The sequence below is a fragment of the Strix aluco genome, chromosome 25 (genome assembly GCF_031877795.1).
Source record: "Strix aluco isolate bStrAlu1 chromosome 25, bStrAlu1.hap1, whole genome shotgun sequence".
NCBI classification, from domain to species: domain Eukaryota; kingdom Metazoa; phylum Chordata; class Aves; order Strigiformes; family Strigidae; genus Strix; species Strix aluco.
In genome coordinates this window covers 7,577,308-7,645,984 of record NC_133955.1, presented here as the reverse complement: position 1 = coordinate 7,645,984, position 68,677 = coordinate 7,577,308, and the positions used below count along the sequence as shown (strand labels likewise).

The following is a 68,677-nucleotide window of genomic DNA, read 5'->3' as shown; positions in this document are numbered from 1 at the left end:
GCCACAGCTGGCGTGTCCGCGTGCGTGGCATGGCCGAGGCCAAGCCCCGGTTTCATCTCTGAGTGTGGGAAAGGGGCAGAAGAGGTGTTAGCCATGTCTCTTTTTTTCTTCTGTTGGATGATTTAAACACCTTCCCTTCTGTAAAACAGCCCTACGAGGTGATACTGCCCAAATTCTGCCCTGACATCCCTGACCTAACTCATAAGGGTTGGACTAGATGATCGTTAAGGTCCCTTCTAACCCAAACCATTCTCTGATTCTATAATTAAACCAGACTGAAGTCTGGCTTATGTTGGGGTTGCAGTTCCAAATTTGGGATTGCAATCCTTCGGGTGAGGACCATGCTATCTCCCTCCCCTCTCCTCCTGCCCTCCCTGGGCTGCAGGCGTTAACGCCCTGAGGGAGCGTGGGCACCCACCCACCGCCTCGCAAAGGGACTTGAATTTGGTGGTGCTTGAATTTGTCAGTTTTGGTTTTGGTTTTTTTTCCCCTTCCTTGCTGAGCTCTGCCGTGGGCATGTGTGGAGCAGTGAGTCACCCCTCGCTCCTCACATCCCGCACGTCGGAGGGAGGCTGGAGGATTTCCCCGCCACCGCCCCCCCTGCCCCCTGCAGCACCCACGCCTGGGCGATCACAGCAAGCAGAGGCTCCGAGGAAACTGCTTGTGAAAACTTGGGGTTTTTTTGCGAGTTTTCGGTGTGCTTAGGAAACTGTATTGCAAGACTGGCTGTAAAAGTTGCTAAAGACTTGTCTATCCCTCCTCAGTGTCGTTTTTTTTTTTTCTTTAAATAAAAGGTCCTTATCTTCTCTGCCAACTTGGCAGCAAAGGTTGCAGCTGATTCCTGCATTCAAGCTATGTTTTTCTCTTCTGCAACACTTTGAAAAATGACCATTGCAGGAAAGATAGCTGGAGGAGACAGCAATTAGACAGGGAAAGTTCAAGGTCACCATACCAGGGCTGGCTGGCGGCGAGGCTAGCAGCTCTTTGGGGTGTAAGATGTGCTCTCTCCTTCCAGCCCTGGGGTGCGATGAGCGGTGTGGGCTGCTCAGGCCCTGCACAGCCCCCCAGAGCAGCGTGTCTGGGCAGTATGCAATCCCAGAAACAAAGGTCAGTGTGAAGTGTCGGAATCATGACATTTTGCCTAAAAAGTGCTTTTTTTCTTTTTTTTTTTTTTTGAGGCAGGATTTTCTTTGTGTACTGAACCTTATATTTGAAAGTCTCTTTTCCAACCTGATGACTAGGAAGGGTACTTCTTATTTGTTGAATATAGATGGAGATGTCCATGCAATCCCAAAGTACTAAGAGCTGGAGCAGTAGGGAAAGCACAGAGCCCAGGATAATTTTGAGGGTTAACCAAGCGGCTGATAATCATCTGTGGCAAACACCTCTTATAGCAGCACTCAGATTGTGTTGGTTCAATTAAATAATATTTAGTTCAATTTTATTTTAAATTTGAGGAACAAAGTCTGTGCAAGCTCCTTGTGTGGACATTTAAATTGGATTAAGAGTGGCTAAAAGGATTAATTATTAACACTAAATTAGACTAATTTTAGCTGTTCCTAATCTTATTTAGGAGAGCCTGCACAAGGAGGTTGTCAGGTTTAATTGCAACTTTGATTAAACCAGGCTTTATATCTGGGAGAACTGCATGAATTTAATGTCATCTGGAAGAAGAGCTCTGCCTCAATTTCCAAAGCAGCGTAAGCACCTGAGGCTTAACTTAAATATTGCTGGCCAGGGGAAGGCCGAGACGTGTGACGGCTCAGAGGGGCTCAGAGAGATGATGCTCCGCAGCCTGGCTCCGCTCACCAGCTTTGCACGAGCCGAGCTCAGCCGGTGCCCGGTGCACAGTGCCCGAGCCACCAGCTCGGGGAAAGCTGCTTGGAAATCGCTTTGGAGGGCGCGGGAGAGGCCATGGCCGCAGCCGCTGCTGCTCTGGGGCAGCTCTGCCCGCAGCAGCCCGGGTGTAACTCGCCTGCTGGCGTGGCTGGTTTTGCCCAGGGACAACCTCGGCGATGCTCTTGGGCACGGGAGCCCCAGGAGCGAGAGCTCTGCCCTTGCCGAGGGTGGACGTGCTTGAGGAGAGGAGCAGGGAGCGTTTCCAGCTCAGCAGAAGGGCTGGAGAGGGGTCGGTTTCCCGGGCTGGCCGGTGGCTCGGCTCCGGTTTCAGCTGCGTCCCTTGGCCGGGGCACAGCTCCGTGCTGGCAGCAGGGCCACGGGCAGCTGCCCGTCGCAGGCAGGGGCCCGGCAGGCGCTGGGCATGCCGCGGGTGCGTGCTGGAGGCTTCAGCGGGGAGAGAGCTGCCACGACAGGGGCTGGGAGGTGCTGGAAGGGAAACAACCGTGGCGTAAGGACCAAGCCCTGCTGCCAGAGCATACCCCTGTGAAGGTCCAAGAAATCTTTGGGACAGTTGGTCTGCTCAGGCACAAGTGTGCTGTAGGCGTTGTCTCCCGAAAACACTTGAGTAAAATACGGATATAAAAAGAAAAGGAAACCTCAAAGCCCAGCAAGCTATATTAAGACCCTGTCCTATTAAAAATGAATAAAATGATAAAACTTAGGTTTCATTATCACAGTAGCTTCCACTGTACTGAAGCACTGTGTGCCCGCTTGGTGCGGGCGCAGAGGAGCCTTCCCACGGGCTGCGACGGGTACGGAGACAGGAAAACGTGGAGCACGGGATGGCCACATGGCTTAGCTGTGGTGAGATGGGCAGTCTGTGGCTGAGCTCTGCTGTGGTGTCTCGAGGAGTGGTAGCTGCCTCCTGGAGAGGAGGAGGTCATGGAGGAACAGTCAGAGGCACTTTGGTGCTTAGCACCTAATATTGTCCTGCTTCACCCAGTTTTGCACCCAGGTGCTCTTCCAGCCGACCTGCTGTAGGCCTGGCCAAGTTCTCTTGTCTGAACCCAAATTCTGAATCCAATTTTTTTTTTTTTCATTTGATATTATTTACCTTGGAGAAAGGCATTCAGCCATAATTAACACAATGCTTTTGTGCAAGAACTGTGAGTCTAGGGGCCCATCCTGATGTAGCTGGGAAGCCAGCCCAGGCCAAGCGGCACCTTGGCTTCGATGGCCACTGGACATCCCTCCCCACCAGCCCAGGCCGTGGCTCTGGTGCTCTGGGTTTTGCAGAGTTGTGGAGGGGAACCTGAGACAAAATGCCAAGGTGACCTCTGCCTGTTGGTGACTTTTCCTAAACTGTGGCACAGCACCATCTCGGTGGGTCTCGGCAGAAGCACTGCTGAGGTGGAAAGATGTGTTGCCTCATCTTCCACACGTCTGTGCATGGACAAGGGTCGGGTGCTGCTGGACTTTGTCCGTGACGAGCACGAGCTCCGCAGTGCGGTCTGGGACACGGGGCCGTGCTCACCTGCGCCAGCCCCACGTGCTGCCCAGGGAGGGGAGCAAAGACAGAGCAAAACACTTGTGTTTTACCCTGACAGGATCAAAACCTGTGCACAGAGAGTCCCTGGTTACAATTCCAGCAGGTGGGGGGAGGAAAAAGCTGGCAACTAGGAGCAGAAAATAGTGTGACCTTCATTTCAGTCACCACTTGTGTGAAGGAGGATACATGGCTTAAAGAGGGCTCCTAAATACCCCATTGGTTTAAACTTTCTGCCGTTGATGGTTGGAGGTGGAGGCAGAGTTGCTGTGCTGAGGGGCTCGCTGGCCGGCAGCAGCGGGAGCGCAGAGACCCCCTCCCTGCTCCATCACCGTAGCTGGAAAAGCCTGCAAGAATTCTCCAGACAGCAGCAGGATACTTTCCTAATGGAATATTTTCTCCTTTAGAAAATGGGGACGTGACAAAAATAAAGATGTTCCCCGACAAGGATAACTTTATCAAACCTCCCAGTGGAAAGCAGCCAGGCTTCCCAGCCCGTGGACCCTGCCAGCTTTGCTGCCTGTCCCGGAGTGGGCTGTGCTGCGGGAGGGGGGCAGCTCCAGGCAGGGTCCTGTGTGGGCCCTGTGTGTGTGTCTGGGCACATGAAACTCCGCTGGATGTGGGAAGGAGTGGTGGGGAAAAAAGGAAAAGTCTGACTTAAGGGTAAATGGTGACAGCCTTTGCTCTAGCTTTAATCTGTAGCTGGTGCATCGCTCCCAAAGGGAGCTCGTCTCACCTTTACTGGGATTTGGGACAATGGCTGTGCATGGATCAGCTGCCTTCTGGCATTTGGCCAGTTGCAGCCCATACGTAGCAGGTCCCGAGCTGCTGTGCCAGGGAGGACCAGCCACCTCCAAGGCAGCCGAGTCGCGGACCAACGCCGGGCACGTGCCATAGTGGGGCTGCAAAGGGAGGCTGAGTCTGAGAGGCATTGCCCTCCAGAGCCAGCTCCCAGGGTAACTTGGATTTAAACCTAAACTAGGTCAACTGGTTTTTGGTTCGAAGTTTTATTTACTTTCAGAGCAGGTGTAGGGTTTTCAGGACATGAATTGGAATTTCATTAGAAATGCCTGAAATGCTTTTAAAAAAACCCACGACAATTAGCAAAGACAGTGTTTTAAATCATCTGCATGTGCTGGAATGAGGAGGAGATTTGCTGGTCAGATTTTAATTACAATGGGAAATGAAAAGATTATCTGGAGGAAATGTTTTATTACTGAAATCAGCAGAGAACTGTCAAAGTTACAACATGGGGCAGCTTTTCTTACCCCTGATAAAACCTTAAGTTTCTCTCTCCCGTGAGGCTTCAGTGCTCCCAGCTCCAGGTCTTGTACCTCCTTCCAGGTTTTTCCCACAAGCATTTTCATGCAGCTGACAAGACACACACGGGCTGTACCTGGTCTGATGATGGAGAGCGTTTGGGGTTTCATCCCAGCTCTGGGAAGGCAGGAACTGGAGGGGACTGGGACTCCAGACTCCAGAGTCTGCTCTCCCTGTGCCAAGATCCTGCTCGGCATCACTAAGCAAATCTCCACTCTGCCTTATTTTCCCATGTGTAATAGCAGCTGCCCATATAGCAAATGTGCTTTCAGGCATTAATGCTTCAATGAGAAATGCAACAGCAGCATTAAGTATTGCTTAATTTTGATATGCTCAAGCTATAAAATTATACTCAATTAGCATCCTTTTTCCTTAATGGAGGTTTTGCATTTCAAGAGATTAAGTGTTCTTCCATGCTGTGCTCTGCCCCTGATTTCCAGTTACATTTGTGTTCCTCTGAACTCCAGAGAGAGAACTTAAAAACTGATTGAACACTATTGTTCCAGACTGGTCAGCACTGGCTGACTGGTATCACACTTCAACTAAATCTAAAGCTGCTGAATGCGGATGGTGTCCCTGGAAAAGCTCCAAGAGGAGTAAAGTACTCGTGTGCCTTTAATCTGAACAGAAAGCTAATGTCAGGTCAGAGGAAGTAAAACAAAGCCACTCATGCAGGAGTCACATCCTTTTCAGCTTTGGCTGCCACCGCCTGAGTACGTTTGTTACCGAGTTCGCTCTGGGTGCAGCACCCAGTGAGCTGCCCGAGGATGATGAACCCACGGTGCCTTCCTCCACCGTGGCTCGTCCCCCTCCGTCACTGATGTCGGAGCCTAGCAGGGGTGTGGGGAATCTGACCTCATGTGCCACACGGGGCCCCGGCTGCCTGTCCAGCTCAGGACCCTCGTTATAAAAGCGGAGGCCTGACAGGTATTGGCTATTGCAGAATGTGAGCTTGTGACACCGAGTGACACGTGTCCCCAGCTGACAGGGCTGTTCTGCACCCTCCCTCGTTTTTAGGGGGAGATCAGCTGTGATGCATTTCTGTTCTCAATGCTGGACCTCTTTCCACCTGAAAGTTAAAACCAACCCAGCAGCATCTTTCTTGGTTGCTGCCAGTGCGGAAGGGACAGGGTCCTCTAAAGCGCGTCCCCTTCAGCCCACCCCTGAGATCTGCTGCTGCCAGCCCACTGCCAGGGGTAGAGGATCGCGTGATGTGGAGCTGCTCTGCCTCTGCCCAGCCCCTCCGGGATAGAAGCTGCCCAGCAGCTCACACATGCACGGCGGAGCAGGAGCTCAAATCGTCCCGTCCCCGGGTGTGAGGAGGCAGCAGCTCCGTGACGGTGCGGTGGGGAGCGGCGGCTCCTCGGGAGCAGGTCACGCACCTCGTCCTGGAGAAGATGCTTCCGGCAGAGCAGTGTCCCCTAATGCCGTGCCAGGGCAGGGTATGTCCCATGACTCAGAGCACGATTTCCTGCAGGAGCTGGTTGTATTTGTTTTCCAGAGAATGTCTTACCCAGCTCTCCGAGGCTTGTGGGCTCTGACACAGCTTGGCGCAGGTTGGTGCAGCTGTGGGCTCAACTGAAAAGGCACTGGAAGTCCTGAGAGCATCTTTCTTGTCCCTCCCACTGACCGGAGGGTTGCTCCAACATTTATATTTTATTTTCTGTAGTGCATTTTTACTATTATGTCTCCTCTGTATTTAGCCAGCCCTGCTGTCTTGATGTGTCAATCTGCAACATCTTCACTCCCTGGTCCTCTGTACAGGGTAAAGTGGGAGAGTCCGGCCTGGAGCAGCGTTCCAGCAGGAATCTCCCGTCACGGGCACAGGGCTGTGTCTGGGGTCTCCAGTGCCGAGTCACGCTGTCCCTGAGCACCCAGCTGATCACAGCTGCTTTTTTTCTTCCATGCTTTTATTGATTTGCAGTAGATATTCTGTAAATGAGGCTATTCCTTGCCTTGGTTCTTGTTTGAACTTGCAGAGCCTGACATTCCAGGTGATGGTTTACTTTGCTTTGGCAAGTCACTGGGGGCAGGCTGGAGGAGAAGAGGATGGATCAAGGTATTTTGGATAATTCATCCAGCTTGGGGTTGAGGTAGCATTTTCCAGTCCAACCCTTGTTTGTGTGGCAGAACTGCAATGTCCTGTGCTTTACAGTAATCTGGGGTGCAGCCTCACCATTTTGGAGCGCATTAATGCTCAGCATTGCTGGCTCTGACAGGATCAATAGGTGGCATTTAACGTTTATCCAAGGTAGCTTCAGCCTCCTGCTCTGACTGCCAATGCTTTAGGGTAGGGCTGCAAACCAGGCAGAACGGGCACCCAGCAATGGCTGTTTAGCCAAGGCTGGCAGGAGTGCCATGTCCAGTGTCACCAGCAGCCTGGCAGAAACGTAAATCGGTTGGACCTTCCTCTCCTTTGCCTTCTCAAGCACGGTCACTCCACCGGACGAGGGAGCTGGAGAGTTTGATGGGTTTCCGCCAGGCCGGGGTAGGTGGTTAGCACTAACTAACACTGATGGTTACACTGTTGAGGGGTTTGACTGCGCAGGGCTCCGCTCACCGCCAGCGCGCAGGAATGGCGGCAGCAGCTGGTGTCTCATCTCTCGCTTTCTCTGTAAAATGTTCCAGTGTTTTTCCCCACTTCCTTTTTGCCAAGATGGGGAGGAGGCATCTTCAGGCAGGAGGAGGAATGTGGCGCTACCGCATTGCTGAGCGGTAACAGGGTAAGAGCAGGCACACCCAGCGCTGCGGGCACACCTCGGTGAGGAGGAAGCTGAGCCAAAGTTTCACATACTGTAGCCTTAGGGGCGATATTTTTTTTTCCAGCTCTGTGTATACCCTTCCTCTGAGCTCTTGCACGCGCCTGTGTCGCTCAGCGTGAGGACGGGGAGGTCGGCAGCACGCACCAGCAAAGCAACAGGAGCAAAGATCCGGGGGTCGTCTGATGTGGTCTGCTGAGCCCCCCACCAGCATGCGAGAGGATGTGATTTTGGGGCCATTTCAGTAACGTAAATGGAAAAGGCCTGATGCAAGTTTTTCTGAGGATGAAAAACTGCATTTTAGCTGAAATGCACCATGTGAGTGGTGCCTGGGAGCCCTGCGTGTGGGGCACAGGGGTAGTGGTGGCTGTGCAAGCTGCTGAGCTGCACTCCCAGCTCACCCAACAGTCCTCAGTTTAAACAGGTTTGTTAAAAACTTGTTGCTTTGCTGGTACAGTAAATAAAATAAATTTATGATACTGTTTCCATTAATACCCACGTAAAGCAACAGTGACCACTGAAATGCATCAGAGCAAGAGAGCCCTGAATTGGGTTGGAAGAGGGGGAGAAGGGCTCCTCATCAGCTGGGCGTGCAGCTAGGTACCCAAACAAGGATTACGTTTCTTAAAAAATTTGACTCTCTGACTCTTCACAGCTGGTGAGTTCACAGGGTTGTGTTTTGTAGATAACTCTCAAGCTCATTTTAGGTAATTTTGTGTCTTGAGGAATTCCAGTACTGCAGACAGGAGAGGGGCTGCGTGACCGCGTCTGCCTGTAAAGCCCAGCTGCCGCGCTCCAGATCACCTTCAGGCTGACGTCTGATATGTGAATACACAGTGTGATTATAACTGACTGGACACCCTGAATTAGTCTTTAAATGATCAAGTTGAGGCGCTGATAGCGGCACTGCTGGTGGTATAAGCACAATAGGCAAAACCTGTCTGAGAGGGTGGGTGAACATTCGGGTGTATTGCCTGGTGCCGAGCCGTGCAGCGGCTCTGGGGGGAGCGGGTTTCACGCTGGCATGGCGATGTCCCGGCGGTGGCCGCACCAGCCCCGGGTGGGTCAGCTGCAGCTGGGCTTTCACTTGCCGGCTACCTGCAGAGCAGCTGGTTCACGCTGCCGTCATCCTCGTCCGAAGTGATTTATGTCTGTGGCTGCGTGCCCTGTCTAGGAGCTGTCGGGAGTTATACGGTAACTGGGTGTGTATGTCTGAAGATCCCTGAATCACTCCCTTTATCATTACTACACCCACAGGCACCTTCTCTCCCAGGTGAGGCAGCTGCCTGTTAAAAGCCGGGAGAGGAGAGCGCCGGCGCTCAGAGGGTTCCTGGGGTTGCGGATCGGCTGCCGGGTGGCATGAGGGGCAGAGAGCCCTCACCGTGAGCCAGGGACACACCGGGGACGGGGCTGCCGTCACGCAGGGAAGAGGGCAGGTGAGGTTTGGGGGTGCTGTGGGGTGCTGGCAGCTCTGCCTGCCCTGTGCTTTCCCGTAGGGCTTCCCCGCAGAGACACTTACTCTGTGACGATCTGTACAGGTTTCTTCTTTTCATAGAACAAGGCTTTGGGCCATCGCATGCGCTGGCGAGTTTTGATCTGGAATCGATTCTGGAAATGCAGGATGAAGGGTGGGGCTGGAGAACAGAAAGTGCAGCGAGCCTGGGGAGAGGTGGCTGGGGGGTGTGTGTCGGGGGGGTGGTGTGTGTCTGTGTGTGCGCACTCATTCGGGCATCGTTTCTAGCTGAGTGTTGCGACCTGGTATCGGCGCTGGCTCTCTGCCCGCTGCGGGTTGCAGTGCTGGGGGCTGCGGCTTCTCAATGTTCCCGGGGAGCTGGACAGTCCGAAATTACAGCTCTGCTGAGAGCGAGGTGCTGTGCTGGTGCCTGTGGTTTGCCTCAGCAATAACGTAAAGATCCAAAGATACAGTGTTTGGGGAAGAGGGCAATCTCTTACACTCTTGAGGAGAATCTTGTGCATGCTTTGTGAGTTAGATGAAAAGCAGGGTTTCTTTGTACATTAAAAACAAATACAGTCTGAGCATCTGATCTTCCTCTCCATTATTCTTGATTTTTCACCCATGTTATTCTGTTGTAAATCAATTAAAATTATCTCCCTGTTAAAATTATCTCCATGTAAACTGAGAAGGAATGCGAAGGACCTGGACTGAGCTTTAGACTGGCATCTTCTGCTCGTTTTCACTCGTGCTGCAAATTCTTCCCTAGACGTGTCTTTGGTGGGATGGAGCCTCGCTGCCGACTTTGGCTGTGGGCATTATTTGTCCTCCTGGGTAAGGCTCACCATACAGTGTTTCTAAAAGGATATGGGGGAAGCTGACTAAATAGAAACGCTGCTAATGTAAGCTTTGTATTAGTCCAGTATTGTGGCAGCAGCTGGGAGGCTGGTGTTTGCTAATGGTGCTGGTGTTTGGCGAAGGGCTCTCCCTGCCCCAAGCACCCGGCCGTAGGGCTGGCTGGGTAACAGGGGACCCCAGACAGGCTGGTCAGCAGGATGGGCCGGGAACGGAGCATCCCTGCAGCCCAGCCACTGGGGTCGTGGCAAAGAAGCGTTTTGGAAATAACTGTTAGTATAACGCACTTTAAAAGTGCCTTTTTACTATTAAAAATAAAGGTAATTCAGGGGCAAAATACCTTTGTCTTTTTCAGCATACACATTTTGTAGGTTTGTCCCAACCATGACCTTGTAGTTGGTCTGCTGTAGAAAACAGCAGGCACGCTGGCTGACGTCCGTGTGCTTCCCTAACACCACCCCACGTCCTGTTGTGCTCTTCCAGCTGCTCCACGGCTGCCGGGCGCGGAGCGAACCTGCTCCCAGGGAGCCTGCTACCCCCCCGCTGGAGAGCTGCTGCTGGGACGGGCCCCTCTCCTGAGAGCCTCCTCCACCTGCGGCCTCACCAAGCCCGAGACGTACTGCACGCCCCACGGAGAGGTACGTCCCCAAATCTCACATAGGGATGCTAATGCCTTTACCCATCCGACCCTTCCTACCCTTCTGCAGGGATGTGTTGAACCTGTTTTAGATATTTATCTGCCTTCCAACCCCGTTGGGTCATTGCACCATCTGTGGTGTCCCCTCGCACCCTCTCTGCTGTCCCCATGGTCGAGAAGAGGCGCTGAGCACGAACGTGGTGGCAGGGAAAGGGCAGCAAAGCTCTGGTGTGAAGCACTGCAGAGGCAAAGTGGAAGCTTTTGCATCCAAAATATCCCAGGCCTTCCTATCCCCAGACTTTTTAGTTCTAAACCAAACTCGTATTTCACTTGTCAAAAATGGGAACACTTCAGGTCTTTTAGAAAAACTTGGAAAAACTTCTGAACCAAACAACTGTTTCCAATTACTGTGGTTGTGCGGGGGCAGGAGATGATGCTCGCGGGGATAACGTTTCAGCCAGCTGCAGATTCCCAGGCTCTAAAGCTGCCACCAAATCGGAGTAAGAGTTTAAGAATAAGTCTGCCTGAGCACAGAGCTGGAAATAGGGGTGATGTCCCTGATGTGAGCACTTCCTAAAGCCTTTCTCTGTCGGTCTGGCAATGTTAACCCCGTAACTGCCATGGGAGGAGCTCGAAAGGGAGAGGGTTCAAGGCAGGACAGGCAAAAAGGGTCTTGGAAGAGATGCTCGAGAGGAAAGGAGATGCAGACCTCAAGTGGGGCAGGGTTTTCTACAGTGAAATCCAGCTTGAGTGAGTCAGCCTTCTTCTGGTTTTAATTCCCCTTCAAGTTGAAGGCCAAGATGTGGCAGTAGGTGGATTTGTTGCGGAGCCGGTGGTGCTCTCGCTGGGCTGGAGGGATTTTTGCTCCTCTGGGCTCAGGGGTGGCTGGGAGCTGTTGGCTGGAGTGAAACTGAGGCAGCTCCTGGCCCTGACAGCTGTGAGCACCGTGTCCCCCTGGACGCCGGGCTGGCTGCAGCATCAGTCCTTTGTCAGGTTGTTTTCCAGGCTGACAGCTGTGGTCAGGCATTTCCACCAGCCAGGCTCCCACTCCCTTTTTTCAGAGCTGTTTTGCTGCTCCCAGGGAACAGGGCTGTTTACTCGCTTCCCCAGCAAACCCAGCTGCTTCTCATGGGTGCTGTGGCCCATGGATGGGAAAAAAGCAGGCAATTATTTCTGCTCTGACTTATTTTTTTTTTCTTCCCAATTTCTGTTTATACTTGAGGAAAATTGTACATAAATGTACCCCTGAAATCTTCACTTAACATTGACTTTTACTTGAAGAGGGGGCTTGTACTATGGGAAGCGAGTGTCTGCAAAACCTTGAGTAAGCTGGAGTGGGCTGGTTATTTCCTTTGCCTGACCTTGAGAGATCACTCTGAAGGGCCTTCAGTTGTGATCATCTGCATCATTTGTAATCTTTGAAGTGGAGACTGGGCGTCTCTCTGATGGCTGTGATATACCTCAAGCAGAAATGATCTGTTTGGTGCAGAATTAGTGAGTGAGGTCTCATGGCAGTACTGCGGAGGAAGGCAGAGAACAGGATTGCAGCAGTCTCTTCCAGTCTTCGAGTCCCTCAGCTATTCAGTTTTCATATTGCTTATACCTTGCCTTACGAGTACCAGGGTTAAAAGGGATCTGGAACAATTAACACTGATGTGTTAAATGGGATTCTCCAATTCTAGCTTTGGGAATGGGGCCTTTTCTCCTTTCCTTTACTGAAGGGAGAGATGCATCGGTGCTGCTACCAAATTCCACGAAGACCCTTATTTCTGTTCTGCAGCTGTAATGGCTAAGGGGAGTTTTGAGTATACCATCCCTTATCTTTGCAGGAGAAATCTCCATGTGTTGAGCATTTCCTAATATTTTCCTCCCTTTTTCTGCTTCCCTAATTTAAGCAAAAATTAATCCCCTGAACTCAATTTTCCTATTCCCATCCGATAAAAAGTAAGCACATTTAATTTATTGCCTCTTAGGACTTTTTTTTTTTTTTTTTTTTTGCTTACAGGCCTTGCTCTCGTTTTGCTGCCAAATAGGTACAAATCTGGAGTCTGTTTTGTAGTCTCAACAGAGGGCACTGGGATGAGGGGTTGCTCTCGCAGGCTGCTGGTGCCCTCGGGCCAGCTGGCGGGCACACGCTGTCTGGCCCTGCCGGCCCACGCTGGCCCCAGGGTCCTCTTTTGCAATTCTGATGGGTCACTCCATTTCAGCCTCTGCTCCATTGTCTGCTCTGGCTCCAAATCCCTCTAACCTTTATACTTTGCACTACTGATTGCTCCATTCCTTGGCTGTAGGCTCAGTCTAGTGAAAGCCAGGAGGGACGCTCAATGTTGCCATTTATAGCGCAGGGGATTGCAGCGATGGTTAGAAAAGTGATGGGGGGTGGAAACCAGGCAGACCAATGGTCTGGCTTGGAAATCACTTAGTGCTTGGGAGATGGTGTTGGTGTCAGCAGGGAAAGTAAAAGCAGGAGGGAAACTGAAAATAAAATAGAAAAATGAGTGAGGCTTTCAAGACTGGATTTGGAGTCGTAAAGGCGGTGATGTGTGTGGAAAGACTCTCGCTGACCGAGGTGCGATTCAAGGCCCAGTTAACTCATCTCTTTATTTAAACGCTAAGTCTAGAGCTTTGATAGGAATATGGAGCAGCTCATGCTGCCCAGCTCCAGCCAGGGCAAGGCACGGTGTGGCTTTCACATGGATTAGCAGGTTCCCAGTCCCCTGGCCTGGCCCTTCCGAGTGACAGCAAAGGGCCGTGCGTGCCTTCGGCTCTTTGCTTTGCCGCTGGAAGCAGCGGTACCGGTGCCGTGGCGTGCTTGTACCCAGCAAATTAACGCTTCTCTGGAGGGGAGAGCATGTCTTCCCTCTGGGCTTGTGCAGTGCTTTCAGCTTAGAGATGTATTAGAAGAGTACCCCAAACACCTGGCACGTCACTCTGAAATCTTTTGCCAAAGAAAAAGCAAGAGAGGAGCAAAGATGTGTGTCTTTGTGCTTGCGTCGCTGCTCTGTTTCCTGCACCCTACAGCAGATGTGGCAACTACGTGGGTCCTCACGCCCTGACCCTGAGAGACTTTGAATTTTAAAATGTTGTTTGCATGAGGTCAAGGACCAAGATTTTCTGCCTTCTCTCACCTGCTTTCCACGGGCACTTGCTGGATATGAGAACGCAGGGTGGGAAGTTACCTTTATTGCCCCTTGTGTCGTGATGCCGTGGGGTCATCCAGGCAGGAATGGAAAGGAGAGGTACGGGAGAAGCCTAATCCCTAAATGAGTTAGTGGGAGGGGAGCGTGAGGCGGTTGGGCAGGAGAGCTCCTGGCATGACAGAGGGTTCCTCCTCCTGCTGACGGATGGTCGCAGCTGCCTGGCAGGCGTTGGTCGGCAGCATCTCTCCGGTGGTGTCTCAGCACTGAGGCGTCTTTGGCTGCTTCCAAAAATACAGGCCAATGTCTGTGAGAGAGAGTATGTGCAAGACTAATGCTTCTGTCTGCCGTATTGCTACTGTCTGATGGTTACATCTGCTTGCTCACCTGCATGGGTCGGTCAGGGAGCTCAGTCCTGATCCAAAATGTGCTGCCTGCCAGGCGCTTCAGCGGGCCCTGGGTGTGTTGGAACAGGGGAGAGCACGCTGAAATGCCACCGTGCCTCCCAGCTCAACTGCTTTCCAGACCCACGCCATCAGTCAGACTCAAGCTTTTTACACAGAAAAATGCATCCACAAAATCATGAAATAGCTGTGGTCGGATGGGACCGCAGGAGGTCCAACCCCCTGCTCAAAGCAGGGCTTCTAGTTTTGGGTATTGCTTCATCACGTCAGGGGTTTGCACTGAATAATTTGTATTCCCGACCTGTTGAAGGTAACGCAGCAACCACAAGTTGCTGCTGGGTGCTTATCTCATCTTATTCTGGCATTCAGACACACCCTGCTCTTTGTTGCAGGGATGTGTCCCTACCTGCAGTGAATGTGCGGAACAAAAAGCCTATTTCCCATTATTTTTTAATTCCTCCTCTTCGCTTCTCTGCATCTTTTTTTGCCACGCAACTGCAAATCGACACATATGCTGGGAGACATCGCGTCATTCCCTTGCAGAGAAGTTGCAGAGGCAACAGGACCCCGGCAATGCGCGCAGGGTGCGGAGATACTCTGGTGCGGATGGGCTTTGCAGACTGTCATCCTGGCAGATTTAAAATGAAGTTTTGCTGAGGGGAGACGATGTGAGAACAGACGGGGTGAAGAAAACAGGCACCCACGTGCTTGCTTTTAAGCAAGAGAAATGAACTTAATTTCCTTAAACCCCATACCTAGGATGTTTGTCCAGCTTGTGTCTTCTCCCCCATCCCTCCTGTCACCTCTGACTGGAGGTCACCAGTAAACCCAGAGCCCTCTATTTGAGCGTAACCTCAGAGCTCATTTTCCAGTGTCACTTCTGACTGGCCAAGCAAGGATGTGACATTAGATGTTATGGCTGAGAGATAGGTCTGTGCTTCAAAACTGAGCATGGTCCAGTTTAGGAAATACCTCACTGAGAAGTTCTACCACGATGACAGAACCGTGGGTGACTTTTGCCACCTTTTCCCATGGAAGATGTCTAGAGTACCTCACAGGACAGATGAGCCCTGCTCTGCGAGCCTGGCAGAGCCATGTCCTGCTGCGGGTGTTAACAGCGAGTGAAAATGGGTTGGAATAGAGAATTTAATAACTTGGCTTTAACCAGGTGCCTCTGTTCCCAAGGTAAATTATTCTTGCTGCCCACCCTATTTTTTAATAACCCTCAACCTCTTTATATACATATAAATTCCCACTGTTTTCCAGATTGTCCCCAAATAACCTTGGAACTGTGATTACTGTCCCTATACAGTATTAATTGTGCACGACCACCCAAAGCTCCCGTATGGGAGGCTGCGTGCCAGGAGCCTGCCTGACACTGCCTCTCCCTGGCGGGGAGCTGGGTTAAATGCAGGCCCACCAAGGACTCCGCAGTTATGAAAGGTCTTCGTTTCATGACTGGAGTGAAGCAGCTTCCCATTTTTGCTGATGAATAGCTTCAGTTTATTTTGGGTTGCGCACCTATGCCAGGAGGTTTTATTTCAAGGGCTTTCTACTCATATTAAAATGGCAGCTAGAGCTACTTAAAATACTTTGGTCGGAGTCCATCAACTTAAAATTGTTTGAGGTTTTCTGCCCCTGCATGAGCAGGGAGGCATGGGAGGCTGGTCGGCGGCTGGTTCACAAGGTCAGAGCAGGAGGGGAGCAGCTGAAACCCTCCACAGAGAGCGAGGGGCAAGGGCTGGGTCTGCACCCGTGTCCCTGCACACGCCGTGCAGAAGGGTCCCAGGTGTGTGATGTAATATATGGGCATTTTTACAACAGCTGGCTGTTCTTCTACATGGGTTTTATTTTTTTTCCCTCCACCATTTATTTCTAAGACATGAGTCTGTTTATTCTCAGCACGCTAGCTTTCCCTCTAAAATGACTGCCTTGTGAAATACAAGGCTGGAATGAATTTCCTTTAATCTCTGAACCTCCATAACCTGTATTTTGGGTGAGTCTTAAGAGCGGCTTGGAGGTACAGGGGGTGATTAGTGGTTTTCATGCAGACCTATGACTTCTTTTACCTTCCTATAGGCCTCTTCAGCCCCACATCCCACACCTACTCAAACAGGTACCGATTCTTTTTTGCTGCAGTCATGCTGGGGCTGTTGATGCCTGGCAGGGAGGGGACCCCGTGCTGGAGAGCTGGGGCTGGGGCTGCCCCAGGGGTCAGTGACCCAGCTTAGACCGTGACTTCTTCATTTCCATTTGTCACGTAGTCCCGCAGCCCTGGTCTATTCCTGGCGAGCCCAGCACTGAGGGATCTACTGAGCCTGTTGCTATGCTGGTAAAAAAAGAAGGGGAGAGCTGGAGAAAGGTGTCTGCTTGGTAAATCTCCCCTCAGCCCCGCTCTGGGCTGTCATTTTTGGTAATTCCCTCTGTCCCAAGGAACTTTGAGACACATAGTCAGTCAGTAATAGCAAATCCTCCTGTTGTGCAATACAGGCGTTTCACAATTTGCTCCAAGGACGTGAAATGAATTTTGCTTCCAGTGTTAATTTTATCCTTAATTAAAAAGCCGGGGGGGAAGAAAAAAAGAAAAAAATAGAAGAAGATTTTTGCATGGAGCACAGCTCATGGGCTGCCTTGGGATGGTCTATCTCGCATAGTTTAAGCTTCATTTTTACTTGGCACTGCATTTTAAGTGTGGCTGCAGCTTCATTGCCAACGTTGCATTGTAGCTACTGGAAGGCACTTGTGTGAATGGTCTAATAAGTATGCATGAATCGTGCCTAATGAATAATTTAGCCGAGATTTACCTTTCCCCTTACAGAAAGCCTTTCTTCTCCCTTTGCTAATCACAGTCAGAACTATTGTGAAGTTTAATCATTATTGGGATTTGTTTGGTAGATTATTGCTGCGGATAATTCCTGTAGCTTCCTGACAATTTGCTGCGAGTAGTCATTATCTGAAATGAGTTCTTCTGCCTGGACCTGATTATATTATTTCTGATTCTTACTGGCAGAGCCAGAAGGAGTTGATAGAGGCAGGGAAATTGCATGATTATATATTTTGAATTCTCTGTTTGCTTACTCTGCAATATTGTTATAAATATTGTAGCTAACCAACTCCTGTTGTGGATATTTATAGACAGAGAACATAAAGACTGTGGAAAATATAATGGAAACAGATCAGTTTAAAGTGAGGATCTCTCCTCAATACCTGCTCAACTGCTGAGAGCATCTGGTGCAGCACCAGTTAGTGCTTTCTGGCCAAGGCCAGCCTACGCCTTGTGCAGTTTTGTGTGAGAACAAGCAAAAAGGTAACTCTGGACAAAATTTTCCATTAATTTTTCTTTAGATTTAAAAAAAAGAAAAGGTAGTTCTTATGAAGCAAGTCTCTTTCTGTAGAAATAAGCGACTCGGCTGGCTTAGATGAGCCTGTTTCAAGAGTAAGGCAATATGTGTAAAGCATGAATTAATCTTTCAAAGGGAAACCAGAAATCTTCGTGCCACTGTGGCCCACCGGCCACCACCACCTGCTGCCTCCCGAGGCACAGATCTCTCCCAATCCCAGCTCATGTGTAGCATCGTGTTTGGGTTGGAATTGGCTCATTTGTTTTAAGTATCAGGTGGGCAGATTTGAGCACAGAGGTGGGTATAAAGTGCTTCTTGTCACTTGTCACCCGATGTCTCTGCCCCATCACTGAAAGTTGATCTCATCACTGGGGTCCCAAACATATCTGTGTCTCTGGTGTCACCTTATCCTGCCCCAGCACTGCCATCCCTCACACCGGGGTATCTCGTTGCCTTCCTGCTGTCAGCTGTTGGGCCTTGTGCCAGACGCGCTCCCCTGCTCCCCAAATCCACTTTCCTCCCAGGATGACCTTTCTGAGCCTCCTGCCCTCTGCTGCCAAGGCCGGTGCCTCCATCACTGGCAAACATTGTTCTCGATCTTCCCCAGTTTCTCAGGCTTTGGGACGTGTGGGTGTGAGGTGTGTGTCCCACTGCTCTGTTTGGGAGGCTGTTTTGCTGTTCAGGCCACTGACAACTTCCATTTGTGGTTGAAATGTTTCACATCCCTCTTGCTTTTGGGACAGCATTATCCCATAGCTCGTACAGCTCTGCCTGCCTCGGTGCACAGCCCTGGGAACCTTTCCAGAGAGCGGGATCGGCTCTTCCTCTCCGTTTCACCAGGCTGGAGATGCTGAGCAATTCCATGCCTTGAGCACCAACCTTCCCCTCTCGGTGGTCTCCGCGGGCCCCTGCGGAGCTGCACTCCCAGCATGGCCGGTACCAAGCGCTTCAGTCAGGGCCTCCCCGTGTCCCTGTGGGATGCTGCTGTGGGCCCTGTCATCACCAGCTATTTTAGCATCCCTCCGAGACCTGCCCTTCCCCGCCTTGGCCTCACCTGGCTGCTTCCCCCTGTTCCGTGGTGGTCCTCGCCCAGTCTGCTTGCCCACCCCGTGCCTGCCTCTCCCCTTGGCCAGTGTCTGGACCTTCCCCACTCCCCGTCTCTTGCTCAATCTCTTTCCTGCTGCTTTCTACACATTTCTGAGCCTGCTCATGTGCCACACGCACCCGGTGGCCCCGTGTTAGTGGCTGCACGGAGCGTTGCTTGGTTAGTCAAAATTTGGGTATTTGTTTGCTCCTCGGGGACCCTGTTTTCTCCTGTCCCCACATTCCCCACGCTGCATCTCTGTTTGCTCCTTGAATTACTTGCTCAAGTGAAGGGCTGAACTTTGAGCCACTCGACTTGCCACCCGCTGACTTCTCACCCGCTGAGCTGTTTGCTCCCGCTCCGCTCCCAGGGGAGAGCGCAGGGGGCCGAGCGTCGCCCAGAGCTTCTGGGTGTGAGAGAAAGGCCTTTCTGTTCACCCAACCAGCCCCCTCGGCTCTGTGGAAACGGCAGACTGGTCCCAAAAAGCTGCAAAGAGCTTTCTATCAAGTGTTGTCATTGTGGAAAACGGGGTTTGCTTAAAAAAAAAGGGCATTTTTAATGCTTTGCCAAAAACGTGTTTTAGTTGAAAGCGTTTTGGTTTTAGTTTTTAGTCCATAAAACCACGAGTTGTGTTTTTTAATGGGGTGTGAAGGGGACCACTTGAGTCCTGGTATTGTTAGTCTTACTGATCACGGCTCTTCTAAACCAGCTTTTCTGATGCCATTTGTTCCTTGGTGAGCCCGTGCCGCACATGTGCCCCTCGCCCCCTGGGTCTGTAGCGGGGTCTTTCCCTCAGCCAAGCTGGGATGGTCGCTCCCACCGGCCCTTTCTCTTCCAGTGGAGCATGAGATGCTGCAGGTGCGACTCGCGGCTGCCACACGCCTACAACGGCCACCGCGTGGGCAACGTCCTGCCCTCCGCCGGGCACTCGCGCTGGTGGCAGTCCCAGAATGGTGAGTACCGGCCGGGCGTGCTGGGGTCCCCTGGGAAGGGGAGGAGGAGGAGGTGTTGAATTCAATAGCTCGGAAGGAAAGAAGGGAATAAATGACTCTGCTCAGGCAGCGCAACAGTTTATTTTCCTGAAGTCCGCGTTCTGCATCTCTGAAGCTGCCTCTCTGTGCCCGCAGGTGTCGAGCGCGTGTCTCTGCAGCTGGACCTGGACCAGATGTTCCAGCTCAGCACCATCCTGCTTCACTTCAGGGTTTGTGTGCAGTAGCTCTGCTTTGCAGGGAGGTCACGGATGGTGGTGGATGGGCCCCGCTTGGCTCTCTGCGAGGTGTGGGGATGTCAGTGAGCAGCTCCCTTCAGGCTCCTGATAGGAAGCATGCCAGGGTCCCCATCCCTCCTTTCTCCCCTGTTTTTCGTGGCCATTCCCCTGGGTGTTTGGGAGGAGTAGAGCAGGGTGGTGCGTCCCCATCCCACAAAAGACTGCCAAAAAATCTCCTTGGTGCAGATGTGTGCTTTGTGGCTACAGCAGGACTGGCCGAGGGGAGCGGGGGGGACCCAGAAGTTGGTAACCCGCAGTGGAGGGGATGGCTCCAGCAGCCTGCAAAGACCTGAGCCTGGAGTGAGGAGGAGGAGGAGAGGCATCCCCAGGCCAGGAGCTGGCTGGGCAGTGCTGTTACAGACGTGCCTCTTTCCCTGCTCTGCAGTCGCCGCTGCCCGCTGCGATGCTGATTGAGCGCTCCACCGACTTCGGCAAGACCTGGGAGGTGTATCAGTACCTGGCCTCCGACTGCGCCGCCGCCTTCCCCCACGTCCCCCAGGGCTCCCCCGAGAGCTGGCAGGATGCTCGCTGCCAGGCACTGCAGGGGTACTCTCTGCCCGGGGGCAAGGTAGGATTTGTGGATTTTGTGACAGGGGCTCCCACACGTGCCCATTCCCTCTGCTGTGACCCCAGGTTCGGGGCTGGTGGCCTGTGAGATGCTGCAGAAACACGTGGTGGCCTGAAAGTCTTGTACACGTGTTAGAGCTGGCAAGGGATGGAGCCCGTGGGCACCCAGCACTGCTGAGGGGAGTCCTCTGGAGGATTCCTGCTCCTCTGGGAGGAAAACCCTCACTGCTTTGTGACAAGCGAGGTGTTATGTTGGTCTTCTGCAAAACCCTCCGTGACTGAAGTCTTTTCCTTGTGTTCAGCGATGTTCTGCAGAGACAGGTCCAGAGCACACGCTGCCCAGAGCATGAGAAGAAAGCACTTTGTGTTTCCTGCTTTTCAACTTGTTTTTTTTTTCCTTCTAAGGTGAAATTCAGTGTCCAAGACCTGGCGTCTACCATCAGTACCTCTTACAGCCAGACCATCGATAGTAAGTGACCGACCTCTTTCATATCTGAGAAAGGCAGAGGGGGATGATGCACCTCGCGGCTCTTCCCCTGTGTGACTGAGAGCGCTGAGCTGGGGGAACCCCACCGGGGAGCAAGTCCTGTGCAGACACGGCCTCGAGCTGCTGCCCCGGTGCCTCTGAAGTGTCAGGGAGCATTTGGTCTTTGCTGATGCCTCAGCTGCTGCTCTTTGTGCCAATGGCTCTGCCTCTTGCCCCGAGCCCTCTGCGCAGGTTGCGATGCAGCCGGTGCCTGGGTGCCGGCCTCCCCTCACACCTCACCCTGGTCCCCAACAGAGCTGGGGCCGTTCACCAACCTGCGGATCAACTTTACCGAGCTCCCCCACATCGCACGCCAGGGCTACCGGTCGCCCAGCACCTTCTACGCTGTGACGGAGATGCGGGTGCTGGGGAGCTGCTTCTGCCATGGACACGCTGACCGCTGCGCCCCGTCGGGAGACCTGCATGCCGTGGTGAGTGTCGGGGTGAAGAGAAAAGCTTGAAGACAAACTCTGTGGTATCGGGCTCCACCACACGCCCAGGAGTGCTCCTCAGGAGACCTCGGCCAGGATGACCAGTGGGGTGGGGGGAGTCTTTCCCCTGGCCTGAGGCTGTTCATAATCAGGGGAAATGATGCCCTGTTTTGCCTGCAGCAGTGGGGTTGTGGCTGCGAGACAGCAGCCTGTGCTGCCCCCACGTAAACCCTCTTTTTGTGTCAGGAAGAAGGTGCAGGGGCTTTATAAGGAGTTATGAAGCTGAGTGGCTGCGGGATGTTGTGCTCTGGGGGGAACCGCTCCTGCCAGCACTGGGTCTCTCGGCTGGGTAGGGAACATGCAGAAGATTTCAGCAGGCTCCTTCATGCCCAGGAGGATTTGCCAGTGCGGGTTGTTAGCTGTTGTGGGATTTTCTTGTCCTCAGGTTATGCTGGTTTGCTTTGCCTGGAGTGTAGTTGTCCTCGGGTAGGTGGTAGAGGTGGTGGGAATCACAGGGTGAGGAGCAGCCTGTCCCCGGTGCTGCCCCAGCCCTGTCTGGGTGCTGGGTGTCGTCGCTGCGGGGGGGGCAGGAGCAGGCCAGGCCTGTCCCATCCTCAGGAGGGAGGATGAAGCTCTGAACTGAGCAGCTACCACCCAGGAAGGCCAAAGTGTTGTCTCTGCAGCAGGTCCACGGGCACTGCGTGTGTCAGCACAACACCGCCGGCCCCAACTGCGATCGCTGTGCTGCCCTCTACAACGACCGGCCGTGGGCGCCCGCGAAGGACAATGATCCCCACGAGTGCCAGAGTACGGCGAGTGCCTTTCCCCTCTCCTCTTCCTGAGGCCTTTCCTAAAATCCCCCCCAGATGTGAGCAGCAGGAGCAGGAGTAAGCTCCCAGACCTTTCGCTGGGACACTGTGGGACTGGATGCTAACGTGGGTGTCTCTGAAAAAGGCACCCTGACATGTTTGCGGGCTGGGCTTTGCTCTGTGGAGCTGTAGCTGGGCGATGTACCAGTGCTTGGCCACGCCGTCCAACTGGTGCCGGTTTAATCCTGGGGTGGTCAGTGGGTGTCACGGTGTCACGCAGGGGACACGGGCACCCTCTAGTGCCGCAGCTGCTGCTGCTGGAGGGGTTTGCACAGCTGCAGCACTAGCTGGGCCGTTTTGTTGGGGATTTTTTAGGGTGCAACTGCAATGGCCACTCGGCCTCGTGCCACTTTGACCCGGAGCTGTACCGTGCCAGCGGAGGGGTGAGCGGGGGCATCTGTGACGACTGCCAGCACAACACCGAAGGCAACAACTGCGAGCGCTGCAAAACTAATTATTTTCGTAACCAGCGACAAGATCTCACCCATCCTGAAGTCTGTCTGCGTGAGTGCCCGCTTCCCCCCCATAGCACATTCCCCAGAACCCCCCGTCCGCCCCTTGCACCCCTCAGCAGTCCCATTTCTTACACATTTCCAGCCTGTGAGTGCGACCCAGACGGCACCGTGCCGGGCTCCATCTGTGACCCGCTGACGGGGCGCTGCGTCTGCAAGGAGAACGTGCAGGGGGACCGCTGCCACCTCTGCAAGCCGGGGTTTGCTCAGCTGGCCAACGCCAACCCCCTGGGGTGCCACAGTGAGTCCACCCCGAGACATCCCCTGCTTCCTGGGGTGCTGCCACCCCACCTCTGTGCTCGGCATCCCCAGTGGCTCTGAAAGGGAGCTGGCTCCTGGCCAGCTTCAATTTGGGGTTTCCAAGCTATTATAAAACCTCCTCGCTCAGGCTGTGGCCCATCTCAGGTGTAAGTTTGACAAAAAGCAGAGGGCGGGTGGAGTTTGAGGCGCAGGTAGGGCTGTATTCCTCTGCCGAGCGCCTGCCGGGCTGCTGGAGGCGATGGTGTGTGGGTGAGCAGAGCTGTGCACAGCAGAGGGCAGCCGTGGCTCAGGCCAGCGTCGCGTTGTGGCCAGGCTGGGGGCATGCCGAGGCCTCTCGGGCTGCCGGGTCTTGCTGCAGAGCTTGAGGGGGCAGCACGGGGTTAGAGTGAGGTGCGGGTCCCTTGTGCTGAGCTCAGGTGTGAGGGGAGAGGCGGGAGAGCCGGTCTGTGGGTGGCTGCAGGGTCCTTCTGTGGAGCTTCGTGGGAGGCCGGGCTGGTGCTCTGCACCCATTTTTAATACGACAAAACCTTCCTCATTTCAGGATGCACCTGCAACGCGCTGGGAACGCGGCAGGACATGCCCTGCGACGACGAGACAGGGCGGTGCTTCTGCTTGCCCAACGTGGTGGGCAACGACTGCGGCCAGTGCGTGGCTGAGCACTGGGCGATGGGCAGTGGCCAGGGCTGCCGGCCCTGTGGCTGCCACCCACCCGGCTCCCGCAGCCCCCACTGCAACCAGGTACTGCCCAGCCCACCCTCTGCATCCTGGGGCCAGGTGCAGCAAATCCCAGCAATTTTTCTTTTTCATTTCCCTGCCTTCTTTTGTGATTGCACCTCACTTTTTTCCTTTCCCAACACTGCGAATGCTGCTGTGAGGGGGTCAAGCTGCACAGCCGTGGGCTGTGCATTCCCTAGCCTGTCCTGCTCTTATTTTCCTTTCCCCATTTCCTAGAAAACACTGTGACAGGCTGTTCAGGAAAATGAAAGAAGCTGGTAATTATCAAGGCAAGATTAAGCCATTTTAAAAGGCCTCATATTCAGCAAGGAAGCCCTAATAAGAGATCTTCATACAGGCGAGGCAAGTTAATTATCCTCATTTGTCAATGAAAAGCGTGTGTGTCACTTCAGGCTTAAGAGACAACTGGAAAAATTAAAGTTAAAAGTAAAAAAAAAAAAAAAAAAAAAAGACAAATTCTAAGAGCCAAAGATAGGTCCCAAAGAGCTCAGCACAGGGAGGAGACTTGAGATCACAAAGCGGCTGCTTGTGGGCCATTCCTTTGTCTTTGAAACAAAGCTTAAAACTCGGCTTTGCAATGCTTGGGCTGTTTGGAGACTCTTTGCATCGCAGGAGCAGCACTGATATGTCCTGGGGCAGACCAGTGAGGAGGTTGTCCGTGTGCTGGCTTTAGTGCCCAAGAGCAGTGGAGGGACGACTTTCCCAGGACAGTGCCCAGAGCTGGGTCTCCCCGATGTGTTTCTCTTTCCGCAGTTCACAGGGCAGTGTCCATGCAGAGAAGGCTTCACGGGACAGACGTGCTCTGTCATGCAGGAGCTGGTCTGCCCGGACAGGCACTATGGAGACATCCGGGTGGGGTGCACAGGTAGGCAGCATCCCTTTCATTGTGGCTTGGTGTTCCTTAGCGCTGTGAAATCCTGGGTTATCTGGGGACGAGCACCTGACCTGTGTCCCGACATCAGCATTTCCCATGCTATTTTGCAAGAGAAATTTCCTTTCTGGAACAGCCTCCCAGTTCATCCCCATCTCCAGGTACCCACCAGTCCCCTCCTGGGAGCCCTGGGTGAGCCCCTCGGCCGTACAGGGTCAGGGCTGGGCAAGCAACCGGGCTTGGGGGCTCTTCCCGTTCCTCTGCTGGTGCCACCTTCTTCCCAGATGCCGCAGGGGCTGATGGGTGGGGTTGGGCTTCAGACTGTGTTGGCATCCCATTAACAGGGTCTGATTTTATACGTATATAATTTTTTTTTTTCCCCTCTTTTGGCGGGCTTCACCTCTTCACCTTTCCACCACCCAGAGTGCGACTGCGACTTCCAGGGCACGGAGGACGTGGGGTGTGACAAGACGACAGGCCAATGTCTCTGCCGCCCGGGTGTCACGGGCCCCCGCTGCGACCAGTGCCAGCGGGGCCACTGCAGCACCTACCCCAGCTGCGAGCTGTGCCACCCCTGCTTCCGCGCTTACGACGGGGACATCCAGCGTCTGCGCCTGCGCCAGGCCGGCCTCGGCAACTCCACCTCGCAGCTGCCCCTCGGGAGCGGGGGCTCCCGCCTTGGCCCCCGCCTCTCACAGGCCGAGGGCGACGTGCAGCAGGCGCAGGGCATCCTCGGCCGCTCCTCCACGACGGAGCAGAGCCTGGCCCGGGCGGGCAGCGCGCTCGCCGCGATCAGGTGAGAGACGGATGCTGCTAACGGGGTGCACCCCTTAGTCGGGAGGAGATGCTGGCTTTTTCATGTGTGCTCACTCCGTTTGTCACACTGAGTCACTTGCACGTGTTCTGCTTTGTTTCTGTACCTGAAAATCTTGCTCTGCTCACGAGGTGGCTAGGGATGCAAGAGAACAGCAGCACTTCCACGTGTGCTTGTCCTGTGTGAAATGTTGCAAAGGCAGGAGGCTGGTGGATGGGCTCTGGACAGTTGACATCTCAGGGTGTATTCAGCGTGCCTGGTCCCTGCGTGGCACGGCCCTGCAAGCTGGCCCAGGGTGGCAGAGCCGTAGCCCAGTCCTGTTCTCTGCCACCTCCGCAAACCTGCGAGGCCGCGGCGTGTCCTCGGCTGCCAGCTCAGAAATGCTTTTCCCCAGGTGTTGGCAGTGTCCCAGCACAGATGAACCCTGCTCTCTGTCTACAGGTGCTTTGCTCTCTGCTTGAGTTCATGTTTTCTGCTTTTTGTCTCCCAGAGAGCAGGTCCAAGGCATAAACCCTGATCTTCATTTTCTGGATGAGACTGCCTCTCTATCAAGGGAGCTCGAAGCCCTCAACAGCAGCTTGCTTATCGCTAACACCCAGTATCAGAGCAAGAAGACCCAGTTTGAGACCAGCCGCAGCACGGATCTGTCAGGTACAGTGCTGCAGCTGTAATATCTCTTAATTTGCAGCCGTTAATTTATCTCAATGTGACTGTGCCTGGTGGTTTCCCACTGGCTGGGTGGATGAGATGGAGTTTTTAACCTGCTGTCAGTTTAGGAACAGCAAATAGATCTTCCCTCCCCAATGAGAGGGACACTTTCTACCCAGCCTGTGCCAGGTCTGTGACCCAGGATTTCATGCTTTCGGGTTATTTGCTCCGGCGTTTTGGGGCAGGGCAGCTCACTCCGCAGGCACCGCGTTCCTGTCCCCTGGACAGCACAAACCTTGCTGCCGGGGCGTGGTGGGAAGGGGGGAGCCCCGCTGGGAGCGTGTCACCGAACCCGCGAGGAAGCTGAGATAATGAAGGTTGTGCACAGATGGAAGGGATGGAGGGGTGGGGAAGGGAGCCAGGCGGCTGTCAGGCGCTCAGGAGAAGAGCTAATTAAGCTCTGTGATGATGCTGGTGGTAGGCTGCCATTGTATCCCCACTGCAGCTAATTCTGAGTGTCTCACTGCTGCCTCCCCCTCCTCGCCGCAGCACGTGACCCACCCGGCCAGGGTCCTGCAGGTTGGCCAAGCAGGGCTCAGAGCTCCCCATCCCAACCGCCCTCCTTCCTGCTGGAGGGGAATGGGGGGCCTGCTCGGGAGCCAGGGAAAGGGCTCTGTGAGCCCTGTTCTGCCCTGCCAAAGCTCTTCTGGGCTACATGGAGCAAAGCCCTGATTGTGCATGCACGTGCACACGTCATCTTGCTTTAGTTTTGTTTCAATCTTTTAACCGCAACCCAGAGTTCAGTCCTTCAGGAGAGCTCTGTAGGAATGGCTGAAAGGCATTTGGAAATAAAAGGAGCTTTTTTGTTATGCCTTAGTGACTAATCACTCTGGCTGTGTCCCACTCCTCTCTGTGCACACATCCACTCGCAGGGTACAGTCAATGCCTTCGTTTAGGCTTCATTCTGCTGCATTTATGAGTCATGGAGGCATTTGTGTCATTTATCGGTTTTATTCCTGCAGGAGCCTTCAAGACAATCAGATCTGCTTACCAGACATCCACCAATGCCAGCGGCCTTGTTGCCGGTGCCTCGGGGCTGCTGGCCAAGTCCCGGGAGAGCCGCAGGAGCGCAGCGGGGCTGGAGGTGGGGCTTGCGGAGTCCACCTCTGGGCTGCTGACCCTGAAGGGCGAGATAGCCTCATCTCCCAACCTGAGCCCTGTCATAAATCAGGTGAAGATACAAAGTGGTTTTCTGACTTCCCCGCTGCGCGTATCTCGTTTTCGAGAGGGCCCTGCAGTGCTCAGGAGGCAGCAGTCTCATTCTGCAGTCATGCATCTTTCCTCGAACGGTCTGGCATGGCAGAGCAGTGTCTCTGTCCAGAGAGACTCATAAATGGCATCTGAGCAACCTGCTGCTTTGGGACATCAGTGGAGAATTGTCTGAGCATGCCCTGCCTGGGGGTCGCAGAGACCAGAGTGTTGTCAACCACCCCCTCCCAGGCACACACTTCTTCCTCCAAGGACTCTCTCATCTGTCAGTTCTTGTATCTCAAAGACCCACTTAATTTCTGGATGAGGCTTCTTCTATTTCTCCTTCGCTGCTTTTTTATTGCCATGGAGATCCATTTCGGTGTCTCCTAATGCACGGTTGCTGTGGAGACCACCAGCCTCCCCTCTCTGCTTTTCAGGGCACCAACATGTTCCCAAGCGACCAGCCTGTGCCGGTGCTTGCGCTGGCTCCGGGTCCACATGTGCCCCTGCTCCAGGGTGCTCTTTGGTGGGTGGTAACTCTAGAAGGTGCTGTGCAATTAAACTCACTGATGTCCAGGCAGGAGGGCAAGGTCTCCCCATCTCATTCTCCCTCCCAAAGCAAACTGCACAGGTTGGACAGGGTTCCCCTGCCACGAGGGGAAGAGTTGCTGTCCTGAGAGTAACTGAGATGTTTGCTCCATGCAGTTACTCTCTGTGAGCCACTGGGGTTTAGCTCCTGCTTTGCTCCTCTTTATGCTCCAGCTTGGGACAGTGAGGAGATGCTGATGTCGAGGAGACCCTTGGCGAGGGTCTGTCAGAGCTTCGGCCCCTGTGATGTGCTGGTTTGCTTCCGTGGGGGCACTGAGATCTCACAGCGAGGCGAGTGCCCTCCCTGCCCCAACCGCTCTCTCCCTCCCCAGATCTGCGGTGGCTTCCGAGCAGAGACGTGCACACCCGCCCGGTGCGAGGGGCTGCTCTGCCCCCGAGACAACGGCACTGCCTGCGGGGCCGGCCGCCCCTGCCACGGCATCTTCCCGCTGTCGAGCGGGGCCCTTGCCGCAGCCAGCGAAGCTGCCAGGGAGTTCCGCAGCCTCAGTGCCCGGCTCCGGGAGATGGCGCAGCTGGTGAGTGCGTCCTTTGGGGTCAAGCAGCAGAGCCTGGGGGACAGGCATGGAGAGAGCGAGCTGTGATAAATACTGGAGTCTTGATCATTTGGGCACCTTCACAAATTCAGGAATTTTTGAGTGGGAGACTCCCTGCTGTGTGCGTGGGTCCTGCCTCCCCCCCAGCACAGGAGCCACCAAGCTCGCAAGCGGCTCTGGAAATGTCGCAGGGAAGCCTGTCCTCCTCCTGGTTTGGGATTAGGGTGGCAGAAGGGGTGGGGATGTGGAACCCCCTCTGTATCTGCTCTAACATTTGATGCGCTCTGCTAGAGTACATGTGTCACTGCTGTTGCAGCTTCTTTCTGCAGCTTCTAAGGAGCTTGCAAAGATAAAATGAGTTTTCAAACTCATTCAAAATCCATTTCAAAGGTGTTTTAAAAAGCTAAACAGTACTGTCCCTCTTTGAGAGCTTCCTTTGTAAATCCAACCCTCAGTCTTTAACATTTACAATCTTTTAAAGTGGTGGCATATTAAGAATGGGGAATAGCCTAATTTCAAAGTGCCTTGCCCAGTTCACTCAGAGTTGAGGTAGGGCTGCTGGGATTCCAGATCAAGAAGAAATGGCTCCATCAGGATGTCATTGTTTGCAGATTAAAACGACAGAGACGTCTGCGAATCAGCTTCAAAGCAATACTCGGCGGCTGGTGGACCAGATGAGCGTAACGAGGACCCAGATAGAAGGAGATGTGCGGCGCATCCAGCAGTTCATCCAGCAAGTTCGAAACTTCTTGTCAGGTAGCGCTCTGCAGGCTGTAAAGTGTGTGTGTGCGGGTTGGTTTGTGCACAGAAAAAACTATTTTTTACAGTGATATAATGTATGAGAGTACAGTACAAGAGAGGCAGCTGAATAGCTCACTCCAGTTAAGCTCTTGGCTATCCACTCTGTCTGCAGACGGCTATTTACGTAGCAAAGGTAACGCGCATCCCCTGAGGCAGCAAGGGAGGCTTGGACAGTGTTTTCTGAAAAACAGAGAAGGAATTTCAGCAGTACACAAGTCCCTGACTTTGTCAGTAATTGCAGCTTGGCCAGCTGACTTGCTCAGGCTTAACTGTGCTGTTCAGACTGACCCAAATTAATCCCGGCTGTTCTATCTGTGTCGACTTCCCTGGGATGTCTCTGGGGCAATCCCTGCCTGCTTCCTCACAGAGGCGTTTGGGGCCATCTGTGAGGTCCATGGGGCAGGAGGTACCACGTGGCCTTGACCTTCTGTGCATGGGTCTTGGTGGAGGGGTCTCCAACATCCCTCCCGGACCTGCTCTCAAATATTACCTCTGAAACAATGAACTGAATTAACCTAAGTGAAAGCTGTGAAGGAGGTGATCTTTTGTCTGTAGCACGGACAAGATCTTGCTTCGAGTCCTGCGCTCTGCTGCAGTGCCCTGTGCCATCGCCGGGGCTCGAGGACAAGCCCCTCCCCACGGCTGGTGCTCTCCAAGGATTTGCTGTCGGCATTGACCCGATGCGGAGAAGTTTACTGGCAGCACTCGCTGACCGGAGATAAACAGACAGGTCTTCTCTGGAGCAGACTATTAATCAGACGAGAATTCCTTGTTGGCCTATAAACCAATGGGATGACTTATCGTTCGCAGACAGATTGTAATAACATAATGAGCCTCATGAGCATTAGCTGAATAAGAAAATCAGGTCATTTGGTGCTGCCTGGTGTTAATGATGAGTGAAGATATTTCTGAGCTAATCACTAGGCTAATGTCCCTTGGGCTCTGCCTGCTTCTGATTCCTCAGATTTATTAACTTTTATTTGTGAAATAAAAAAAGGTTTGTCTTGAAACATAACCTCATCTGCTCAGTGAGGTCTACCTGACTGTGTTCTGGGCTTAGCCCTGGTGTTCGTATTGCCCAATTAAAGGTATCATTTCAGTCCCTTCCTGAAAGTTTTGCTCACGTGAATGAGAAGTACATTAAATTCGAGGGGATTAAATTCATAGTGGATCCTGGCAGCTGTCTGAAATGAAGAGACTGTGTGCGTGAGAGTATGCACGGCTGGATGTCTGCCCTCGTCCTCCCTTGCATTTGCACTCCCACCTTTCCTCTCTCCCGTTTCTGACGCCATCTGTCCATTTGCTCTGCAGACAAGGACACGGACCCTGCCACTATCCAGGAAATCAGTGAGTCTGTTCTCTCCCTGCGTCTCCCCACGGATGCTGCTGCAGTTCTGAGAAAAATGACCGAGATCCAAAATTTGGCGACTAAGCTGCAGTGCCCGGAGAGCATCCTCGCCCAGACAGCCGAGGACATCGCCAGGGCCAAGCAGCTTCAGCAGGAGGCAGAACAGGCCAGGTCGGTTGGGTTCAGGGGCTCTTGGCAGCTGAGAGTCACTCAGCTGCAGTGAACGTGGTTGTTCTCATTTGTTTGAACATGGTTGTTCTCAGTTGGTTGAAATCTCGCTCTGCTGGAGTTCTACTGACTTGCACAATCTGAAGTTTTAGGCCAGGATCTTCTGTGTCTGTACAGAGCCAAAAAGAATGAGTCTGCAGTCTCTACAGACACCTCCCTGGTGCCCCACTACAGATAAAAAATCTGGCTGCCAAGAATAGATCCTGTTATAGATACTAGAACAAGAGGGTCTTTACCAAAAGTAATGGAGACTTTTCTCTCTCTCGAGTCCCTGTGATGGGAGATGACAGGGTTGCCCTCGTATTACTTGATATTGGTGACCTACATCCTAATTGCACAAGAGAGATTAAATGGGCTATTTGTTTTCTGGGTGAAAGTTGGGAGGATTATCTCATGGTCCCTTAAAAAGTAATTACAGAGTGTCCTTGCAAATTTGGAGCATCTGCTTTGTCACATGTTGACTTGCAGCAATATCCCAGCGAGAAGGTTAGGGGATAAGGGTGTAAACTCCTTGATAGTGTCTGACACCTGCTTAACCTGCTGGAAGTGATGAGACAAGGGAGTCTGGCTTTCTACGGAGAGCTCTGTCACCCAGCCTGAATAGTCCCTCTGCAAACAGAAAAGCATTCGTTGAAACTGGTTCAGTGGTGATTGCTTTCCCTTCAGTGCTTTTTCTTGCACCATTTACAAAATAAATAAATCTAACTAGTTTAAAGGAAGATGTTTCCCTTCCCTTCTCAGTTTGTCTCCTCTGCTTGGGGGTATGAAATGGAAGTAACGCTTCTCTCGGAAGGAAACCTTCTGGAGTGCAGTGTGTCCAGATGTGTGGGTCTGTGGCTTTTGGGGGATCCTGTCTTGCTTCTCAAGCTTCCTTATTTTGCCTCTGCAGCCGAGACTTTCTAGTCCACACCGTTATGTACACTCACTCCTGGCTGTTTCCCCAGGAACCGGGCGAACTCTGTGGAGGGCAGCGTGGAAGAGGTGGTCGGGAATCTGCGACGAGCCAACACGGTGCTCCTGGAGGCCCGGGGTGCGATCAGGGGCTCCGGCTCTTCCCTTCGGTTCATCCAGGAGCGCGTTGATGAAGTGAGTGACGCGCAGTGACATCCCAATAACCACGCTGTGCCCTGCTCACCGCTCCTTTGAAACTTCCCTGCTTGGTAGAGTCCTGCTCCAGTGCAGCTGGGAAATGGGGCCTGGTGAGGCTTTTGCTGTAAAAATCTCTTCTTTCTGCTGAGCCTCACTTGTGTGCTTCTCCAAACTCCAGTCACGGTCCCTGCCAGAGCCCCCCGAGACAAGCCCTGGGGCTGCCCTGCGCAGGGAGCCGCCCCTGCTCCCCCTGAACCCTGCTTCTGTGATACATCCGTCAGGCAGAGGAGCTGCACAGAGGAGAAAAACATCAGGAGTGGGGTTTGGATGTGATTTCCTTCTTCACATGGAGTGTTCTGCTTTTAGATCGAGGCTGTTCTTGGTCCAGCCGAGAAGAACGTGAAGGCCATTGCGGCCCAGCTGGACGGGCTGATGGAGAGGCTGTCGCAGCTGCAGCACGAGGCGGAGCAGAGCCGTCTGCGGGCCACCGACGTGCAGCGGACGGCCGGGGAGGCGGGCGAGCAGGCCCGGAGCGCGCAGCAGGTACCGGCCACGGGCCACGGTGGTCACAGCTGTGCTCCGCTTCCCTGCTGTCACTGGACAGCAAAGCCAGCTGTGTCCTGGCACCATTTTAGATAAGGCGAGGAGGCTTTCCTGTCCCAGCCACGGCTTGCACGCTGTGTGTCACTTCCTATTAATCGGATGCAGTATCCCACTACTGAATTTTTCCAGGACCTTCCTCAGTTGTAACGCCTTTACTGGAAACTCATTTCTGCTGTATCTCCCGCCTGAGGCAGAGTAGCCCCTACAGCTGTCAGTCAGCATCTTTGTGAGCGCATCACAAACTCACGCATTTGCACAATAACCTAGTGACAAAGCTCTAGTGCAGCATCCATTTAATACTGAAAATTAATATTGGAAATTAATATTGGATTCAGCATTAGAAAATCCTCTCTCCCCCAGTCTATTTGCTTGATTCAACCTGCACTGCTTATTTGCTTTCCCACAGGCTTTTGGACAAGTGAAACAAATGTACGCTGAGCTGAAGAGCAGGGTGGGGCAGAGCCCAGCCCTGGGAGAGCAGGGCAGCAGGGTGCAGAGCATAGACCTGGAGGCACAGGCTCTGTTTGAGGAAACTTTGGCCGTGATGCTCAGGATGGAAAGTAAGACTCTTTGTGAACTCAATGTAATAATCTCACACACTGGGGAAGGGCTTTTGGCTCCCAGACTGGGGAGGGAAAGGAGTTAGGAGGAAGACAACGTACTTCTGGCAGTGACACGGTGTGGGTTCGGGCTGTATCTGCTGGTGCTGTCCCAGTAAATTTAGAGTTTGTGAGGGTGCGTGTGTCCCTGTGGAGGGGACCCCCTGCCTGCAATGCCCATGTGCCCCCATTTTCCTCCACACACTTGCTTCCATTTTTAAGCTTTCAAAACTAATGGCTTTGTTCAAAGCAGTTGTGTTGGGGTATTTTTTTGAGGGGGAGAAGGGAGGAATGCAGGATGTTGGTTTTTCTTGCCCCACCAGAGCTATGCAGGAGGGAGGTGGGGGCTCAGCCCAGGCTGTTGGGGGGGTAAGGGCCATGCTGCCTTCCCCCTGTCCCATCATCACGTAACCCTTTCCTGCCCTCTCTCCTCAGCCTTAGAGACGGAGATTCAGGAAAGCAACAAGGCTCTGATGTCCAAGTCGGCCAGGCTGTCGGGCCTGGAGGAGCGGGTGGGCAGGATCCGGGACGCCATCAACAAGCGAGTCGCCTACTACGAGAGCTGCTCCTGAGCGAGCTGCCCGTGCTCCAACGGCACTGCCTTCCTCCTCTGCAGAGACTGACTTGTGTATTTATTCCCATTTTCTGGCTGGAGTTCTCACGTGCCTAACGTCTCTATTTTTAGCAAATTGAGTTTCTGTACCTCTGGAAAATAGCTGCACTGAGCCAAAGGAGCAACCCCATGGAGAGGACTAACCTTGGCTGGGCTGGCTGAAGCTGCCCGGTAACTGGAGGAAAAAGGGGGAGACACATCAATCTTCCATGGCAAATAAAAACATCCCCGAAGCTGTTCTTTCCAGAGGGGTTTATAAACCAAGAAATTCTGTTTTTTTCTTATTTTAGCCAGTTCAAGCTCTTCAAGCTGAATTTCACTGTTCGAATTAAAACCCTCATGTGGGGCCTTTTAAAACTTTTTAGCTATGCTGCAGTTAATCCTTAAAACTTGCCGCGGCTCCAGTACTTCCCTCCTACATCTTTCTTCAAGTAACCAGTTCACAGAAATGGGGAATTGTATCTCCATCACATCTATATGATGTACCTGTATTTATACAAATAAGAGAAACGCAATCTCGTACTCAAAGGTGGAGTCAAGCATCTTGTTTTACTTTCTGCCACAATCTGCTTATTTACCACAGTAACGCTTTGCCAGAAAAATACCAGAGGGAGCAGGTCTGCAGATGCACAGGGAGTGCTTTAGAAGGGAATTAATAGACTGTTTCCACATCAGATTTCTATGAATAACCAAGAGGCACTTTACAAAACAAAACTCAGCTTTATTAAGCAAGTATTTATTGTGCAATTACAGACTTTGGAAGCTGGGAACTTAGACCTTGCTGTGATTATTATCAGACATATGGAGGTTGCTAGCAGGTTGTCTCTCCTTTTGTAGCCGAAGTGAGAACTGGGCAGCTGGTGGGTGCTGAACGTCAGAGTGCTGAAGCCTGGGACTAACCAAAACCCAGGGAGTGGATAGGGTGAAGACTGTAAAAATAACTGACCTGCCACTGAGTAAAACTCTACATGGCTTTGGTTTATAGGATTTACGTTGTGCAGTGCACTTATGCATTGGACAACTAAACAGTATACAGAAAACAAAAGCTTATAGCATTGAGCGATGTCATATGGATAATATACACTGAATATGCTAGCAGTAGCCTCAGACTTTCTGTTGCCTTCTCCCAGCTTTAACGATCCAGAAACACCCCGAGGTCACTGCAGTGATGGATTCCTGGGACTAACATGCTGCTCGTCACCAGTCGGTCGCTGCTGTCTGAGACGCTGCTGCCCGCCTGCTCCCGACGGGACACAGCCTCCTTTCTTGCTCGCACTGTTGATGTCTGGCTTTGAAGTGCAGAAAAAGAGTAAAACAGCCCTTCTGTTTCTGCAAGAGAGAGAATCAATTGAGGATTGAACTTTGTTTCACTAGACTGCTACCTTCAAAACGTGCTCTGTTAATAAGCAGTAGCATGGGGGTTAGGAACAGCTTAGATCCCTTTGTGTGCCTTGGCTATTAAGGGTTATTACACAACTGATCGTGGAATGGACCTTTTTCGAGCCTATAGGAAATCTTACTTGTATTTGTCTCTTCCATTAATCCTTTGTATATTACAGTTCTGCTCGTACAATCTCATCAGTAGAGAGTGTCACAGAAGATGACAGGAGGTAGCTCACTTGATGCAGCCTTTGTGGAGAACTATGCTCGCGTACGTTCACCTTTGAGGACTGTTCTTTGTTGCAGGATCTAATAGCAATACTTCTTACTGCTCAGATACAAAGTGGTGCAATGATAAGAGTTTAGCTAGTCCAGAATTAATGCAAGCTACGGTCAAACAGGATGAAACTTCCATGATTGTACTCTGCTCACCTACAAAATGAACATCTCCATGCTTTGCTCTTTGGGAACAAGGCAACTTAAAGTGACCTGCCTGGGCCGAGTCTAGGAAAGGGAGAGGCCCTCCAGGCTGCGGGGACGTCCTGCCTATGCTCAGCCCTTGGCTCGTGGTCACAGCTGAGACCCAGCTGAAAAGCTCTAATCCCAGCTGATGGAGCTGTTTGGTTCCAGTGTGATTCCTAGTGAGTAGCTTTGAATAATTGTAGAGTTTGGTATGACAGGTCCATGCTTGGCTTCCTTTCACGCGTTCCTGGGGCAGCCCTGTTGTAATGCAGAAGTTGGATTCAGAGTCACTGGACTGGCCTTAATGGAAGCTGAAAGATTATTTCTTCCTTGGAAGAGGGTTTAGTTAAGGCTTTTTCTGTTGCAAAAAAAAGAGTGAGTCAATTTATTTCATGTACAATCACTTTGCTATTTGTGCCTTTTCCTTTTTTGTGCCATAATGGGATTAATTAAAAGTGGCTGGTGATTGGATTGTGGAGCACTTACCGCTGGCAATGTGGGGAGCCTGGTGGCTGCCTCCTCATCACATGATCAAACAAACTCCAGTTTGCCCAGTGCCACAGTGAGAAGAGTGTTTACCGGTTTTCATTGGGACGAGAACTTCTGATTTGAAATGACTGGTTGGTAATGCAAGATTGGAAGAGAAAGAACAAAAAAGGGAAATAGCAATATTTATGATCGTTCAGCAGGTGAATTGAAATTGTGTTTTTAATATAAAGAATGTCAGCTGCTGAAAGCAGAGCTGGGTGCGAGTCAACTCTGCAGCAAAGGCAGGGTCCAGTCACTCAGCACCAGCTGAGTAACTGGCACCAGCAGCTTTAACCACAGGCAATTTCAGTTTCTGGAAAGCAAATGTGCTCCAGTCAACAGAGTGTGGCAGCGGAGCCCTGCTGCCTCCACTCGCTGCAGGCTTGGCTGTGCAGCCTGGGCAGCGTGCCTCACCTGATGCTCGTACAAGTGTGGCAGAGACTTGGCTGGGCACCGCTCTCCAGCCAGTCAGAGCCTTTGCCTCTGTCCTTATTCCTCCCTCCCTCCCTTCTCCCTCCGCCTGGGGCCAGCAACTTATGTGCCGGGCAACTCCTGGCACATAAAGGTTATTGGTTGTTCCCACAGACTTTGTTGGAAGTTTTGGCTAATGACTTAGATACCTACTGGGATTTTGCAGATTTTTTAAGGAGCACTGTCTCGGAGCAGAAGGACGTCTTTGTTTTCTCGTGCCCTATGCAGGCTGGACTGCAGCCACAGGAAGTTCTGGGCGGTGGGCTGTAGTTATCCGGCAGGGCCAGGCTGCTGCTCACGGGCAGCGCTCCGTTCTCCGCGTGGCTTTGCAGCTTTCCCTCTCTCGTTCCTGCGTCTCGCTCCAGCTGAGTGGGAGGGTTTGGACAGCCCTGCGTGGGGACCAGAGGGACTGACGCGTGCTTGTCTTTGTTGGGCGTTGCTGGCAGGGTGGCCATCACGGGCATGTTGGGTCTGGATGCCTCCGAGACTTGCAGAACGGGGAGGGTGCTCCCAGCCGCCGCGTGACCGTTCATGTGGAGCTTCCTCATGTGGTGCACAACGGCTGCGGCGTTGAACGCTTGCTGGGGAAGAAGAGAAAACCCCCCGTGGTGAGCACCTGGTGATGCCAGGCTGGGTGGGTGCTGTGGGGTGAAGGGAGGGTCCCCCCAGATTGTGACCGTGCTGTACCGGTTCGCAGTGACCGGCTGCTGGCACGGTGTGTGGGAAGCGGGACGTGCTCGTTCCTGGCATAAGCACCGCGGTTTCCACTGAGTGCAAACTGCTGATGCTTTTGAAGATTACAACCACTTCTACATGAGGAACTCAGGGGGAACAGCTGTAAATTACCCCGTAGTGTGAAATGAAGGCTAGAGCTGAATTTTGAATGAAAGTGTTTAAAATGCTACCGTGCACGTGGTTCCTATGGCATTCCTCTCTCCACCTCAATTCTTACTAAAACTCTTGATATAAATAAAGTACCAATTTATCTTCAAGGCTGAAAGGAGGAAAAGCTGGGTTAAGCTCCCGAAAAGATCTGCTGATGGAGCACCAATTTCACTCCCTCAGTATAAAGGCAATAATCTTTTCCCCCTCCCCTTTACTCTCTTGGCACGGCCACCACAGTGCAATGTTTGTGGTGAATCTGCCAGTATGCATTGCAGCAGGGAATATTGGTCCAAACACACTATAAACAGTAACTGGATACAATTTTCAGGCAGCCTTTGGAGGATCTCAGCTTTTGGGTGCTTACCCACACAGCTGAAGCCTTGCTTATTGCTAGATGGCAGCAACTGGCGTTTGTTAGTGAAATGGCTCTAGGCTCCCACCAGCAAACGACTTACCCTCCATTTGCTCTTTGCAAAGTTTTTCTGAATCTGAGCGCTGACAGATGGGTATATGTCACGGTGAAGGGCTGTATTTCCATTAATCCTGCAGATGGGGAGAGAAGAAAATGGGCTCGTAGGCAGATGGCATTTGTAAGGCATTCCACATTCTGGAGGCAACTAACTGCTTTGTACGTTCAATCAGCAATAATTAAACCCAAAGGAAAAACAGCAACAAAATGTAACACAAACACACACTTCAAAGCGTGGAAAAGCTCAGGATGGGATTTCTTCTTTGCCTCTGTTTATGGAGGCAAATTTGCACAAATTGCATCTTTAATTATTCATTTTTTTTCTTTCTTTTCACACACAAAAAAACCACCCAGGGCCACGCGGAGGCAGACGGTGACGTTAATAAAGGGGCTGGGGAGACCCCCCTGTTCTCGGCTGCCACCGAGCACGTGGAGCGAGACGCGGAGCTGGTCGATCCCTGGGGCCCCGTCCTCTCACCAGGGGTGCCGCAGGGCCTCTTCGCAGGTAAACCTCGTGTCTGGGTTTTTCTCCAGTAAATGTCTGATGAAATCCTTGGCTGTTTGGGAGGGAAGGAGAAGCAGAGAGAAAAGGTTATTTTCTCCTTGTTCCGAGATATGATCCTAACAGGGCGTGGCAAACGCTAGCGGATAAACATCGCAAAGGTCAGCCCCGAGGAGGAGGTGTTCGTGCTGCTTCATTACCCCACTACAGGGAGAGGTTTGTAGTGGAGGGCTCCAGGTGAAAACAAGTTAACTGGGGATGTACCAAACTGCACGCTTAGATTACGTGAATTTGAGTTGAATTACTCAGCTAAAACATAATTGTAAAAAATACGTGCAAACTGAGCAGGTTTAGAAGTTGCCCTAAAGAGTGCTTACATCCCTCCCCCCCTTTTTTTTTCCTTTTTTTCAGGGAGAATTGTGGTGTTTGTTATTAAGTCCTAACAAACCTCCTGCTAGTTTTGTTTGTGTGTATAAAAAGATTGATGTTCAAAATATGCTGCTAAGACGCTGCCTTCAGTAAACTCAGTGCGGGTGAGCTCCAGAAGCAGGTTAGTCTGGAGGAAGGGTGCAGCGGTGGCTGACACGGCTCGCTGCGTTGCTGTAGGGAAGCGTGACTTGATGGGAAGAAAAGCAGAAGGAAAAAGAAAATTAAAAAAAAAATGGAAAAAGAGGGTTGAAAAACTGAAGTTCCCTTACTGCCAAGGGAAACCTAAGCCCACTCTGAGCTCACAAATCATTTGTGAAAACCAAGGTTACGTTACGAGGCTTCAGCCGAGGACGCTGCGTTACAGGCAGGGTGCAAAGCGCCCGGAACTCTGCCAGCGCAGCTCGGCTTTGGCGTCATCGCCCCGGCAGCACCGGGAGCCTCTGCAGTCAGTTCCCACCTTTGGGGCTTTGCTGCTGCAGGAGTGACTCAGTCCAACGCTTCATCCTTTCCCTCCCTGCTGAGGCAAGCGGAGGGTGACTGGGGGGTGCCGGGGGTGTGTGGGGGCTCGGCTGGTACAGGCTCGTGCCCACGGGTCGCAGGGCTCTGGATTGCGGCTTGTGGGAGGGAGCGAGGGGCTTCCCAGTGCCAGAGCTTTACCTGACTCAGAGATATCATCCCAAAACGGAGACTCGAACTCATAGTAGCCTTCCTTAATCTTTTCAAAGAGTTTGGACTCGGTCTCTTCATAGAAAGGAGGGTACCCGCACAGCCTGGAACAGAGCAGAAAGCCAGCGGTCCTTCAGCGCCACCGTCCACGGTGGCACAGGCTGCTCACAGCCCGGCCAGGCTGGGCACGTGTGGGCACCACCAGTGGGTGAGTAACAGAGGAGGCTGCTCTGTCCCTCCCATCTAAGTGTGTTGGTAAAGCTGCAGAGAAGAGTTAAAAACTCAACTGCAGCAGCAAAAGGACAAAGCCACAGCTGGTACATAGCTGCATCGTGTGGGAGGAAATGAAACAAAAAGTACTGAGGAAGATTGAATGATATTTGTAGGCAACTGGAAAAAAACAAAGCATAGGATGAGGCATATAATAGAGAAAATGTGATTCCTTTCATCTGCACTCCCGTATTTGATTCTTCACATCCCTTTCATTTCTACGGTCTAGTGAATCCGTGCAAAGGAAGAATACAGCGCTCTTCTCTTCCCGCAGCAAAATGGGAGGTCCAGGATCGCCTCCGCTCGCGCTGCCGCTCTGCAGAGGCGTATGAAGTGATGGAGGAGTTGGGAAACTCATGGAAAAATAAGTGGGATGTTGTTTGCTCTTACTCACAGGATATAGGTGATGACTCCAATGGACCAGCAGTCTACAGCTTTGCTGTATGGTTTCTGGGCGAGGACTTCGGGGGCTGCGGAACAGCAAAACCAAATGAAAATTCTAAGCAATAATAAATTACCCAATACTGGGAAAAGCAGTAGTTTCTTGTACAGTCGGCCTCTGAGGGGCCAGTGCAGAGAATCAGCCAGTAACAGCCCCATTTACCAGCTGGACTGGTCTGTGCTTTTTGTATCTATTGTATGCCATTGAACAGACGGAACCACTGACAATCTCTGCATCCTGAGGTTTTAGCCAGTAAGCTGTGGATCAAGCCAATGCAGTCTGGTGGACATTAAAAAAAATCCCACTGTGTTAAAATTATTTTTGTAATTTTTCCATAAATACATGACTAAGGCTGAAATATTGCTCATAAAATTATCCTTTTCTTTGCACTTGTAAACATCCTGAGATTTTTCAGTCTCTATACTTGTTTGTAATCCAGTCTTTAAGGGGTCCATGCAGTACATTTGTGTGTAGCATGTTGTTGTTAATGTAAATACGTATTTTTTTCCTTTCTGCTAGGTTCATGCACAACTTTTTTCCAGTCAGTCCACCAGCAAAAGCCCATTCCTGATCCTTGGCTTACCAACGTATCCAGGAGTCCCACAGGCAGTGGACATGATGCCGTTCTGTTCCATTTTAGACAAGCCGAAGTCTGTGATCATGATTTTGGAGTTCTCTTCAGGAGTAAGGTAAAGAAGGTTTTCAGGCTGTGAACACAAAGTGGTCAGAGGTTGAATTTGTGGTAGAGAAATGGAAAGGAACAACAAAAAGTCACGGGGCAGAGCAGGTAAAGCCGGCGGTCACGCCAGCTCCCCGAGGCGCTGCTCTCGCTGAGGGACAGTCTCACCTTCAGGTCACGGTGAACTATTCCGTTTTCGTGGAGGTATTTCACTGCTGTCAGGACCTGGTGGATCACCACACTCGCATCTTTCTCGGTGTAGACTCCTCGTTCCAAAATTCGGTCAAACAGCTCTCCCCCAGATACCCTGTGGAAATGGTAGTTCAGAAAGAAAAAGAATGAAACAAAAATTGAACAAAGGTAATCATGCTTTTGTGTTAGGCAAGCTAATTTTCTGGTCCTTTTGTAACTCCACCTACAGCAGAACCATTCCCTGGGCAGCAGCTTTTGTGATGCTGAGGCTGATGGGTGCTCTCGAGTGCAATTTCAGGGTGCCAGTAAGCATTACTGGTAAACCTGGGGAGTTTGGGTAAGGGTACGAGGCAACTGCCAGCAGGTCTGAGCCGCAGGCACCCCGCACCACGGGCAGGGCTGCCTCCAGGCTCTGCTACACAAGCAGATACAGGGTTTTGTGTGATTGCTTCCTTTAGCTAAATTTGCAAGTTAGCAGTAGCAGCCGGGTGCTCAGAGCTGATGCCCACAGCGAGCTGCTTTCTCTGCAGCTGACATGTTGCCCATTTTCATTTCTAGAAACCCTGCATGGCACAGCTTTAATTAGAAATACTTCTGTCTCTGCCCTGCTAAACTGTGATGAATTAATTTGCATAAATAGATCCTAATCTTGGTTTAGAAACTTGCTGCTAAAATGAGCACGGGCCAAGACAGCAGGAGAAGTGTCCAGGTTCGTTCAAACCACGGGGCTCTCCCCTCGTCAGTGAGGGGTGTTTGAGTGGCTCCTGTGTGAGCAGCTTTTATGTGTGAGGGACTCCGCGGTGTAGGCGCTGAAATATGGTGCATCCCCCCTGTCCTGCCACTCTTCTTCCTCTGTGGCCCATAAAGAAATGGCTCTGCTGATACTTACAGCTGCATGACCAGGTAGAAGTGGGTTGTGCTCTCATAGATATCTTCTAAAGTCACGATGTTTTCATGCTTTATTCTGCAAAGATAAATGTGGATCAGAAACAAACTTGGCAAGGACAAAAGTGGCTTTGCAAGTGGAAAACCCAACAGTTGCCTTGCTTTAATCACCAGTGAAAGTTCACTGGTCTGTTTTGTGGCTGAGCTCCCTCGCCCTGTGTGGCAGAGGATCGCCGACTCCACCGCAAACTCCCTTTGGAGCACCAGGCACCGACAGCGGAGGACCAGGCCCCTTGTTTTCACGCAGCTGCCTGCTCTGCTTCAGGCGTGTTACTTGGACCACAACAGTGTCCACAGGGGTTCTCCTTTCCCTGAACTGCTCTGCTTCATCTCATTCCTTCCCCAGATCTGGGGCAGTTGGGCTGTGTTGGCGTTACAAACCCAGCCGAGGAATGAGAGAGGAAACTTTCCTGATCTTTCTAAAACTGCTAATTCACAGTAATATTTCTATATTCTTTAAAAAGAAATACTTATTTCTTTATATTATTTTTACAGTAGAGCCACACATCTTAGGAAAGGACATTTGTTCTACTTTACATTACAATGTATATATGCTCACTTTTTCAACACTGCTATTTCGTTCTCCAAGCTGCTATCCCTTGTGAGAGGAGACTTCTTGATGCATTTCAGAGCAAAGAGCTTGCCAGTGCTTCTTTGCTTCACTAGGAAAACTTCCGAGAAGGCACCTCTGCAGAGAGGAGAAAAAGTCGTATTTCAGTAGATGCTGCTGCTGTGAACTGGAAGGATACTTAGAGAGAGGAAATAGCAAGAAAAAACAATGTGGTAGTAACTTAACTCTAAGTGGATGCTGATTGTAAAGCTAGAACTACATCTCCAGCAGCCCCAAACTTAGGATCTTCAATTCAAGATTATGCGATATTTAGAAAAAAACCCACTTTTTTTCTGTTTTTGCATAGTTCATCATGAAGCTGTGTTGAGACAGTGGACAAAAAGGACTGTGCAATGAAATTAAATCACATTCTTCAGCAGTGTCTGTAAAGACAGTCAGGGGTTTGGCTCCTGCGCGTGCCAGGTTCAGAGCACACCTCGGGGAGGCAGATGGCAAACACGGTTTTCAGCACGTGCCTCAGGTGGGCACAGGAGGCACCGTCCGTGGCCTCGCAGCTCGCTGCCTTCCAGGGAACCTTTGCACTCGAATCCTCTGGGACTGGGGGGATTTTCCCGGGCTAAGGGCAAGCCCAGCTGGGGGGCTGTATCGATAACCACCGCGCCGACGGGGCCGTCTGCAGCTCCGGGTGCTCATGGGGGTTAACAACCCCCAGTGGAAGGATCTCAATGGCCTCCCATCTAACAGGGCCAAATTCCTGTTTAATGCAAACTGTGTTTCCTCACGCTTTCCTGGTCAGCATTGCCCTGAGGGCTGAGAGCGCCGAGCTGCAGTGAGGGGAGCCCGATTCTGTTGCAGTTTGGGTATATCAACCGATGTTCTGTATATTTGAAGTGCAAAATAACTGGATAACCTCAGTTTGTATTTTCATTTATCATCTAATGTGTTTTCCTTTCTGCAGAGACCGCTAATACTGCATACCCTTAGTGACAAAGTGACAATGAGTGTCTTGTACATTCCTGATAAGGGTTCAGCCAGTGCAGCGATGAGCAGGTATTTATAACATGTCTAAAGCTCACAATCCTGTTAGAGGTTTGTCTTAGGCAGCTGAACACGTGTCTCAGGATAGTGACAGTGCATGCTTTGCCAGGTCAGTCTTCAATAATCCTCATCAAATGAGCAACAGATTAATTGATGGTAGTTAAATGGAACTTGCCACTGAGTCTGCAAAGCCCTGCAGGGAGCTGGAGGGCAGAGCGAGGAGGATGAGTGCAGTGGGAGCACCTTGCTTGGGATGCTGTTGCAGGAAACCCAAAAAACAAGGGCAGAAAACCTGTGTCTCCTATAATGGAGGAAACAAAGACTCCAGTGTACTGTGCAGACAGATTGGCTGAGCACGGAGCCGTACCCATCTGGCACGCGGCGCTTTGCTCCTGTGTCTTTGTCAGCGAGCAGCAGCCGGCGATGACGCAGGGCGGGAGCCGAAGGCAGCTCCTCGCTCAGCTCTGCTTTCCTCCTCCTCCCGCGGGCCCCCGGGTGCTGCCGGAACAATGTGCAAGACCATTGGGGTTGTGAGGAACTGGGCTGTGCCAGGACTGGTTCCTAGCAAGGAAAAAAACCCAACAAACCCAACAAAAAAAATCCCATAGATTTTTGGGAAGACATCCCAACAGATAAATGTGAATTTCTGTTTCATTCAGTAAATGATACGTAATGGTCTTCTCTCTTCTGACCCAAAAAGCAGGTGGTGTTGGGACATTTTCCTTGTTTCACATGTTCTGCTCCTTTTATCTGTATAAACTCTGAAAATTTCCATTTTGTGGAAATGCCTTTCAAGTTCCTGAGAGCTCCCAGGGAATAAGCAGGGATGTCCTCACTGAGGTCCCTAATCCTACAGTTGCGGATGCTGGGGGAAGGTGATGGTAATTTTCCAGGTAGTTTTAGGTCCCAGGTCTTCACTTCTCTTCCTCAGCTAGCTGAAGTGGTGCATGTGGAAAAAATCCCAATTTCTAATGCTAAATTTTCCTGTTAATGTAACAGTAGGAAATGAACAACCTACAAATCAGATGCTGGGGCATCTGTTCTATATATCTGTCCCAAACAGTTTATAATAATTATACCCCTTATTAAAAAATGATGAATCAACAAGTTGGCTGGGAGAGAACAAAGCTTTTTCTAACCTCATTCCTTTAGAGAAAGCTACTGGATAATTTAATTTCTGAGGCTGACCAGGAACATGATAATTAAAACGTCACTGAGCTCTGGAGTAGCTGTTTTTTGGGAGCTTTGCCGTGGGTTCTAAAGTCACAGGAAATTTGGCCGTGACAGAACTCGCTGGTGGAGGTAATTCAATTCCTCCTCCACCACCTTGGAAACATTTTCTTGTCTCATTTGCATGAATAGGCAAATTAAGCTGTTAACTCACAGAGAAGTATCGTAGAACTCGAACATCCTTGTTCTTGTTTCATCCCTCAACTGAGTCAGGGTTTATGAGCTAAATATATGACTTATTATTATAATATCTCTCTCAGAGCCATCCCTTGACCTTGCTTGACCTTGCAGCGGCAGCAGCAGACCAGTGTGCTCAGCAGGAAAAGAGCAAAAACCTAACTAGGCTGCCAGGCAGGCTTAGAGGGAAAGAAGGAAAGGGCAGAGCCAACCCGGTACCGTGCTGCGGTGCTGGGGGGAAGGAGCTGCTTGGCACAAGCTGTGAACTGTTGCACCAGCAGCAACTGTGCCACAGTGATGGGGCACCCACCCCTCCCCTGGAGACCTGTGCCCGTCTCAGGGGCAGCCGTTTGCTTGTGGCGTTGGCCGGTGCCAAGCAGGGAGTGGCTGCCCTGGGCTGGGAAGCCGGGACCTAGAGGTGGCTCTGTCTGGAGAGGAGCTGTGGTACTTACGATCCCAGGGCCTCCATGAAAATGAATGTTTTCCGGATGTTGCTTGTCTGCTTCTTCCAGGAGCTGCTCTCTTCCTCTTCCTTGCGACCCATCTCCTCCAGAGTGGAAGCAGGGAATGCTGTGAGGAAGAGGAGGAGGAAGGTGACTGATGTGGCAGATGCTTGTGCAAAGAACAGGACTACCCAGGAGCTAGCTGGACTCAGGATGCGGTGGATGGTGGCTGCTCGGAGGAGTCAGACCTTTCAAGCATGTGAAATTTTATGCTGCTTTTGCTACTCACAACTGTTCGTGCTGACCATGTCCCTGCTGCTGCGTCCTGCTCCAGCCGTCAGCGCAGCATCATACCAGATCGGCTGGGTAGGAGCTGGTGACCATATGGTAACACTCTCTTGTCAGTATACTCATTTAGCGCGTGTTGGCAATTACAAATGTTTATATTGTGCTTCATATTTAGTGGTTAAAAAAGCCCTGCTGAATGGTTGCTAATTTTAACTAAAGCATCCATGACTTCATGGATTAAAAGTTAGGTACAACTAGCGGTGGAGATGGATTATAGTTGAGCTGCTTTATCGCTCAAATAATAAATACAGAGCTCACGACTGCGGGGAGGGGAACTGATATAAAACATTTTGTTGATGTGTCTCGTACAGTGTGCGCTGCTGTCATCTTTAATTTCTGCGAACTGACAGATTGCTTTTGCTCTGAGTCATAACCTTCCCGTTGCCTTTTCCTCGCAGGGCCGGGGTGCCCCGGCGCCGGCTGGTGGGAGCCGCTGACGAGGCGAAGGGGTGCCCAGTTTTTAGTGCCTTGCCCTGATGGTGCATCTCTGAGCTGCAGACACGGAGCAAGCGGTCCCCGCCCGCAGTCCCCCTCCCGCTCGGTGTGCAGGGGGTGGCGAGAGCAGCTCCCAGAAAATGCAGCTTTCTGGAGTCATCCCTGCTCTGCGGGGCGGTGGCTGAGCGCGTGTTACCGGCGTTGGAGGAGGCAACTGTGGGGAAGCTGGTCCGGTGGCGAATGCAGCCACGGGACTCCCGCCTGATCCGCACGTCTGAAACGCACCGGCGCTCACGGGCGGCTTGACCTTGGTCACGTCCCAGTCCCCCAGCTCCCCCCCACCGCTAAGCTCTTTAGAGCTCAGACTGGGCAGCGCCGCTGTTAATACAGCGAGTAACTCTGTCAGCCCGGGGGGAGCTCACCGCCGCCGTGGGGGAATTAGTTCGAGCTTGCACAAGGTCTGAGAGCTGTGAAACGTTATACAAACATCTAAGCGCTCTTAATAAGATCAGGTCTAACGCTATGGAACTGGAAGTATGCTGGAAGGTGAGAAAGGATCCCCAAGACTAGAAAAAAACATGTAAAAAATGTGGCTTGTCCACACTATCAGGATACAGAAGAAATGCACTGAAATACCCCCAGGCAGCGCAGGGGTTTGGGTGCCGCCAGCAGCACCCCTGGCGCGTGGAGCATCCCCTTGGCACGTGGAGCATCGCACTTCCCCAGAGCAGGAACGGCTGCCCCTGAGCCCGAGAGACACAGCTGAGCCTTCCAAAGATGAAGCACAATCTTTTGTGTAAAAACAAGCGTTTGGAAAAGGCGGAAGTATTAAAGCAGAGAAAAAGCTGAAAGATCTTGTTTCATGACAGCTTAGATATATTGAATTCTCCTGAACCTAGTTTATCTCCGTAATTAGCACAGTTTCTGCATTTTGAGCTCCTTGACACAATTTTTAAAGGTTAATTTAATATTTTTGGAAACAAAATTGACTCAATTGTAAACAGTTGAAGGCTTCAGTCCATAAAATCACCCAAGGCCAGTGTGCACCTGACCTTTATTTACCTGCTGGATTCTGATGCGCGTATATAACTCCTAGAAATACTACAACTTATAAAACCCAGCCATATCTTGGTGTTTAGAATCAGTGAAGAGCAACGTTTCTTCACAAAAATGCTGATCAATTAGTAGAAACATTTCTGCCAGTATTTTGAGCCCCAAAATGAAGTTTTCTTTCACAGTTGTCTGCCCATCCCAAATCTCTGCAGATCTGGAACGTCACAAAAAGAGAATTTTCAGCAGAGATGTTCAGCAGCTGGTGGAAGGTGAGTTTTACCCGTTTCAAATAAATATTAAATGCACAGTGCCAGTGTGGTGTTGAATGACAGGTAAAATTCAGATGACCTCTCCATTTCTTTCTCAGCCTACTGTCAAACAAAGAATATGAAGTAAAAAAAAAAAACCCAAACCAAACTAGGTCAGCCTGGCCCCAGGGACAAACAGTATTTTAGTCTCCGTTCCTGCGCAGCCCCGGTGTGGAAGCGCAGCCCCGTTGGCACGAGCTCTGTGGGGGCAGCCTGCGAGCGGCGTGGTGCAGAGGAACCCCCTTGGGGAGGCTGGACCCAGGGCCAAGGTGACTGTGCCCCCCTGGCGGGAGGTGACGGCGCAGCCACCTACACTCACTTCTGTGAATTTGGCCCGTTCGAGCACAAGTGTCAAATTTGCCCAACGTTTGCTCATTTAAGCTCTATTCCCTTAGTGTTCTCGTGTTAAATCCTAGTGAATTCAACAAGTTTCCTTTTAAAATGGATTTTGCTTCTAAAGGAAGGTAGTACCGTGTTTTCTTTAGTCTCCTGTGAATCATCTGTTCATCTTATAGTTCCTCCTTCTGTCACTCTCTGCGTACGGCATTTGGTTTTGCTGATATCTGGAGGAAAGGCTGGATGAATAGCTCTGACTCCCTACACGTGTATTTGATTTCCTGCTTTCTCAGTTTTTCTGTGCCATCATGAGCAAGTCATTTCCTGCCTCCCCTCGCCTTTCTGCGAGGAAGGGGAGTAAGTGCTGCTATTTTGAGAGCAAAATAATGAAATGTTTGAATTGCCTAAAATGTAAAGCTGCATATGTGCTCGGGTGATGAATGCTTGCCCACCTTCCTCCTGCCTCACATTGGATCACATTCTCAATGCTTTTTTCTGTTTTGATACACGGGAAAGTCTTTGCCAGGCGGCTTGGTACAGGACACAGCCGTGATTACAGGATTATGAGACCTGTGACTTTCCTGGTGCTGGCTCTGGGGACTCGTCTTTACTCTGTCTCTCAGTCTGGTTAAGCCACTTGTTGCACTTTGCAGCAGTTTGGGAAAATGCAATGTTTGATATATTTGTTGTCTGGTTTTTGTTATTTATTCAGGCTCTGGCCCAACCATGTCCTGACCTTTCTCGGTGCTAGTACACAGCATATGGGTAAACAGTTTAATGTATCTACTCGCTTAGTTGAAGAAGCTTTACTTTCTACAGGAATAGAAAACGTCATAACAAAAGTTGGGCGAACAGACTTTGTGCTTGGACTGGCAGGTTTTCCTGCCATATGATGTGTCCGTCTGCGCGCTTCCCTCGCGCTCCTGACACGCTTCGTTTGTCAGCTCCATCCTGACGCCCCGCTCACATGTGTCACCCCGGCTTGGTGGCATCTCCTCCAGCCAGCAGTGGGACGCAGGGACAGAGCGCACCCAACGTGCACTTGGAAAATGCATTATTTTAAACACCTCATCTGGAGGAGGGTCTGTGTTCGCCCTTTTGCCCGTTCACCTCTTGACAGAGCAAGAACATGGGGCATAATAAAATGGAAATGTTCATTAATTAATGTAGGTAAAGACCTACAGGAGATAAAAATGAAGTACATAACAATGCTCTAATTTGTTTAGCTTCCCTCTTCCCTGTTGTAACAAATTAAGCAACATGCAGGACTGATGAGTATATGCTGGAAGTAGTAAATAGTTTTCATATTAATGTCTCACCTTTGGGCTCTTCTACAGACTAGGTCAATAAACGTGACTGCTGCTATACTCTGTCTGATCCAGCAAGTGACACATCATTGCTTAGAATGTAATGAATGTTATTATGACCTTGCTTAAACATTTCCTGAAGAAATTTGTTCCGCTTTCATATCTCACAGTAACAAATCCATCTGCAGACAGACACTCTGCTTCTGAATGGATATACTGCATTAGCAAAATTATTGTAAGACATGATTAATAGTCTTGTGACAAAGTTACATGTGGAGGGGGAAGATACATGCTGCTTTCATGATTTTGCCTTTAGAATTGGAAAGAAGTTTACAGAAAAAAAGGGAGAATACAAAGTCAAAGGCTTTGCTTTAAAAAATACACCAAAACAAGTAATCTGCATGTGAATGAATTAACTGCCAGGCCAGCCTCTGTGTTCAGGGACAAAAGAACAAGAAATAGAAAACATGATCTCGCCGTTAAAAACAAATCCACATTAAACATCTTGTATTCATCCCACCACTGCATCGCTTCAAAAGCAGTGCGTTAACTTAGTAGTCCTTGATGAAGACTTGCAAAATCACAATTTTCATTATAAATATTTCAGATTCCTCAAAATACTTTTGAAGTAAAATGTCAGAAGGCAGCTTTCTATGAAATTGCTAAATATAACGAGTGCTGTAGGATACCAGCCTAACAGTCTGTGCAGAGAAGTCCTCTAGTATTTCCCTGTTTAGATAAAATTCATTTCAAAAAAACAGGTTAGCCAGCATCCCACCTGCTTCACTGCATGGAACAGACAGGAAAAGCAAAAGGCTATTAAAGAAATAATATTTTGCTTACCCAAGTCAGCACAAACAAAGCAACTCCTGCTTGCTGCTGCTCCGCTCGGCTCCCGCGGTCCGTGGGGATTAGAGCTCGCCGGGGTGCTCGCGGCAGCGGGAGGAGGAGATGGCTCTGCCGCGATGGTAACCAGGCAGCACCTCACGGGGAGTAATTTGCCACGAGCACGAGCTGCCTGTGGGTGTGCGTGTGCGTGCGCGTCGCTGTCGAGAAGGGCAGCGGTGCGGGGAACCCGAGCGCTTCGCCGCCAGGAATTGGTTCAGCCGCTGCCGGGAGAGCCGGTGCGTGGTGTGCGGCTGCGGCCGCTCCTCGCTGCTGCTGGGTTTGGTGCTGACAGAGTTCTGGGTGGAATGCAAATGCGATTTGCCTTAACCAAACAGATCACTTTTTGGTGTTAAGAAAATGCCCCGTTTTCTTTTGTATGACATTGGGAGTTCTGTGGGGCCACACAGGGTGGAGTGGGACTGGAGTGGGATGGGGTTTCCCTCTGGGATGCTCCAGCACCCCAGTCCTCTCATCTCCAGCCCTGGGAAGGTGATGGGCTCCACCATCTTTAGATGGCACAAAACCATGGAGAAAAATCATTGCAGCAGAGATTAATCTCCATCACTGGAGTTTTGAACTATTTTGAACCATACAATGGCTCTATTTCGACTTTCAAAATCTCTGTCGGTGTGCCTTCCCACAAAGCACAGCACGTACGAATATAGGAAATATTAATAATTCTTTGAATCTTTTCTATAGTGTAGGATTTTTAGAGATGGCAATAACAACTTTACTGACTGCACTCTCAGTTGATTTACACTGCCATCTAGAATAATGCATGAAAAAAGTACATATCATTGCGAAGTTTAGTTTTATATTGGGAATAAATCAAATCTGAGGCAATACTAGAAAATCACATTATTTTTCTTAATATTTTTTTCTTCAGTAGCTCAGTTCCAAGGCGAAGGCTGTTTGGTATTCTTCATTTCTTTGCTGGACAGGCTCCATCACTCTCAACTCCATAGCATTGGGGATTTTGGTCAGGATTTCTGGATGTGGATTTGAATGCTAAGGTTTTCTTTAATGCTAGGTTTTGGTGGAATTTGCATTGATCTGGTCGTGAAAGCCTTGGAAAGCTTCATCTCTTCCTCCCTTTAATGTCTTCCACGTGGCAGCACCACAGGCCCTTGTGTGGCCTTGTCTGTACCTCCTCTGGAGGGTGGGGGGGAGCCAGTCCCACTGCTGGTACCCCGGGGAGACGCTAAAATCAGAGTAATGTGAGGTCATTTATCAGGGTATATATACCGTACACATAGATATATGCCCTATGTGTATGTAGATATAAACATGGACATGCCAGTCCGTCCCTGTGGTCCTGCTGCAGCACAGACGTTTCCATTTGCTCCTCGGTGTAAAGCCCAGGGCAGAGGGCAGAGCCCACAGGCTGCTGGTGCCTGCACTGCCCCGTGCCCTCGGGGCAGACCTGGGGTGGGAAAGGTGCTGGCCGCTTCTGCCTCTTGCTCTTTCATTCCCATCTATTAATTCCAGTAACATAAAAATAATTTAATGCTTTCAGTGTTGCTGTCTTGGTCATATTCAGTTCTTAGCTCGTTTCTTATTATTTTATATAATTTTGGATTTTCCTATGAACTTTTACTTTCTCAAAAGCTATCAGCAATCGTATCCTAACTACAAATTTAATAGCCACAGTTAAAACTCATCTTGTGAGATAACACAGAAGCAAAGGACACCCTGGACCACGAAGGGCATTTTAAGATAGATTCAGCTGAAGGACCCTACGTACCCGCAGCAGCGCCGAGTGCTGCCCGCAGGCGCTGGTGAGGTGGCTGGTAGACGTGTGCAGGGGAGGCAGAGGAGGAAAGCAGCAAGTCCTTTATTGAAATAGGCTCATGATGATCGTAATTCCAAACAGAGTGCCAGTAAGGAGAGCAAACTGGCATCTGTGCATGAGCATCCATCTTCCCTGGGCTGCTGGTGTCCTGCCCCCGGGTTTTGTCTGCCTTGCACGGGAGCGCTCGCTGGCCCTGGCGGGGGGCAGCGAGTCAGGCCAGGCTGCGTCGGGTGATTAAGGGGAAATTAAATTAAAAATGACACGATTCACGATAATGCGATTGCTTTGGGAGAAGTTAAAGGTAGAGATAATGGGAACAAAAGGGAAGCATTTACTGCGCTCTAGTCCTTGGAGTTCGTGTGGTGTTATTAGTTGTGTTGAAGAGGAGATGGCTGTGATAAACTGGAGTGGGTACACACGCCTTGTCTTGATCTTGTAGCACTTGCTGTAAACATATTATAAATCTTACAGGGAGAGCGTGACTGCAGCAGGGTGATGCCAGGGACGGCCATCAGTTAGAAGTAGGGAGAAACTTGCTGAAAAAAAGGAAAGCAAAGCAGGGTTCTTTAGTATACAGGAGCTGCAACGCTCCCCACATCAACAGTGGTCAGAGTTTGGCCTTCAGAAACACACTGAGAAACACCACGAAGCCAGTGGGAGCGAGAGGGAGAAGCTCCCCTTGTGCTTTGCTGTCGAGATGGTGCCTCGCGCCCTTGCCTGATCGAAATGTAGGCCAACGGGCAGTTCAGTTCAGGGACTTCTGCTGAGGTCTCAGTGGGCTCGAGTTAAAATAGCAGCTATTAACCAAAGACACTCAGAGCAAGCAACAATCTCGTTTTTAATGGCAGGAATTAGAAGTGAGGAGGTGTGATGGAACACAACAGCACAATGTGCAGATTACAGCGGCCCGTTTGCAGGGGTGTTCGAAAGGCACCGTTAGCCCCGTCCTTGCAGGCCCTGCTCTTCAGGTGAGAAGGGACCTGGAACACTGCTGGGAGTTTTTGCAAAGAAGTGAGAAAAGAAAATAGCTGCTGAATATTATCGGTGAGAGGACAAACAGGGCAGCAGGGCCATCTGTGCAGGAGTCACATGCACAGGGGGTTCCAAGCAGAGGAGTTTTGAGACGTGACACCCTGAATGTAAATACGAACTCAGAAAGCAAATACAAACAGCCAGTGTTGGTAATCTCAGGGTTTTCCAGGAGCTTGACTCAAGGGTTGTAAATCCTTGGGGCTGGCGGCACCAGAAGCGCCATCCCCAGGCGGACAGACTCTGGGGTGCGACAGCCTTGTCGCTGCCTTTGCTCAGCTGCAGCATCCCCCGAACTCCCAGGCTGGTGCCAGCAGAGAGCACTGCAGCACAGCCGATGGAAACAGCACCGACTGGAGCACAAATAAATAAATAAGGACTTTTATGAGCAGTGCAGCTGGGATTTCTGAGCGGTTCATTGGGGGAAGGTGTTATTCTAGATGAGCTCCTTGAAATAATGTGCAATTCAATAACGTATTCCTCTCAAGTGGAATCTGTAGGCATTATTTGCTTTTCTTTGTTCCCTTAAAACACACTGACTGTAAAGCAAGGAGCTTCCTTCATTTATAGTGTGATTAGGAATGAGTTGATGTGGAACTAGATGCTGCTGCTTTGAACCTGTACTCCCTGATGGAAAGAGCTGCTCTTTTGTAAAGGCTTTATTTTTATTTATAAGGTGGTTAAATTGGCAACTGAGTTATACAAAGAACTTAGCTGCAGGTTTGGCACATTTTTCTTAACCTGGTAATTATGGTCCTGGGAACTAAGTGGTCACCATTCCTTTTAAAATGGTAAAGAATCATGTAATTAGCTCCTGATAGGCATGTGCTGTTAATTAAGCTGTTCATTTGTTGTACAGCTTGATTATCTGTCCCTAAATAATTCCAGCTAGCACGTGTCTCGGACTGCCGCTGTTTTCATAGAAACCTGTCTTTCTGGGACATGTCCTGACCCACTGTACAAACCACCATCCCAACATTTACAACCACCCTGTGTCCTAAAGATGAAACATTGTGGGTTTGGGTTCAAGACTGAATTTCTTCAACTGAAGAATGGCTACTTTTGAATCACATTTAGTCTGTATTGCACAACGCTTGGCCATCCTGCGTGTCGGTTTTCAGGCTCCCGTCCCCGGTGTGCGCAGTTCCTGCCATATAGTGCATTTCCCATGTTGATAGTTCATACTCGGAGTTGACTAATAAGAAGTAGCAGCCAATTAGGAACCTAAAAGGGCCTTTCATTAGCTTTTTGAAAAAATAAGTACTAATTATGTAGGTTTGAATAGATGTATACTCAAGAGGTTAGTTATGCATCCGTAAAAAGCAAAACTGAATTTTGTGCATCTGGGTAGGAGAGGCTCAGGAAGTCACGGTGACTGCTGGCTGGTGATGCGTGTGGAGCCTTAAAAAGTTCATCCTTGCCAACCCCTGCCACGACCGCTCGTCGCTTTGGAGAGGCACAGAGGGAGTGACCATCTCTCGCTGGAAGGACAGAGATAACCTCTGCAAAGCGTGGGTCCGCACTTCGCTTTATTTTCCGTGTCCTTTCCACAGAAGTGCTGCAGGTGCATCGAGGGCTGGTCCCGCGGCCGCCTCGCCGGTGCTCTCAGGCTCTGCTCCCCGCCACTGCCCCCCTTGGCCTCGGCTCCCACTGGCCATCGCCCCCCAAACTTCGGCCCATGTGGTGCCAGGGAGTGGGGCCGCAGTGGAGAACGGCCCCGGCCTTGGCAGTGTGCCTGGCAGCATCCTCTAAAAGTCATCAGTGCCATACCTGTCCTAAATGGGAAATTGGCTGCCTTTGAACAGCAGGACACCTCTCTGCTATGTAATCCCAATGGGGAGAAGGTTAAATATGTCTGTCATTGCAGAAAAAAAGAGATAAGAAGAGCAATAAAATTCAGAATTTCCAGAGCGATTATATTTACACCATGTGATGGCTGTTAAAAACAAAATGGCATTCCTAGTAAAAATACAGCTTTCTTTTTTCAGTTAAATCTTTCAGGATGCTGAAATCTGGCTGAAAGACTTTACCAAGAGCGATTTTTCTTTGTCTGCTTATTACTGTGTGCAGTAAATAATCAAGGAGATAATGGTATTGTAGAATTTAGCTTAAGAAAGAATCCAATTAGATTCTTCTGGGCTCGTCTCATATGGGATTATGTATGTTTCTGTTAAGATTTTTTTCCTCCTGGCCAGATAGCAGCTTCAAATCACTTTTTCTGTTTTATCTGTGATTACAGGCGCAAGAACAAGAAGAAAAAAACCCTCCTGTAAGTGATACCCCAACACCACCTTCCTGATCTGCTGAGCAGTGTGGGAGGAGGATGGAGACAGCCTTGGCCTGGGTTTTTCCACTCCCTCCCTTGCTGCAGCCAGTCCCACCCCGGCTCTACGTGTGCCTGGGGGGCACAGCAAAGCACCGGCAAGGGCAGCTAAGGTGAAAGGAGAAGATGCTGAAAAGCCACATACGTCACTTCTGGAGAGGTATGGGGAAGTCCTGCCAAGTCAGCTCCGTGTTTTGGAGTATCACGTGAGAAACATCATGAAGTTTGGGGAGCGCGTTGAAGTATCAGAAAGAAAATGGGCATTTGTAATAAACTGATATCCTGGCTGCTTTTGTGTTACCCAGAGTTTATAGGTGGCTCCACATACCTGTAAAATACTCCTCTCGAGGCAGAGGAACTCACACAGTGAAAATACTGACAAACACCCTGGCTAGAGATCGGTGTGTAGGAGGTTGTTCATGAAATCATTTCTCATGACTCTCTCTAGATTGCCTTTTGCTCTCAGGTGCAGTGTGATGGCATTCTAGATATTTTTTACATGAGTGATATCTCCAGCATAATTGCCATATAGACTGATTTCCACAATTTCCTGGGCTCGCTATTGTTGCTTCTCTAGTGCTTCACAGCAAGTTTTAGAGAACGTGGGATTGGGCTATGGACCGAAAGGAGGATCCACGGGGGAGATCAAGCAAGTGAGGCGGAGCGGTGGGACACGAGGGCTAATTTTTGCAGGAGCAGGAGTGTTTGTTTTGCTTTTTGAGTGATGACAAGTGAGCAAACAAGATCTGAATTTCACATCTGCTCCAAAGACTTCTTTTACTCTCTGTAAGTAGCCAAAACATATCAGGAGTTGGTGAGACAACATGTCTGATGGATTTATGCTTTTTTTTCATCAGCTTGCTGAAAAGTGGAAGCTAGATGACAAAACATTTCATAAGCAGTCACAGAGTCCATCTCTCGGCATGTGGGAGTACTGATAAAAGCCGGCTTTGCCTGAAATTGTAAACTGCACTTGAGTAGCCTTGATTGGAGCTCTGTAACATTGTCCTCCCATTTCCCATGAGACCTGGCTGACCATCAGCGCGTGGAAGTGTTCACTTTACTCACCTACGTGTAAGATGACTAGAGACATGGTTTAGTGTAATTTCCTGAGGTGCTGCTACTCATAACGGGCCATTACCCCGGTTTGGTGACGTTCAGAGAAATTTTTATCTTCCTGGATCCTGCTAGATGTAATTACTCAGAATATCTGTTTTCTGACCATTTGAAAATAGCTGTGGGATGGCTGCTGGCAGCTAACATGTCTGCTATGACACAGGGAATATATCCAAACCTATTTAAATAATCTTTTCTCTGTTCTGTTTAAAGAGATGGCAGTTATCCTTATGGGTAAATAGACTACCTTCCAGGTACTTTGTCATCTTTAGACACACCATGCAGTTCGTTATAGCAGCACTAAATCAAAACCACTTCTTGTCAGAAGGAACCTTCCCATCTCTTTCCTAAGAAATCTGACAGTGTACACGGCAGATAATGGCTTTGCTGCTCAGGTGACCCACCGGTCTGTCTCAGCCGCACTGTCTCAGTGGGTAATTGAGATGGTGACATAGTCTCTTTTTTTTTTCCGCCCAGAAGTAAAAGTTTTCTAAGCATATTAGAGAATAAGGCTTGAATACCTGAGTAAAGACAGGGATAAATTACTCAAATATGTGCTGAATGTCCCTGGAATTTTGCATGCTGGGAAGACAAACTGCAGAAGGTGGTGAGGGAATAGACCCGCTAGCCACAGGCAGACAGACGAGCGCACCCCCGGGTTCGCAGCCTTTATTTACCGAAACCCTTTTCACAGTTGTTTCAGGCAGGGGCAGTTTCCAAACGTGCAAGTCTCTGCTCGTCACACAACCGCAGAAGCACAGCGCCTGCGGCCGGGGCGTCCCCTCTCCAGCACCCCCCGGGTCCCCTCGTCCTGCCCTGGCACACGCGTACAGACATCGTGGACTGTGTGGCAGTGATGAAAGAGGTACTCAGCTATTAATGTGGTGAAAATGTTTATTTATTATTAAGGTCTAAAAGCAAGTTAAGGCACCTGGGTGGCCAAGTGGAAGAAGGTGATTTTTAGTTCCACTTTTCCCAGTCCCAAATATCCATTTTTTTTTAGTGAAATTGAGAGATTGTTCCCCAATGAATGACAATGGTTTAGGGTACAGTGATGAACGTAAACCCCCAAAGTTAAAAGTAGTGCAGGTGTGTTCTTTAGCCCAGCCCTTTGCCAAGGATTTTTCATATAACACCAGAATTATGACAGTGCTTAAAACTGGCATGAAAAGTGCTACTATAGTTTCTAATGTCTGAGATTTATATTGATGGGTTTTGTACCAGAGCCACCTCCCTCCTCATAAAGCTGCACATCAGCTTTGAGATGCCAGACAAGAGACCACCTGCCTTTCTCCTGATTTATTACGAGAGTCATCTGGTGCCATTTGAGTCCTCCCAGTATGAAACCATTCATTATTTATATTGCGAAGAACTAGAAATAGCTGTCAGGTGTCCATTTTCAGGTTGGTACTGGCAGAGAGGAACGCAGGCTATTCTGAGCATCCCTACCAATGTGCAAGATGTAAAAGAGAAACTGCCCGGAGGCTGCCTTAGAAGGAGCAAAATGAGGAATGAAGGTGTTGATTCTGTGTGAGATGCTGCTCGGGACTCCTGTGCTGGCATGCAGAGTACCAGAGTGCTGTGGGGAGAGGCACGTCCTGCTTACCACCACCCGCGTGCTCACACAGTGCTCTAGGCAGCATGGAGAGGACTCAGTGCTTTTGTTCTTTCTGCTTAAACCAGTCTGCATGTTTTGAGCTCCACCAATCTTGGTCTGTGAGGTTTTCCTGAGTTTAAACAGCTGTTTTGGTTTTGCTTGGTAAATAGGTTTCTTGGCTGTGATCCTTATTGTTTGACATCTTGAAGTTTTATTTCAAGCTTCTGGTTCATAATAATCTCAAAGCTCAAATCACAACAAAAGCTTTAAGCATCTCTTACAAGGATATAGGGGGAAATCACAACAAGAGCTTAAAGTATGAGATGGTGATAGCACACCAGAGCTACCGCCACACAAGGTGAAGGTGGATTTAATAAGAAAGCTACATCGTTACAGTGTCAGATTTTTTATTTCTTTTGTGCACATGGGTGATTTGATCAGTGCTGCCTTCTCTTGAGCTACAGTGTAAAACCAGATTTGGAAAAAAAGAAAGGCAAAAGGATAGACAGGATGGGAGCTGGAAGGAGGCATGGGGTTCAGAGCCAGGAAAATCAGGCTTCTTAGGAAGAGGTGGTCCTTCTGGAAGAAAAAGGGCCCAGTAGATGCAAATACAGACTTGAAATCACTCTCACATGGTATTTCACTGAATTAAAATGTTAATATTTTCTGCACATAATTAACAGAGAAGCAGATGAACAGTGAAGACCAGTGTACCAGATACTTCCTAGCAAAGTATTTTCTCCTTATTATTTTCTATTGCCTTCCTACTCTGCCTAAAAATATATATCCAATCACATATGATGTATTAGTGCAGATCGCTGCCAGCGTAAGGAGCCAAACAGTGAGTATCCTGGAGGATGAGGATGCCAGCTCCTCGGGGGCAAGAGGGACACTTGCCAAAAGGAAGATAGTTTCCAGAACTTACTAATGAATTTGCAGATATCCCAAAATGATATGTCCAGGCATCTTACTAGTATGAAGAGTGTTTTCATACTAGTGAAAATTCATGGTGTTTTGACTTTGTGCTCTGGTTCAGCATGAAACACTTCATATTTGATTTATTAAACCCAACTGAACAGTTTTACCAGCGCCAGGGTGCACCGGTCACAGGTGGGATGTGGGATGTGCAGGTTTTACCAGCGTTTCAGTCCTGCTGAGCAGCTGCACTTGATATGGCTGTTGGCAGGATGACATGGTTTGTTTTAGATGACCTTTAATTGCTGCCCTTTCCTTTAATTGTCTTTTTAATGTATTTTGGATGCACCTTTAGCAGACAGTGATGATTCTCTGCAAACTGCTCTCTGGGTACCTTTTATGCGAAGCATAGCGCAGGGTGCTGCTGCTCTCTACCTCTTCCTGTGGAAATGGATTTTCCCAGGGGCCATACGTCTTGTTGCAGCAACAGTGGCTGTTGTAGTCCATAAGCATGCTGTTGATTTGCAAAATATTTACTCCTTGAGCAAATGTTTTGCCACAGAATGGCTCTTGCTGTTGGGAGAGAGCAGGACAGGGGATACCTCCCAGGGTGCTATGGGACTGGGATTTCAACCCGCTGCCTGCCGTACGGCTCACGGGGAGCAGGTACCGTCCGTCAGGTTGGGCTGGCACCGTGTTCATGTCACACCCCCCCGGGCTTCACATTCTGCCAATGAAATCATGTTTATCAGCAGAAGTTCATTTGAACGTTGTTAATCTTTGAGGCTCGATACTTGTTTGCTTCCCACTCCATACTGCAGAAGCCTACACTCGCTTCTCTCCCTTAGGAAAAATGAATTTAAAAACTTTCTGTGCAAGAGGAGGAAGAGAAAATCAGACCATTTTCCTGAGGCCACAGAATTTCTCAGATATCCATTTCAAGGTGTTTATTACAGCCTTTCATCCCGTCCCCTGACTGTTGAGACTAAATTCCCTGCCTGGCAACAGATGGGATGCCAATTTATTTTTAGCAGTTTGTTTGCTTTGACTGAACCCTTAAACAGTATCCTGCTTTTAAGTCCTTGGATTACCTTGGGGGCTAACAAGCTAGGCTGAGCTTCTCTGCACAAGGAAATTCAGAGAGAAACTGCCTGTGACGAGGAACTATCCCGGCTGCATAAAGACAGTGTTTTACTCTTCATCTAGGGGACGTGGAGTATGTTATAACCATTAACTGGCATGGTGAGCAGTGAGTTATTAATTTTATTTTACAGAAAGAAAAGCCAGCAGAGATTAATGTCACCTCAGTAAGGGCTGGATGAGAATGTAAGGTCATCTTCAGTCTTAGTTCCCCATGAATCTGAAAAAAGACATAGAAAGGCATCAAATGGCCTTAAGACAGGCACATCACCCCTGTTTGTATGATCCTGTGCATGCAATTTTTTCTGGGAAAGCAACAGTTACATACAAACCTTCTCATTTCTTCTGTTTGAATGAGGAGAGCTGTAGATGCCAAGAGCTTCCTTGCAATTTAGAAGGAAAATAAAGGAAGTAAGATAAATTTATCCTTCCTCTGTGTTTTTTCAGACTTTTGAACCTTCCAGTGCTGTTATCTGTATGAGACATTAGGTGTGTTGGCAGTGGACTGGCCTGTTGGCTTTGCTAATCTAATAAACCCCCAGGATTAAGAATGTTCCTGTGACCAGTAGCTGGCTGGAGCCCAGCCACGAGCCCATCCCAAGCGCAGCCCCATCCTGCGGCGGTGGAGAGAGGCAATGGGGCAGCGAGACAGAGCTGCTCTAGCACAGGGATGCAGACAGAGAGTTTTTGCACTGAAATCAGATTATCCCGCTGTGCCCGAGTCCATGTCGTGTTTGGAAGGGGTTACTCCTGCTAAATATATTCACATATAACTACAGTAACATCGTCCTCTGCCGTACGAATTTGTGAAAAGCTAAAGCAGAGCGAGGAAAGAGGCAGACTACTGGGAGCAAGGCTCTGCTTTGGTGGGGTGACACGCAGCACCTCAGCCAGCCCCTGGCATCTGCGCCTTGCTCCTGGCTCTGCAGAGAGGCAACTGCCCTGAGCTGCCAGTACCCAGGCATCGGGTTTTGGCTGAACAAAGCTGAATCCCATTCTCAGTCATTACCACAAGCGTTCAGCAGCAAGGCCTGCTTTCTTGCTCTCTGGGCTGGAAGGTACACATATGGATGCACAAATCCATGTGAAAACTCTTCAGAGGACTTTTTAATGCTTTCTGTAATGAATATAACAGGGATCATTTCTTTTAATCGGCCAACATCTCTGCAAGCTGTCAGCCACTGCTGCATAGAGAACAAAGCGTCTCCCTTGCATTCCTCTGAAAAGGTCTTAATGAAGCTCTGCCCATTTCTGAGAAGCCTAAAAATCTTTGTGCTCGTTCCAGCGTAGAGCTGTATACAAAATACAAGAGTTACCAAGTCTCTCTCTTGGGGCCTGGCTAGAAAATGAATTGCTTTTATTAAAAATGTTTTACTTCTGGTCTCCTTTCACCCATTTGTTCAGTTCTTTGCTAAAATTATCCTTTGAGTCATAGAGAGCTCTTTCAGACTCCTCCTCTTGGTTTTTTCCCCCTAAATGGCTTTTAATAATTAAGTGTAATGGAGAAGCTGTGGTTGGATTCCTCACTCAGATGGTTAATTAGGTATAGCTAAATAAGTTACAAAATGTATTCCTTTGGACTCAATTCCTTTTCCTTTATCCAAACTAAAATACACTGTTCTCCAGAGAGTTCTTGTTTGGGAATTGACTGAAGGTAATTATTTCAGATAATTAAGATCACTAAGCAAAGTAATTTAATTTTCTTCTCTGCTTCTTCCTCCCTCCAACAAATGTAAATGTCTGTGTAACACTCGATCAATAAAAAAACCTTTTCAAAGGTTAAGTTGGCCAAGTATGCTGTTAAGTTGGGATAGACTAACATGAAGTGAAATCCAGTAGAGATGTTTAGAAAAGTAATGAAATTTCCAACTGAATAATGCTTTTTCCCCCAAGATTTTTTGGGGGTTGTGTTTTGTTTGTTTTTAATTCTGCATCTTTGCCAAGGGCAGAGCAGGGACAGCAGGTACACAGACATGAATCTCTATGGCCCAATTAGTTGTATTGAAATCAGCTGCTCTGGGGCAGGGTTGGCCTGGCAGCACCTGCTGCAGGTGAAGGAGATGCAGAATGATTGCAGAAAGGTGAACTGCATTGAAATGATGAGGCTCCGCCAGCGACATGTGCAGCAAATCCTATTTAGCAAGGACTGTGGGGGGATAGTAAAGGCAAAATGGAAGTTCAGGGTCTTGGAAGACTGAAGAAGCTAGCTGAGAAAAGGTATTTGGGGTTTTTACTTTCTTTTTCCTTGTTTTCTTGACTTTTCATGATCTCTGAGTGTCTGGTTGCTGCACAACTTGGATATAATGTGTGGTTAGGGAAGCCTGGAAGAAATTTGCTCTAACCTTTTTATTGGAGTGAGTAATCAGGGGAGGAGAGGATTGTTTTTCTCTAAATCATAGTATTTTTCATGTTTACTAACTCTTCTGCTTAAAGCTAGCAAAGGGATGAAGTTGTAAATGCCTTCCTTTTGTGCTTGGTCATGGGGCTGTGAGACAGGGACCTGTTTACCAAACTTGTTTTATGTAACAAAAGAAACTGCAAAGAGATGAGATTTCTCTTTGTTCAGTGAGATCTTGAGTCATTCCAGTTCCTGCCAGTTGAACTCAGTTGTTTATCTTGTCTCTTTGCAAATGTTTCTTCTTGCCTTAGCTGTATCTTATCTGTGTCCCATGCTGCTTGTGCAGACAGTTGGTGATATTTATAGAGAAAGCACCTTTTATAGTTCCCTTTCCCTGTAACTCTAATGGTATCTCAAACTGCAAGTTTAGAAAGTGCTTAGTATGTCTGGGTACAGACAAGCAAAAAATAGCAATACTAAGTCTTAAGCAGCTTTCAGGATTTAAACTTCATTCAATCCTGTATCCTGGGCTGTGCCTTAAGCCCAAACCTAATCTACAGCTGGGTCAAACCTTCCTGACCTGGTTTGTGTTGCCTGAATCCAAAAGCCTTGGGCTGTGTTGGGGGAGTTGAGCTCCCACCTGTGCAGCCTTGTTCCAGGTGTGTGGGCAAGGAGGGGTCACTGATGGAGGAGATGAGTCTGTGATCTTGGTGGAGTAGAAAAACCTCTCACTGCTGCAAGAGTCTGGGCTGGACCTGCTAAGAAATTAGTTAGATCCTAAAACATTGGGGATGTGTCTGCATGTCTGAAGTGCTCCTAAAAATCAGTTTAGTTTGGAGAAGACAGACTGCCTGCTCATGTGTTTACCTTAAACTACTTTGGCTTCTTTTCGCAGAGTTTACTGGAAGCCATTGCTGCTTCTAAGGTCGTTTGTAATATGATGCAGACTTTGGAGAAGCAAAAGGTCTGTGGCCATTTAAATGTGGCTTTGTAGAAAGGACAGATCCTGGAGAGAGTGTCCAGGTCTCAAACAAGTGCCTGCAGAGCCTCTGGGAACAGCGGCCGCTTCCCGCAGCACCAAGCTTCCCACCCAGAACTGCAGACTTCCCACCTGTTAATTTCCAAAGCTTAGCTCAGGTTTTTTACTTCCAGTCATTTCATAATGACTGCATACTTCTATTAAAGTTTCCTGTGGTGTGTTCATTATAATTTCTGTTTTACAAGGGCCACTCACTGAAATGCACAAACACTTCAGCAAACTGTCAGTGCTCAGCTTTGAAGCCAGCGTAGAGGCGAATACCAAAGATCTGCTATCTTAATTAGTACAAGAGGTTACAGAGATGTTAATACCTGATCTTGCAGGGCTGACAGAAAGGATTAAAGGTTGTGGAATCAAATGCCTGTAAAACAGAAGGTTCTGGGCACTAGTGTTTTTCCTGAGCTCAGGTTAGCAGATTGCGGCTTCACTTGCTTGGCTGAGTGTGCTTGCTGGTGCGAGTCCGAGTGGAGCGTACGGAGACGTGTGGCTTGAACTTGGGCCAAGGGTTGGAACTGCCAGGAAGGTCTTGATTCCTTCAAGCTTTGCTGATTTCAAGTATTTCTGATGGAATTTGATATAATGCCTATGCCTTGTGGCTATGAAATGTCATCTTTCAATTCATGTGTTTTTTTAAACAACCTTGCTGCTGTGGCTGGGAAGCTTTGTGGGGTGCAGGCACGTGACGTGCATATTACTGGCACCTATTTCTGCAAACTGCTGTGACCTGAGGCCAGCCGGGCCCCGGTGATGTGACTGCCCACAGCACCTGCACAAGGTCCAGAAATACGTTTTTTCCACCACTCTGGCAAACCAAAACGCTTGTTTCCATAGTGCCGGGATGCTGAGCAGCTCACATGCGAGGGTCAGCAGAGAGGAAGAGGCACCTTGGGAATCCCAGCTTGCTCCAGGCTGTGTGCGGGGAGGTTACATCAGGGAAAGGGTGACTCCAGCAGGTATTTGTGGCAATTAATGGAAAGCAGATACTGGACAAGATGTACCTTTTGCAGACCTGTTCTCCCTGGCCTTGCCCAATCTGTTCTTGTGGTTCATGTGATGAAATTCCTGAGATACAGACAGTCCTCTGTCTGGAAGCCCTGTTTGAAGTCTTAAAGCAGTCACAGGGTATGGAATAACACTGGTGCTTCAGGTTTTTTTTGTAGCTCTTGGGATTCTGTGTTGCAGTAGGATGTTGGAGCCCTTTGCCCACATTGCTTCCACAGTCCTTACCCTGAAATATTTATGGTTTCGGGCCCTGATTCTGCAGTAAGGTGGTTTTGACTGAATCTTTCAGGATACCTGCATGTGACAAGTAATACTCACCCTGTCTAAAGGTGGTAAAAATCTTGCTGGAATTAATTAACTTATTGTATTTTATGATGTTTGGTGTGCCTCCTTGGCACCCAGAGGATCTCAGATCTTTGATCCAGAGGGTGTGATTTATTGGGCAATTATACATCTACACACCATTGCTCATGCTGGAAAGAGGTGCTGTGATCTCATCAGTCTGGGAGAACGTGACATGGAAGGACTTTTATCAAATGAAGGGGGGGGCTGATGGATGGAGAAGTCAGGGAAGTATTGATTCAAGCCAATATATTATTTTCTACATTAATATTGTGCAGACAGTAGCAAATAGAGACCCTGCACTAGTGTTAGTGTGTTTTCCATGATGAAGAATTGCCCTTCCGTGAAGTTCCATTTCAATGAGGAATGAAGTTTTGTGACATTAAATGATTTCTCATGGAAATGTTAGTTCTTTCATTATACAAAGAAACAGGCAAAATGCACAATTACTTTTCTTGTGCTGTCGGGAAGAAAAGGTGTGAGGGAATATGGTATGGGAGAAGTTTTCTGTATGGGCTACTCTGTTTTGGGGGATGACTTAGAAAATAGCACACTGTGGGCCCTAGCATGGGTGTGTGGCTATTGGAGCCCATCGGAGTTAGCACCACCAGCGACAGCCTGTCGGTATTTTGTCTCTCCAAGAACAAGCAGCTGCAGAAGTTGCAGCATGTTTCTATAGGTGTGTTAAAAGGAACAGAGGCCCAGGGTTTTCGTTTGGATCAGGTGCTTTGTACAAGATACGGCACAGCCTTAAAACAGCAGCTGCTGATGGAGATGATCTTTGCTCTGCAGACCACACATGTGCCATAACTTTGGCACAGATAACCCATCCCCACTGGAGAGATTCAGGAGGTTAGTGTGTCTTTGTAGACTTTTCATGGCTTATATTTCTTGAGATACTAAAAATTTAGAGTAAAACAATTGAAAATGCTGTATTAGCGTGCACAAGTTGTAGAAGTCTGAACTTAGACCATAATGATGAACTTATTTACAAATAAAGTGTCCCTGTTTCCAGTAGAATAATGCTCTTGAGCTGAAAAGAGTTAATGCTGCTTTGCTCCTGGCATCAAGCATGCAGTTGTTTCACGTGCTTTCTCTGCATGTTGGCTCATGTTGATTTCTTGCTTTTTCTGTCCCATGAAGACATGAACCTAGGCTTAGAGAGCAGCAATGTCTCATGTGATTCTTTTTCCCCTCCTCCCTCTTATCCTGTTGTCAGAACAGTGAAGACTTTCACCTGAGTTGTCTACACATTAGAGGGATGCGAAGGTTAGTTTGAACTTATTTGAACAAAAATGCCAAGGAAGATATCTCAGACCACTTGCCCTGCTTGGTCATCGACAATAAAACTGGGCAGCCTCTGCAGGGGCATCTCAGCCCAGCTGTTGTTACTCCAAGTTTTGCAAACAAAAAGAGTTCTGCTACACCAAGCAGAGGATGGGTGTATTTTCCCTTGGTCCCCACTGGAGGTCACTGGAACATTGTTTACCATTGTCCGTTAGAACAAAGGAATTGCAAAGCTGACATTTCATGAAATTAATGTTTTAAATTTTCAGAGATTTTATCAATTTTACGAATGAAAATAAATCTCCAAATTGCTCATAATCCCTGTGTGTAATAGGTATTTTAGAAACATTTCTTATGCCCTGAGGAGACATCAGCAGAGTCTTTATTTTACAAAAGTATGAATCAACTGATAGGAATTTTGAGAAAGGCTCCTGTAATGGGCTCTCTGTGCCCAAGCTTTCTTTGTCATACCCTGATGGACGTGTCCTAAGTGCAAAAACATACATTAAGCTGTTCCATGTTTATCACAGAAAACCTAAATGTTGCCATTGCCAATCACTTTATTGCATATATGTTATTGTATATGCTGCAAAGAAGATGAGCAGTTCGAGGTTCTGCAAAGGTCATCTTATTAAAATTGGTTCAGACCAAAGAGGCAAGGTCTCTTTTTTTTTTTTTTTTTTTTTTTTCCTTTCCCCCCCTCTGCCCTTGTGCAGGCAGCAGTTCCTGCCCACTCAAATTTTTGGGAAGTCTGCTCAGATACCCCTCCTGTCCTAGGTACAGACACCCCACCCCACCCCACCCCCCCCCCCCCCCCACATGAAGAGCAGACGCAGATGCTAGACTAACAGGTTCTAATTATCAGTAATAAGAAAACTTTGGTGCTAGTCATGGAATCAGCTATAAAAAAACCCCCAAAGCTTCTTCTCAACGCATCGATCAAAGTGTGTGCAGTTGCTGTTAATGATAGACCGAATAATAATTAGTATTAACTAAAAGGATCCCTTTACATTTCCCAGTGAGATTTAAAGTCAAGAAATAGACTTCTGACTTCTGGGTGATATCCAGTTTCAATATAGCACTGGGATTTATATTTTAGTCTTTATATGTAAAGTGCACTTGTGAAATGTATCAGCTTATGGCAAATTAGGTGCCATTTGCTGTAAGTTCTCTGACTGTGAGAGTGCATGCAGTCAACCAACTAGAGCAGTGCTTGGTCTCCTTGGAAAAATGTGTGGGAGGAGTTGGGGATTTCCATTTCAGATGTAGGTACTTCCTTTAAATCTGCTCCCACAGGCAGCTGATGGATCCAAAAACCCTGCTGGAGTATTTATTGAATAAATAGATATACATACATGAAAGATCTCAGAATGCAACACTCTCCGCAAACATTTCTGTTGGAGACATGCAATTTACTGTTGAAAAATTTTCAGGAGAAGTTTAAACTGCTTGCAAGTCCATGGGGAGCTAGGATTTGGGGGAAGGAGGGAGCAGGGTTGGTCTGAGCAGTCTCCCTTGGCAGGTGCTGCATAGGTCTTTTGCTGCTGCCTTTTCCTGATGCCATCACCAAATACATCAGGTAGAGGCTGTCTGGTGAATTAAGGTAATACATCTCTTGGCCTCTGACAGTCTCATGGGAAAGTTTTTTGTGTTTTTTTAACAGCTGGCAACATGTTTTTCTGCTTTCTCATATAGCTCCCTCCAAGCTCCCCACGGGGAAAAAGACGGGTAAAGGAAATCTGCAGTTTTGGTTCTGCTGTGTATTGGAGCAGAGGCTGTGGTACTGCGGTGGCATCGCAGCCGCCCCGTGGGAGCGCAGTGCAGCAGGCTTGCGGGGCTTTGAAGGGGCCTCTAGCAGACAGAAAATGCTAAAATTGGTCTAATGGCCTGGCTGGAGTGTCTGCTTCGGGCGTGCACTCCAGGTGAAGAGTTAAACTGAAGTGAGATAAAGTCTCACTCATGGCTCTGAAGATACTTGCCCTGTCTGCTGCCTGCCCTGGGCTGCTGCTCCGTGCACCTGGGGGATGCAGCAGTGGCTGCAGGCCCAGCTGACGGGAGAGCTGCTGGCGGGCTCTTAACAATGAAAACACTTGTATTATAAAGACTTCAGAAAAGTAACGCTTGATTGTGTTTAGTGAGTAATTTTCTGAACCTAAATAATAGGTTCATCTCGAATTGATGATGAATGCAAGGACTTCAGTCCTGAACCACGGAGATTTGATTAACGCATTAAAATGATGAGGTACTCAGTTGGAATAAGAATGTACTTTCCTATAAACTCTCTGCAATATACAGTGCTTGAGAGATCCACGCTGGATTTTTGTGAACACAGTGCTTTTTTTTTGTGGATTGGAATGGGGCAGGCCATCTCCTGAAATGTACTGCTGGGTATTAAATTACAGAGATGGAGGTCTCTAGTGCTGCCATTGTTTGAAGCTTTTGGTAAACATGAGGGACAAGAAAGCTGGCTTGATGTAAGTCTGCCAATAACACATTATCCAAGAACATGCCCAAGAACCATCCCTTTATTTGTCAAATTAATCAGCCTCAAAGAGGTTCAAAATGGCCTCATGGGATGTGCAGGTGTCCAAGCACCAAACCCGAGCCTGGGCTGGGTCTGGAGCAGTACTTCTGCTTTTGCTTCATTTAAAAGCTTATCCTTAAATGTTTGCACTAAAGCCCTGGAGCCCTAAGGAAGAAGATGCAAATAACTTGACTCTTTTCCCATGGAAGCAATTAAGAAACTGTGTTAA

At 49.6% G+C, this 68,677-nt stretch overlaps 2 protein-coding genes across 4 annotated transcripts; one reads left to right on the top strand and one right to left on the bottom strand.

Annotated features, from left to right (window-relative positions):
* Positions 1 to 8,488: 8,488 nt before the first annotated feature.
* LAMB3 (laminin subunit beta 3) lies at positions 8,489 to 33,794 on the top strand. Its single transcript, XM_074850318.1, has 28 exons — positions 8,489 to 8,524; positions 8,569 to 8,658; positions 9,020 to 9,112; positions 9,206 to 9,302; positions 9,687 to 9,751; positions 9,852 to 10,044; positions 10,128 to 10,139; positions 10,256 to 10,410; positions 19,214 to 19,328; positions 19,503 to 19,576; positions 20,028 to 20,210; positions 20,615 to 20,678; positions 20,991 to 21,166; positions 21,850 to 21,973; positions 22,351 to 22,539; positions 22,633 to 22,788; positions 23,350 to 23,546; positions 24,297 to 24,408; positions 24,838 to 25,210; positions 25,719 to 25,879; positions 26,899 to 27,107; positions 28,048 to 28,251; positions 28,881 to 29,025; positions 30,382 to 30,589; positions 31,591 to 31,732; positions 32,102 to 32,278; positions 32,745 to 32,898; positions 33,373 to 33,794. The coding sequence occupies exons 1-28, from the start codon at positions 8,489 to 8,491 to the stop codon at positions 33,507 to 33,509; spliced, it is 4,041 nt and encodes a 1,346-aa protein (XP_074706419.1). The 3' UTR covers positions 33,510 to 33,794.
* On the bottom strand, positions 33,529 to 50,177 carry CAMK1G (calcium/calmodulin dependent protein kinase IG). 3 transcript variants are annotated; one of them, XR_012626367.1, is made up of 14 exons: positions 49,960 to 50,177; positions 45,339 to 45,456; positions 42,430 to 42,558; positions 41,815 to 41,889; positions 40,902 to 41,040; positions 40,638 to 40,761; positions 40,007 to 40,082; positions 39,334 to 39,446; positions 38,224 to 38,302; positions 37,732 to 37,819; positions 36,545 to 36,972; positions 35,879 to 36,009; positions 35,071 to 35,750; positions 33,529 to 34,879 (listed from the first exon to the last, which is right to left on the bottom strand). XR_012626367.1 is itself a non-coding variant. In XM_074850178.1 (13 exons), exons 2-12 carry the CDS (start codon positions 45,428 to 45,430, stop codon positions 35,916 to 35,918), a joined length of 1,437 nt encoding a protein of 478 aa, XP_074706279.1. In that variant the 5' UTR covers positions 45,431 to 45,456; positions 49,960 to 50,177; the 3' UTR covers positions 33,529 to 35,750; positions 35,879 to 35,915. The 3 variants fall into 3 exon arrangements, 2 of the variants coding, with proteins under 2 accessions (XP_074706279.1, XP_074706280.1); XM_074850178.1 differs by having other exon boundaries at positions 33,529 to 35,750; XM_074850179.1 differs by lacking the exon at positions 35,071 to 35,750 and having other exon boundaries at positions 33,530 to 34,879; positions 49,960 to 50,176.
* Positions 50,178 to 68,677: the final 18,500 nt, after the last annotated feature.

Coding starts and splice junctions, on each gene's coding strand:
- LAMB3 (XM_074850318.1), top strand. CDS start 8,489: ATGGCGATGTCCCGGCGGTGGCCGCACCAGCCCCGG. Junction 19,577..20,027: donor CCATCCTGCTTCACTTCAGG/GTTTGTGTGCAG, acceptor CCTGCTCTGCAG/TCGCCGCTGCCCGCTGCGAT. Junction 22,789..23,349: donor CAACCCCCTGGGGTGCCACA/GTGAGTCCACCC, acceptor TCCTCATTTCAG/GATGCACCTGCAACGCGCTG.
- CAMK1G (XM_074850178.1), bottom strand. CDS start 45,430: ATGGGTCGCAAGGAAGAGGAAGAGAGCAGCTCCTGGAAGAAGCAGACA. Junction 40,762..40,901: donor TAGTTCACCGTGACCTGAAG/GTGAGACTGTCC, acceptor TTGTGTTCACAG/CCTGAAAACCTTCTTTACCT. Junction 38,303..39,333: donor GGATGATATCTCTGAGTCAG/GTAAAGCTCTGG, acceptor CCTCCCAAACAG/CCAAGGATTTCATCAGACAT.